This window comes from Hippopotamus amphibius, chromosome 4, assembly GCF_030028045.1.
Source record: "Hippopotamus amphibius kiboko isolate mHipAmp2 chromosome 4, mHipAmp2.hap2, whole genome shotgun sequence".
Classification (NCBI taxonomy): domain Eukaryota; kingdom Metazoa; phylum Chordata; class Mammalia; order Artiodactyla; family Hippopotamidae; genus Hippopotamus; species Hippopotamus amphibius.
In genome coordinates, this window is record NC_080189.1 from 84681908 (window position 1) to 84742855 (window position 60948).

The following is a 60948-nucleotide window of genomic DNA, read 5'->3' on the forward strand; positions in this document are numbered from 1 at the left end:
GTCCTGCCAGTTCCTTCCTTCTACATTTTATGAAGAAAATATAAGCTATATTCTCTGGGCATTTAAGATGGGGCTAGAGTCCAAGGAAAAGCTGTATTTTATGTTAGCAAAAGGACCTTTATGAAATGTTTTGCTTTGGAAGCCCCAAATTTCTAGTTATACTGAGAAACAATGATGTCATAAAATGATGTATGAATAACCTTAGGAAAGAATAAAGGGATTGAATATATGGGCTGGCATATATAAGAATTTATTGACTGGATAAAGGAATGAGAGCATAGTATTCCAAACTGGCAAGGGGCGGGTGGCAGAAGAGGGGTAGTAAGTCTGCTTCTGTTGCCAAATACACAGAAGTTTCAGTGCTTAAGGGTTTAAGAGGGCCACAGGGAAGAGGGATTGATATAGAGGAGGGTTGGGCATTAAAGATAAATGCTTGCTTGGTTTTTGTTGTTGTTGTTGTTGTTCTTTTGTTTTGGTTTTGTTTTGGGTTCTTTTTTTTTTTTTTTTTTTTGGCCACACCTGGAAGCTTGTGGGATCTTAATTCCCTGATCAGGGATTGAACCCAGGTGCTTGCAGTGAAAGCGCAGAGTCCTAACCACTGGAGAGCCAAGGAATTCCCTGCTTGTTTTTAATTCTATAATCTTCTCTGCTCAAAGTCAGGTTAGTTCAGCAAAATTTTAAGAACAATACATAGGTTAAGTGCTCAGTCTGTTATTTACTGAGTATGTAAAGACAGCAGAGCATAAACAAGATGTGGGACTGATCTAAGATATGCTTTCCAATAATCCCTTAGTTCATTATTTCCAGTTCAGTCATGACAAAGTGTTAATCTTGCCTTCAGCTATTTATTCTTACTAGTGAAAACTAACATTTATTGAGCATTTACTATACACGCAAGTGCTACACTAGTCTCCATACAATACCTTGTTTTACCCTCTCAAATATCCTTTTATCCTTTTATACTTTATTCTCTCAAATATTGCTCACAAGCTTATTTTATTTGTTTTGTTTGCTTGTTTGTTTCTTAAATTTTTATTGAAATATATTTGATTTACAATGTTGTGTTAGTTTTAGGTGTACAGCAAAGTGATTCAGTTTTATACTATATATATTCTTTTTAGAGTCTTTTCCATTATAGGTTATTACAAGATATTGAATACAGTTCCCTGTGTTATACAGTAGGTCCTCTATTTTATATACGGTAGTGTGCATATTTTAATCCCAAGCTCCTAATTTATCCCTCCCCCTCTTTCCCCTTTGGTAACTATTAGTTTGTTTTCTATACAAGCTCATTTTACAGGTGAGGAAAGCGGAGCAGAGGGGATCAGCACCTTGCTCAAGGTCACAGAGCACAGTCTGGATTGGACCCCGGGGCAGTGTGATTCCAGAGCCTTGCTCTTAAAACTGCTTCACTAGACAGTCTACTCCTTACTTTTCAGGAATTTAAATTTTACTTGGCTCCTTTAAAGGACATTAAGATATATAATAACAAGTGAGAAAACGAAAGTATCTTCTCTCTTAAAGATTCATTAAAATTCTCCATTTCAAAATTACAATAGAAAATTGCTTAAAATAATCAGTTTATAACCCAAAGCATAAAAGCATGTGAGTCTACACTGATACAAATAAACACCTGGGTAAATGAGTAAATGGAGGAGAAGGACTAGCTCTTCCTCACAGAATATTTCAATTAATACTTGTAGGAGAAATGATGGAAATAGAAAATCATCATTAGAACACCAGAGTAATAAATGCTGTAGGCAAGATACACAAATCAATACTAAAATTAGTGGGTACAAGTTTAAGAAGAAACAAGATACTTATGTAGTCTCAAATTATTTCTTTCCCAACCCCAACAAAAAATAAAATTATTAATTACAAAGGCAAAAACAGCAACTAAATAGTGACTATACAGTAGAGAAATCCAGTAGATATCACCTTAACCTCATGATCAAGTTTAACATCATCAGTAATAAGATGTACTTATATCCCATACCCCAAAATAATTCACTAAGAAGAGATGATATTACTTCTATGGTATATCTCCCCAATAACATATAACCTCAATCTAAGTATAATATCAAACAATACCAGAAAATATCAGAGAAACCAAACTGAGGGACATTCTGAATAACTGACCAGAATGCCTCAAAAGTCTCAAGGTCGTGAAAGACAAGGACTATCACAGATTGAAACGAAGGAGACATGACAACTCAATGGATGCCATCTTGATTCGATCCTGGAACAGTAACAGTAGAAAAGCTGATGAAATCCGAACAAAGTTCATGGTTTAGTTAATAGTATTGTACTAACGTCAGTTTCTTAGCTGGGGTGATTGTACTGTGGTCATGGAAGATGTTAATTTTAGAGGAAGCTGGGTGAAGGTTCTACAAGAACTCCTACACTATTTTTACAATTCTTCATAATGCAAACATCTTTTTTAAAGTTTAAATAATAATGATAATAATCAGGAAGTCAAGTTGAACATTCCAGCAGAATACACATGGTAAGCCATAGTAAGAATACACTGGACATTCCAGGTCTCGACCAAGATAACATTTCTAAGGAGCTTATCTCCAAACAACCTTCTCTGCCACAGTCACCCTTTGCTCCATTGGCCAATAAACTAGAGTCCACCCCAAAATACAAAACCCCACTGCAATCATGACAGAACATCAGCTAAATCCCAGCTGAGGAACATTCTACAAAGTATCTGACCCATACTCCTCAAAACTGTTAAGCATTGTAATGCTTAGTTTTTTGTGTCAATTTATCTAGGCCAAATTAACCCAGTTAATTTTAATAACATATTTTATAGAACCTGATTACATTCTTTTTCAGTATTGTCTTTAAAATCCAGTGTATTTTATATCCCAAAACACTCATCAATTCAGACAAGCCACATTTTTAGTGCTCAGTAACCTCACGTGGCTAGGAGCTCCAATAATGCACAGGACAAGTCTAGTTAAATAACACATGAAGGGCGGGAGGTGGGCAGTAGAGAGCTGGGTTTAAGCGCAAACCCTTCATCTGACCAACTGAGAAAGATAACCCTGTTATTTTTTCAGCTATGGCTTCTTTTTCAAGAACTTTTATTGAGATAAAATTGACATACAATAAACTGCATATATTTAAAGTGTACAATTTCATATTTTTTTCTTATTAGTAATGTATATATGGCAATCCCAATCTCCCAATTAATCCCCTCCCAACTCCCATTCATGGCTTCTTAAATGGAGTTTTTTTCCCCCCATATCAAAATACAGTGTCCACATGGTGAAGGTCAACTGGGAGTCAACATTGACCGTTGTTGACCAACATGTCTTTACACTGGATTCCTCAACGCCCCAGTGGAAGTTGATACTTGCAGCCCAGATTTTTCTCTTCAAATGGTTATTATTGACAATGCCTTTGGAACTTCCATACTTGATCAATTCCTTTTCTAAAGTCTATCCAAGCAGCTATGATGTCAAGCCAAATTTTGAACAGGAGGAGCCTGTCTTACACATCATCAAAATTTTCCCACAAATCCAGTTTTCCCTCTTAACTATACTCTACATCATCTCATTCCTCCTGAGAAGACTTAGGGTCCTCCTATGTTCTCACTGTCAAAATCTACTAAGAATCAAAAATTTATCAAAGCACAATTGTAAAAGCTGAAAGCAACTAGAATTGTTGACGCCCAAAAGGAAATTTGTATCTTCTTTAAAGAAAGAAAACATAAAAAGCCCTAAGCTAAAAGACTCAAATATCCACTGTGTAATTACAGATTTTTGTCAGAAGTAAGTAGAAAGATCGCTCGGTGTTTCTGTACTTCCATTGTATAGATCAGGGAACAGTGAACTACAGTCCCAGGGGCTAAATCTGCACACTGCCATTTTTGTACAGCCCACATTTTTAAATAGTTGAGGGGGAAAAAATCAGAGAAGAATAATATTTTGTGACAAGTGAAAATAACATGAAATTCAAATGTTAGTACTCACCAATAGTTTTATTGGCACACAGCCATGCTCATTCATTTGCGTATTGTCTATGGCTGCTTTCAGCTCCCACAGCAGAGCTGAGCATTTGTAATAGGGACTCTATGGTCCACAAAGCCTAAAATATTTATTATCTGTTCCTTTATGAAGAAAGTGTGCTGAGCCTTGGTATAGGTGATTGCCTACATCACCATCTTATAGATACACAGTTGTGCATCTAAAACACTTTTCTTAGAGCTACAAAACAGATCTGTGTTAGTCACAGAATCGTAATTTCACGCCTGTTTTACAGAAGCTTGGGAAATCTGTTAATTGAATAAATTATGTAAAAACCTAAACTGTCCATTAAAGACACCCACAATAACAAGCCTGGCTTCGCATTATGTGTAGAAGGATGTTTCTACATAAGGATTACAGCAGCTTTCACACTTGTCAGCCAAGCTAGAATCAAAGATTATAATAAATGCTGTTTGGATTTCCCTCCTTTTCTCCTTCCTTCTCTTTCTCCCTCCTTCCTTCTTTCCTTTATTTATTTATTTATTTATTTATTTATTTATTGGCTGTGTTGGGTCTTCACTGCTGCACACAGGCTTTCTCTAGTTGCGGCAAGTGGGGGCTACTCTTCAGTGTGGTGTGTGGGCTCCTCATTGTGGTAGTTTCTCTTGTTGCGGAGCATGGGCTCTAGGTGCATGGGCTTCAGAAGTTGTGGCACACGGGCTCAGTAGTTGTGGCTCATAGGCTTAGTTGCTCCACGGCATGTGGTATCTTCCTGGGGCAGGGATGGAACCCAGGTCCCCTACATCGGCAGGTGGATTCTTAACCATTGTGCCACCTAGGAAGTCCCTCCTTTTCTTTTCAATCTAGCTTCTCCACAGCTCAAATGGGAGAAGGACCACCTCCACCTGACAAAGATGTTCCTGAAGATGCAGAGATCTTATTTTGCACAGTCTGTTAGAATTGGAAGGAATTGTTAGGAAGAAAAATGCTTGACAAAGTGGTTTAACAAATCACTGAGTAATATTTTCTTATGGTCCCAACTTAGTTCAACCTAATCATGAGCAGACACTAAATGCTAATTCAAGAACAATATGTATACAATCAACACATATGTTCACAGAGCAAGTGTTACACTGAGTGAGTATGTAAATGGGATTGGCAGGCATGTGATAAACATATGTGCTAATAATAAAATAATGAACATTTATCAAAAACTACTCTGAGTTCCATAAGTGTGATAAACATATGCATGAATTAAGCTAAGTTTGTCCATGTCCTGGGGTAATCTTATTAAGTGTATGAGTGTCCCCTTTTTTGTCCTACATACGTATTTTCACGTGGTTTGCTTTTCTCTCAGATGTATACAACCTTCCCCCTAGAGCACCTAAGGCATATCAAGGACATGAATGAGATAGGGAGTGGGTAAGAATATGGATTTGGGATTATTATAAAAGGAAGGCCAGGGTTTCCCTGGTGGCACAGTGGTTAAGAATCCTCCTGCCAATGCAGGGGACACGGGTTCCATCCCTGGTCCGGGAAGATCCCACATGCCGCGGAGCAAACAAACCCGTGCACCACAACTACTGAGCCTGCGCTGTGGAGCCCTCGAGCCACCACTACCAAAGCCTATGTGTCTTGAGCCCATGCTCCGCAACAAGAGAAGCCACTGCAATGAGAAACCTGTGCACCGCAATGAAGAGTAGCCCCCACTCGCCACTGCTAGAAAAGGCCAGTCACAGCAACAAAGACCAAACGCAGCCAAAAATAAAATAAATAAATAATAAAATTTTTAAAAATGCATGCATAAAAAAAAAAAAAGGAAGGCCAAAAAGGGACTTCCATGGTGGTCTGGTGGTAAAGAATCCACCTTCCACTGCAGGGGACAAGAGTTCAACCCCTGGTCGGGAAACTAAGATCCCACAAGCCAAGGGGTAACAAAGCCCCAGCACCACAACTACTGAGCTCATGTGCCTCAATGAGAGAGCCCATGTGTCACAAACTACAGAGCCCACTCACTCGGGGGCCAGTGCACCACAACTAGAGAGAGAAAAACCCGCACGCCACAACTAGAGAGAAGCTCGCGGGCCATAACGAAAGATCCCTCATGCCTCAACGAAGGTCCTTCCTGCCGCAACTAAGACCCAACGCAGCCTAAATAAATTAAATAAATAAATAAAATTTTTTAAAAAGAAAGATAATATTCACCTTCTTTGTCAATAGAGAAAAGAATTTTTCTGAATTCTCTTACCTCTTCCTTTGCCATGTCAAGAACCGAATGTGGAAGACTTGATCATAGACTTTCACAGAGGAGAGATGTAGGTAAAACAGAAAAGCCCCCTCTCTCCTCTCTCAATGGCCTGTGAAAAGAAGAGCAGAGTTGCAGCAGCAGGGAGGGATATGTGTCCCAATCTTCCTTCTCTGTGCCAATGGCCTTGAGGGAAGAGTACTAGTAGATAAAGTGAAGGGAAAGCCTAAATTTTAGGGGTTTCTGCCCTGCTTTCTGCTGAGGACTCTGGGGAGGAACGGCCTGTGAACAGCCTTGAAGCCGCATGGAGGCCGCCATGTTGAAGTAAATTCAGGAGGCAGCGCCCTTAGGCAGGGGCAGGGCCCCGCTCCAGTTCCCCTAAGGATCTCGGTTCCCACGCACAATATTTGGGGTTGGGGGACAGAGGGGTGTGTGTTAAGGACATGAGTTTGGAGACTGGTTGAGGAATTTGCCAAAAGTTTTGGTGTACAAAGATCCCTCAGGCCCAGTGAAGACCAAGGCAGGGCCCAGATGTTGGCAGTGGAAAGGTCTACCTAACCACGCCCCCACTTCAGCTGCCGGACACGGGCTGAGTCCCCGGGGGCTGGTCCCTCACCCTTAGCAGTTGCCAGTCCAGGATGTGGCTCTGAGGATATCACCCTTCTCCACTTCAAACGCTCCATCACACTCCTCCACACGCAGTCCCCCAAAACACTTAGCACCATCTGGAAGAGGAGGGCCAGAAATCTGACAGACTGAGCACTGTCCCCAAGGAAACAGAGTAAGTAAGTCTAAAGAGACTATTTAATGAGAGTAAAATAGAATTTTCCCCGCAAACGAATACCTACCATGGGGGATTATAAAGGATAGCGTATGGGTTATAGGTTAACCATGAGGGGTTATAAAGGATCTCAAATAGGTTATCATTTTTCACAGTCAAAAGCTGAGCATAAAGTGTGAGTAAATTTGTCCAACCCCACAGCCTGTGCTCTAAACCATCACATTTTACTGATAGCATATGGTAATGGCAAAGCTTTGGTCAAAATTTTAGGGAAGTGAAATATTTTAATGCTCTCCAAGCATATTCCTGGGCTCAAGTGGGGGCAGAGGATATATAACATAATAGATAATAATACCTTTCTCGTCGAGTGGCTGTGAAAATTGAGGGCTTAGAACAGAGCCTGGCAGGAAGTGCTCCATATTTGCTATCATCTTGATTATTATTTTCTATGGTAACCGTGATGGATCTTGTTGGCTGACTCCCTAACATCCATATGTCCCTTTCTCCCACTGGGTAGCAACCGCACAGTTAAAGTGGGATTAAACCCAGCCCCAGGTGTGGGTCCTGATTAGTGAATGCAGCAGAGTATTCCAGCCCCTTGTCAGAGTGACTGGTGTAGGAGTGGGCAGAGATCCTAAGTTGGTTCCACCAGAATAAAAGCTGGGGGCTTCTATATCTGATGTTTTGGGAGGAAAGTTCTCTCTTTCCTTTATATAGTACAGTAAGTGAACTTGTGACTTAAAATTGCAGCAGCCAATTTGGGTACTATATTATTTAGGCTATATTAGTGGTTCTCAAATTTTTATGATCTAAGGATTGTTTTGCACCCTTAAAAATTATTGAGGACCACAAAGCACTTTTATGTAAGTGGGTTATATTTATCAATATATACTGTATTAGAAATTAAAACTGAGAACTTGAAAACTTAACTGATTTGAAATAACAATAAAAAGACTTCTTGTAAATTAAAGAACTTTTTTTTCAGAACTTTATTGGAGTACAATTGCTTTACACTGTGTCAGTTTCCACTGTACAAAGGGAATCAGCTGTATTTATACATATACCCCATATCCCCTCCCTCTTGAGCTTCCCTCCCACTCTCCCTATCCCACCGCTCTAGGTCATCACCCACCATCGAGTTGTTCTCCCTGTGCTATGCAGAAGCTTCCCACTAGCTAACTATTTTGCATTTGGTAGTGTATATATATTAATGCTACTCTCTCACTTTGTCCCAGCTTCCCCCCCATCAAGTGTGAAGAACATAGTTTTAAATGAAAAAAAAACCCAAAATCCTAAAAAAACCAAAATTTCCAAAACAAAACCAAAAAGTTAGTGAGAAGAATGGCATTGTTTTTATATTTTTAACCTCTTTAGTATTCAGCTTAATGAAAGAGCTGAATTCTCATAGCTGATCATTCAGTCTGCTGATGACACACCCACTATCCTCTGGAAAACTCCACTGTATGCTCGGGATAAAGGCAATAATGTCTAAGCATTTGTATTAGTTTCCTGTTGTTATTGCAACAAAACGACATAAACTTAGCTGCTTAAAACAACACAGATTTTACTTTATATTTCTCAGAAGTCCAAAATTAGCTTCGCTGGGCTAAAAAACATGCTGTCATCAGGGACAGTTCCTTCTTAAGGCTCTAGTGGACACTCCAGTTCCTTGCCTTTGCCAGCTTCTAGAGCAGGGGTCCCCAACCCCCGGGCTGTGGACTGGTACTGGTCCGTGGCCTGTTAGGAATCCAGCTGCTCCCATCCCCCCATCCCCCACATTACTGCCTGGACCATCACCCTCCCACCACCATTCCACGAAAAAACTTTTCCACGAAACCGGTCCATGGTGCCAAAAAGGTTGGGGACCACTGTCCTAGAGGCTGCCCACATTCCTTGGTCCATGGCTCTCTCCTCCCATCTTCACAGCCGGCAATGTTGCGTCATCGTGGCTTCTTCATGGACGACTCCGCTCTCTTATTTCCCTCACTGATTATATTGATTCCACCTGGATAATCCAACATAATCTCATCTCAATATCCTTAACTTAATCACATTTGCAAAGTCCCTTTCACCATATAAAGCAACATGTTCACCAGGTCCAAGAATTAGAATGTCGACCTCTTCGGAGATCATTATTCAGCCTACAACATTCTTACAAAAGTAGACTTGACCTCAGGGATCCACTAAGAGGGTCTCAGGGACCCAAGGGGTTCTAGATGGATGCTCTAAATAATAGCTGTATAAACTAAATAGGAATATTTCTTTCCCATACCACGGTAAAGGCATAAGCAGTTCAGGACTGTCATGGCAGTTCCGAGAATTCCCTGGCAGTCCGGTGGTTAGGACTCTGCTTTCACTGCCATGGCCAGAGTTCAATCCCTGGTAGAGGAACTAAGGTCCCACATGCTGGCAGTGCAGCCAAAAAAAAAAAGAGACTCTCATGTCAGTTCCAGTGTCAGAGATCCAGAATCCTTTCCTCTTGTTCTGTCTTAATCTGTAGGACTCAAGATCGCTTTGTCCTCAAAACTGTTGCCTTCATCTGTATAATTCAGTGACTCATTACCATGTCCAAAAATCTATCCAATAGGAAGGAGGATAAGGGTGGAAGGTGTGCCCCTCCACCCTCCGATTTCTAAAAGCAAGATTCAGAAATCGCACACATCCCTTCTGCTCATATCCTGTTGGCCAGATCTGGTCATGTGGTCACACCCAGCTGCAAGGGGGCTTGGAAGGGTAGCTATAGCTGGGCCATCATGTATCCGGCTAAAAATTCTACTGGAATTGAGTAGTCTCTACCTTAGTTCCCGTGAGGAAAATCTAATCTGATGATGGAGGACAGCAGAGCCAAGAAATTCTCAAAGAAATGAAGCCAGACCAAACCTTACATGAAATCTACCTCTGAACTTTTCCATTTCATGGGCTATTACTTTTTTTCTTTATGTTAAAACCCATTTGACTTGGGGTTTCTGTTATTTGCAACCAAGAGCTATCTGCTTCAGTAACTACATAGTATTTTCCCTGCCAAAAACTGGGAATACAGGATTTTACAAGTTCACATGCATTACAGGGACAATGAGACAGGCGATTTAAAATTGGATCCAGGGCAAAAAATTCGGGGGTGAGGGGTAGGATGGTCACTAGTTTTAATAGTAATTCTAATTGTCACACAGGCTCCTTATTAGCTGAAACTCCAACAATAAAATTTTTTAAAGAAGCCTTGAACACTGTGGATTAATGAATCAAACTTTTTTTTACCTGGATAAACTGTAGAACTATAATAGAAGGTGGCATCATTCAATACAAAACTAAGGATCTTATTGGGGCTGGTACAGAGTCTTCCTGGTATCAGGAACCTGGCTTTTTCCATCTTGTTCTGCTTCCCTAGATTGGTTGCCTGTATTCACATGATCCAAATTAACTCACCATCACACCTGAAGTCATCTCATTAGGAAAAAGGAAAGGAAGATCATTCCCTGGGCCCTCTAAAGGGCATGAATTTTTTTCAAGGAAAATCATCTATCACTAATCCTTGGGTAATGGCTTACATAATGTCTTTTGAATTTTAAAATAGTTTTATTCTCAAAGCTGTAAATAAAACAAAACATTGAATTACTATAGATATGAGAAAATGTTGAGGTGAAGGCACAATTTTAGGCAGTAAAGCAACATTGGATAATGAGACAATGTTGGATGATGAAAAATCATAGCAAACTTATTAGAGAATTGCATCTAAATAGTGAGATGATTTCTGTTAAATGAATCGGGGATCTTGCAATTCATACCCATGAAACTCACAATAGATATGGGGGTGCCCAGTTCACACTCATGGATGTCAAACTTTTCCCTTTATAGACACAGAGAAGAAAATGTCAAAAACTTGAATATGAGAAAATGAGTTCTCAAATTAACCAGAAAGAAACAATAGGAACAAAAATGAACATTTGCAGGCAGGAAAGGGTTAACAAAGGGTTCTTAGCCTTCATCCCTGAGCCTAGTCTCATTTAATATCTTAATAGCATGCTCTGGAAGAGGGCCCACATAGTCAAAACTTCATTTATGACAAAATTGCGTTGGAGAGGGGAAGACAAGCTGGATCAAACACAATTTGGAGGTTTTTCCCCAAAGCTCTATAAATGTACAAAGAAGTAGAAGATGACATTTGGGGTTGATAACTAATTAAAATTAAATGTAAGGTAACAGAGTGAAAACTTGAAGAATCCCAACACAGGAAGTGGAACCCAGAAAGGAGCATTCCACAGCAAGGCAAAAGAGAAGAAAAGGAAGAGATTTTGGTTTAGGTAGCCGCTGGGGGAAGAGAAGTTCTATTTCACAAGGTGACCAACCATCCTAGACACCCACCTAGAAGTTAAGTGTCACACATGGTCACCTGGACACGGCATCAGGAGCCCAATTTTCAGTTGAAGAAAATGAGATTCCAGGAGATTAAATGTACTTGCTTCCTTGACCTCTGGGCCTTTTTTTGTTGTTTTTGTTGTTGTTGCTGCAAAGAAGCAGATATAAATTAATCAATGCTAAAGAAAAGCCACCCGCCCATGGCAACCCTGTAGACTCTGACCCCTGCAGTTCTGACCTGAAGCTTCGGCACATGTGAAGAATCACTTAACAAAAATGGGCTGTAAATAATTTAAGAGGAATTGCACCCTCTACTCGAATCTCTTGAAGGGCATTGAGGAGGATCCAATTTATAATTCCCAGCTATACCTCTAGTGACTCCTTTCTTGCCTCCCTAATTCCATCCTGGATTCTCCTGGGCTCTGCATTTATCACCCTCTCCCAGGCCTCTACTCTCACCCAGCCCAGCTGGCTCTTGCTCCCCTCTTCTCTTCTCTGTTTTGTATTCTTCTTGTCACTTAGACTTTTAAATTTTATACGCGCCGTAAGAGGTCTTTCAGGCTTAGATTTACAGCGTGTGTAATTGCACATACATCGAAAGGGAAATAAACATGAAAAAAATTCATTAAGATATGTTCCAGGCAGCGAGACGTCCCTGGTGGTCCAGTGGTTAAGACTCTACGACTCCACTGCAGGGGGCATGGGTTCAATCCCTGGTCAGGGAATTAAGATCCTGCATGCCTCACGGTGCTGCCAGAAAATAAATAAAAATTCCAAAAAAGAAAAAAAGATATGTTCCAGGCAATGACAACTATGTCATCATTGCCACCTGCTGACAGCAACTGTAAGACATTCCCATGTCAGAGTTAAACCCCTGTACCCACCACCTTGCTGAAGAAACGGAATCATTCCCAACACTCTCGGAGGCCTCTGTGTCCACCTCCGTAATCAGTCTCCATCCTTTCCACCCCAGAGGCAGCCATTCTCCTGGATTTGGTGTTTCTCATCCCCTTGTTTCTCCTGCAGTTTTACCAAATATGTAACCTACACAATACATTGTTTGGTCTTGTTTCTGATCTGCTTCGTAAATGGAATTATATCATTAAAAAATGTAAGGTAATGAGTTTTTGAGCTAACAGTCATGTCTCTGCGGTTCACAGCAGCCTGTCCCCTGATCGTGGCTGTGTTACATGCTGGGTTAGCTTGGATCAGAAAGGCACAACAGTGAAATAGATTTTAACGTTACTGGAACAAAATAGGAAAGCCGACAGGCATCCTGTTTCCTATTTTTAGAAACAGAGCAATGCAGCAAAGTCAATTATGAATTAGTACTAGTGAATTTTGTCAAGAAAACACCTCCATTTTCAATAAAGGAAGTCATTTTTCCTTCCCTTTCGTACCCAGTTACCCATGATTTATGTGTTCTTTCCTTCTCTGGTTCTAACGTGCTGATTACATGGTAAAAAACACAGGAAAGTTGGCAGTACCTGCCTATTCACCTTCTTCATAATGAACTCAAAAAACATCCAATGATTATAAATACTAATAATACTAGAAGAAGCAGTTCCTGAACTTACAGTGGGTTGCATTCCTCAAAACGGTATGATAAATCAGCAGACTGTGAATCAAATTTGATTTTCTCATAGGAGCAGTGCTGCAAGAGTAGGGTTACGCTCATAACCAAATGCTTCATGCTATACACTATTTTTTTTTTTTAGAATTGACCACAGTATCACATCTAATCAATCCTGAATTACCTGTCTGTATACTATACAATAATACACTTTGTAATAAGTACATAAATCAATTGCCCATGCAGTCCAATCAGCAAAGTATAAGAATTGTATTTATTCACGAAGCCCTATGGAGAATTTTGGCAAGATGAGCAGGAGGGCACTGAGGGAACAGGTGAGCACGCCTGGAGCTGATTGAGCTTGGGACTCAGGAGGCAGAGAGGCTCCCGGGAAATGAGCTGCGTCCAGGAGGTAAGCCTCACACCCTAGAATGGGGAGTGCCCGGTGAGGGGCGCGTGAGGAAGGGAGAGAGAACCTGAGGTCTTAAATACCTGGTCACACCAGATGGCATCTGCTTCCACCCAAGCGTTGGTTGGTTCTGGGAACCTCCCCTACCAGGCGTCTCAGCTTCACTCCTTTTAGCTGCTACTGGGTCCTCTGTTGGGCAATAGGAATAGCAACGCCTGCCTCTCCCATGAGCACATGTGGAGGAAAAATGGAATGTTTGCATCACGTCCACGAAACCCTTTAAAAATCTTCAAAGGTCAGTGCTATTTAAACAGATACAAAAGGCAAAAGGTTATTATAGTTTCTCTTCTTATCTAAAACTATTGACAAAACCCCAAATTCCATCCTTACTAGCTCTTGATTGGCTTTGCTTGTTGACAAGTGAAATTGGGGTGGTGAAAGGGGACTTGCATTTTTATTGTTCAGATTTCCATAAAATGTAATTTTTTTTTTTTTACAATGAGCATGGGTAACTTTTGTGCCAAAAGAAATAAAAATAGAAAATGAACATGGAAAGGAGAGTATAGAAATGGATTGACTTGGGCCAATTTAAGGGAAAATTAAAACAAATATGAGATGGATATGATAGAACAAGATCTTTTTTTTCTTCTAGTGTTATTGAGATGTAATTGACCCACAGTGTTGTATGAGCTTAAGGTGTATAGCAAAATGATGTTACTTACATACATCACGAAATGATTACCACAGTAAGCTTAGTGAACATTCATCATCTCATGTAGATACAACATTAAAGAAACAGAAAACAATGTTTTCCTTGTGATGAGAACTTATGGATTACTCTTTAAAAAAACTTTCATGTGTAATGGACAGAAGTGTTAGTTATATTTATCGTGTCATACGTTACATCCCTGATACTTATTTATCTTACAAATGGAAATTTGTACCTTCATCCAATTCACTCTCCTCCCACTCCCACCTCTGGTAATTACAAATCTGCTCTCTTTTTCTATGAGTTTGCTTGTTTCTGAAGCATAATTTACCTACAACACTGTTAGTTTCTGGTATACGATATAGTAATTTGGTATTTGTATACATTTCAAAATGATCACCATGATAAGTCTGGTTGTCATCTGTCACCATACAAAAATATTACATAATTACTGACTGAATTCCCCACATTTCAAACCTGTGACTCATTTATTGTGTAACCGAAAATTTGTACCTCTCAATCTCCCTCACCGATTTCTCTCCTTCCACCGTTCTCTCCCTTCTAGCAAACACCTGTTTACTCTCTGTATCTATGACTGTTTCTGTTTAGTTGTGTTTGTTCATTTGTTTTGTTTTTTAGATTCCACATGTAAGTCAAATCATACAGTGTTTGTCTTTCTCTGACTTATTTCATGTTGTCACCATGGCAAGATTTCATTTTTTTAATGACTAATAGTCCATTGTATATATGTACCACATCTTCTTTATCCATTCATCTATTGATGGGCACTTAGGTTGCTTCCATACCTTGGCTATGGTACATAACGCTGCAATGAACATGGGGTGCATATATCTTTCCAAATTAGTGTTTTCATTTTCTTCAGATAAATACCCAGGAGTGGAATCCTGAATCGTGTGGTAGTTCTATTTTTAGTTTTTTGAGCAATCTGCATACTGTTTTCAATAGCGGCTGCACCAATTTACATTCCTACCAAGAGGGCATGAGGGTTCCCTTTTCTCCACATCCTCACCAACACTTTTTATTTCTTGTCTTTTTGATAACAGCCATTCTGACAGGTGTGAGGTGACATCCCCTGTGGTTTTAATTTGCATTTGCCTGATGATTAGTGATGCTGAGCATCATTAATGGTGATGGGTGAGGCTGAGTCAGACGGCTGGCCATGGGGGGCCCCAGGGGTCCCAGGGCTAGTGCTGGCCTACTGGTGGGTGGGGCTGGGTCCTGGGCCCTCTGGTGGGCAAGGTAGGATCCTCCTGTTGCCGGAGTGGCTGGGGAAATCCAAGGTGGCCGGCCTGCTGGGGGGTGGGGGTGGGGGTGGGGGTGGGGGTGGGGGTGGGTCCCTGCCCAGCTAGACGCTTGACCTGGGGCTAAAATATTCCCTCCCCTCCAGTATAGGGGTTATTATTTCCATGTTACATCTGAGGAAATTAAAGAGTAATTAAGTGGCTTGCCCAGATTCTCATGGGAAATAAGTGGTGAAGAATCAGGACCAGGGCAGGGGTAGCCTTACTGGAGGGAATAATTTGAAGAAAAGGAAGGGGATATGGAGACTACCACGAAGTTAAAAATGAAGAGAAATCAAGGATGATTCCAAACCCTCAAGACAGTTTGACAGGAGAGTGATGTGAACAAAGTCAGGGAAACCAGTAGGTGAATTTGTAAGAAAGAATGATTTTATTTTTTAATGTTATTTATAAAACTGTAAGTATTTTAAAAAAAAACTGGCAAAACAACATAGTGTACATTGAAAATTAAAATCCTCTTCCTCCTCCTCCCCACCTCAGTCTCAAAACATAGCGACTATTAGTTACTTCTTGCATGTTCTTTCTTGAGAGTTTCTTTTACACAAATATGACCCTACTCTACCAATTCTTATCTACCTTGCCTTGAATAGTACATTTTTAAGACAGAGCTTTCCAGAGATGCCTTATTCTTTTTAGAAGCTACATAGTATTTCATTGCACAGACATACTATATTTAACCAGTCTTTCCTGATTAGTAAGTATTTTGGCTGTATTTAATGGGATTGTTTTAGTACGGTGTTGTTGCTGCTATTTTTTAAAATTTATTTCATTGAAGTACAGTTGATTAACAATGTTGTGTTAATTTCTGTTGTACAGCAAAGTGATTCAGTTATACATTTTTTTTTCATATTCTTTTTCATTGTGGTTAATCACAGGATATTATATACAGTTCCCTGTGTTATACAGTAGGACCTTGTTATTTGTCCATTCTCTATATGACTGTTTGCATCTGCTAATCCCAAACTTTCAATCCAACCCTCCCCCACACTCCCCATTGCTGCTATTATTGTTTGCAAGTACAAAACATTCCTGCAATGCAAATTCTTGTATGCAATTATTTTTACATATTTATGAACACGTATCTCTAAGCTAAATTCTTAGAAGTAGAAGAGTTAGGTCTAATAATATGTTTTTTAAATTTTAATAAATATCTTTTAAATGTTAATAAATATTGCCAAATAAATAATGTGTACTAATAAACACCTTGTACTCATGGAGCACAGATGGCCCTGACTCTCCACACTCTCATTAGAATGAATATTTTTGAACTTTTTGTCTTGGCAGACTGACACATGAATAATGTGACTGTGAGTTTTAAGTTGCTGCATAAAATTTTCGACATTCTGAGTTTAGGGAGCTGCAGGATTGCTTACAGGGAGCATTCACATAGGCAGCTATAAGTATAGGATCTGCATTTGAATGAGTAGGGAGCATAAATGCTGATTTTGGAATCACAATCATGGAAAGAATAAACTTCTCTCCAGACTTGTGGTTGCCAAGGGAGAGGAAGGTGGTGGAGAGATGAACTGGGAGGTTGGGATTAGCAGATGCAAACTATTGTATATAGAATGGATAAACAATAAGGTCCTACTGTACAGCACAGGGAACTATATTCAATACCCTGTGATAAACCATAATGGAAAAGGATATGAAAAAGACTGTATATATGTGTATAAAGGAATCACTTTGCTGGGCAGCAGGAATTAACAGAACGTTGTAAATCAACTCTACTTCAATTTTTAAAAAAAGCAAAAAACAACAAAAAACAACAAAAAAAGAATAAAGTTCTCTCAAAGAGTGGCTGTATTTAAATATAGTTGATGTACAGGATTATATGTTTCAGATATACAACACAGTAATTCTCATTTTTTAAAGTCATATTCCATTTGTAGTCATTATAAAATATTGGCTATACTTCCTGTGCTGTACAATGTGTACTTATAGCCTTTTAATTTTATACAAAGTTCCTCTTAATACTCTACCCTTATCTTTTCCCTTCCCTCTTCCCTCTTCCTCACTGGTAACCACTAGTTTGTTCTCTATATTTGTGTCTGTTTCTTTTTTATTATAATAAAATAAAATTTTAAAAATAATAAAGTATACAGGAAAATGTGCATAGGTTATATGCAAATTCTATACCATTTTATATGAGACTTAAGCATCTACAGATTTTAGTATCTGTGGGGGAGGTCGTGGTACTAATCCCCCATGGATACTGAGGGACAACTGTATATACGGTTTAACAAAATATAATAGATATTTATGATTTATTTAAAAAGACAAATAAATATTTGGAAGACCACACACACACACACACACACACACACACACACGGTGAAGGCAGAGTTAGAAAAGCAGAGGAACAAAACTAAGCCCTAGGGAACCAGCAAAAAGATGGCAGAAAGAAGAATCAGCTATAAGGAGACTGATAAGGGACAAGAGAATCAAGAGAATTTAAGATAACAGACAGCAAAGGAGGAGAGTTCCAGGAAGGAACTGAAAAGTGTAATATGTTACATCAAGAACTAGGAAGATGACCAAGTAAGAGCCCTTTGATTTGGCAGAGAAATGAAAATGGATTAATTCAGTCTTATTATCATTCAGATGTTGGGACACTTATGGACAACATCCATGTTGGAAACCTTTACTGTTTACTAGAAAACTCTACCATGATGAAGCTGGTACAAAATCCAGCCAGCTCTTTAAACTCCCCTGAAGATGAAGTTGGCTCACTTCCAAAATGTTCAGTAATGTTGGCAGTAAAGTAAAATGTAGTTTCCAAATGACCAGTTTGGTCATCCCATCCCAATATACTCTGCACACCCATTCTTTTACTGGGAGGCCCACCTCTGAAATGAAGACCAGTGATGGGAGGGAGGCCAAGAATGATAACGACAGAAGGTTGTAATGTTATATTTAAACACATAAAATGCACTCCTCTATTCCAATATTGCTATAAGAAACCTCATACTGCTATACATAATAAAACGAGTTGAAATAACAAGAAACAATAAAGGAAATGTGACTTATGCTTGGAATGAGGGTCATGAACCCTAGGTGACTGTTTTCAAGTTTGTACAAAGTGTACTTCCTGCAAATGTCTCAATAACCTCCCACTCCCTTTCTCAACTACCCCCAACCCCCATTTATATCTGAGGATGACTTTGCCTCCACTAGGTCACGCTAATCCAAACTCTTCCAAAGGATTATATACTACAGGATTGCTTCTGCTTTCCCTTTGTACTCTTTTCTAAATTTTATTGGTAGTTACTGGTTTGTTTCACTCTTTTCTATCTGCTCTAAAATTTGAGTTTCCCTCTGGGGTCTGGTCTCATCTTGATACTAACAGGGATTAATAGAGAGTCATATTAAACTAGGAATTATTTTCTTTGATGGATTAGAATTGTTTGGGGGTCAGTCTCTATGAAATGCAAAAGAATAACTGTCTCATTTCCTAACTCCTCGAGGAAACAGAAAAAAGATGCTCTAGATGGGCCAATTGGACCTTTGGAAAGGCAGCCTTGGGTTCTATTAGAAAAATCAGTATGATCTGATGTCCAGACATAACAGTATATCTCAGGGAGGTGAACTTCTGCTGTTCTCTCCCTGACCGAGAGATTTGCCTCTTGGTGTTTAATTTCTTCTCATTTTGTCAGTGATGACTGAGGATGTACCTGCATTATGCCAAGGAATTTGTTTTGATCTATTCAGGAAAACACTTGAATGGTCAACTTAGAAGAAGAAAAATCAAGTTAATTATTTAATTTAATGAGTCAACTCACTGTTAGGCACAAATTGACATAACTGACAAGTCAATGTAGCCACAATATTAAATCTGTGAACTCTGCTCTATAATTTTTCATATTTCTTGGTTTTTGAAAATCTGATGAAAACTGGACCATCTTCCCTGAAAAATTCACCCTTGCATACTCATGCACACATACAGATTTTTGCAGAACTTTGAGTTCCTGAATTCTAACCATAGATCTGGAGGAACCAGACAGGCACTTCTGGTTACATTTAGATTGAGTTTGACTCATGAAAATTTTATCCAGAGGCTTTTTCCTCAGTAGAATGCAATACAGCTGGAAGGCCATGCCTTTTGGTGTTATAGAATAGGGCGACACCAGGTTCCTAAACATAAAAACAGCCTTCTCAAAAGTGTTTTGAGTCATGAGATATCACACCTGAAACAGCCTTGTGGCTAGTCAATTGGTGATTTTGGAGAACATGGACGTCAAATCACTGATTTTTTTTTTAAATGCTAACTTTCTTCTTAAGCAAATTTCTTTCACTTTAAATGAGAAATAGAATAAGAAAGATTTTATCTCAACCCAAATTTGTAACTAAGGTCAAATTAAGATTTAAGCACAAATCTGAAATTGATTTTCTGTTAAAAGAGATAAGTAATTCTAGTCTTTCATGTTTATGCTTTATATCAGTATGCTTATTTACTTGTTTATGTACTCAAGAGCCTTAACTGAGCACTGGCTATGTTCCCAGCCCTGTGCTAGGTACTAGAGATAGCAAGGCAAATAAGTAAAGCACAGCCCATCTTCAGGAAGTGGGAGAATGTTGAACAACCAGAAGTATTTAATTCAGTGCATCAGGTTAATTATAAGGATAAAATTTGACAGGAGAGAAAAAGGTTGGTTTCCTAAAATATACATATATATAAAACATAACAATAAATTTGTTATATTAAAGCTCAACTGTTGGGACTTCCGTGACTATCCAGTGGTTAAGACTTCGCCTTTCAATGCAGGGGATGCAGGTTTGATCTGGTTGGGGAGCTAGGATCTCACATGCCTCACAGAAAAATATTAAAACATAAAAACAGAAGCAATATTGTAACAAATTCAATAAAGACTTTAAAAATGGTCCACATTAAAAAAAAGTCTTAAAAAAAAAAAGAGTACCATGAAAGGAGTAACAATTCTTCCTAGAAAAAAAAAAACTCAACTGTTATTAATTTTTTGAGTGCCTCTAAGTTAAAGTTATACAATGGCCATGAAAATAGTTTGCTAACATATACCACCAAAGCTTTACTCTATGAAATTTGGACAAACATTTTGAGGAGTATTCCTTATTTTGTTGTTTGAGGGAGAAAAAAAATTTTTGCTTTTTTTTTTTTAAGAAATAAATACCCACCTAATGGCTAACACTGAAAAGATCAATAATACCAAATGTTGGCAAAGATGAGGAGTAACTGTAATTCTCATACATTGATGATGGGAATTTAAATTGGTAAAACCACTTTTGGAAAACAATTTGGCAGTTTCGTATAAAGTTAAATATATTTCTGTCCCCTAATTCAGCAATTCACCTAGATTTTTACCCAATAGAAATTAAAAACATGTGTCCTAAAAAGACTTGTACAAGAAAGTTCATCATTGACCCAGACTGGAAAAAAACCCAAATGTTTATCAAAAAGAGAATGTACAAACAAATTCTGGTATATTCATACAATGGAATACTATTCAACAAGAAAAAAAGAATGGGCAACTGATACCCGTACAACATAGATGAACCTCAAAAATATTATGCAATGAGACAGAAGCTACACACAAAAGAGAAGATACTCTATGTCCCACTTATGTGAAGTTCTAGAACAGGCCAAACTAATTGAAGGTGATAGGAATCAGAACAGAGGTTGCCTCTGGGGGTTGGCTGGGATTGACGACAGAAGCAAAGACAGAGGGATGTAACATTTCTGGCTTTGAAGATGAAGGAAAGAGTTATGAGCCAAGGAATGTGGGTGGTCTCTAGAAGTTGGAATAGTAAATAAGAAATAGATTCTCCTCTAGAGCCTCTAGAAAAGACCAATCAACACCTTAATTTTAGTTCAGTGAGATCTCACACTTTTGACCTATAGAAGTATAAGATAATAAGTTTGTGTTGTTTAAGCCACTAAGTTTGTGGTAACTTGTTACAGGATCAATAGAAAACTAATACAAATGGGTATGCGCATTTGTCAAAACTCATCAAAATATACATCTGTATGTTTCACTGCATGGAAATGACATCTTGTGATGGGCTGAATTGCGTCTCCTGAAAAGACGTGTTCAAGTCCTAGCTTCAGAATGACACATTTGAAAATAGGATCATCGCAGATGTAAATAGTTAAGATGAGGTCATAGAAAATAGGACGGGCCCTTAATCCAAAATAACAAGAATCCTTAGAAAAAAGAGGAGAAAACAGAGACAGAGCGAGAACACTATGTGATGACAGAGGCAGGGGTTGGCATGAAGCAGCTGCAAGACAAGGAACACCAAGGACTGATGACCACCAGAAGCTGGAAGAGGCAAGGGGGGATTCTACCCAGTGTTTCACAGGGAACATAGCTTCACAACACCTTAATTCTAGACTTTTGGCCTCCAAAACTGTGGGAGAATAAATTTCTCTTGTTTTAATCCACCTAGTCTGTGGTACTTTGTTAAGGCAGCACTGGAAAACTAATACATATTTTAAAAGAAAAAAAAGAAATCTGCGTAAGAAAAATAAAATATTACAGATACAGTTGAAGCCCTCTTCATAGTCCCTCAGTAAATTTGCTGCCTCACACCACATAGGCAATCACTATCCTTAATTTCTTGTTTATCATTCTATTGCTATTTTTATACATTTGCTGTGTATCTATGAATCATAAGCATTTTTCATGTTTTTAAACTTTATATAAACAGAATCATATTGTATTTATTCTTCCATAATTTTTTCACTCCATTTATGCTTGTCAGATGAGTCCCATTTAAATAAAAACTTATAGATTTTTATTGCAATAGCATTTAATGTAATAAATTAATTTGGAGAAAACATCTTCATGACACTGACTCCTCACTCCTCACGTCCATGAAGACGTATGGCTTCATATTTTTCTTAGATATCATTTTCATCCCTTAATGATGTTTTCCCATTTTCTCCATAAAGTTCTTACATGTCTTTAGTTACAATTTATTTCTACTTATCTCTGTATATTTTGTTGCTATCACCAATGGTATCTTTCTTTCTATTACATTTTTTAATTTGGTTATCATTAGTTTCTGGGGATGCTTTTGATTTGTCTTTGTTCAGCTTGTATCCATAAACCTTGCAAAACTCTCTTATTTGTTCTAAAATAAATAATTTTTCATCTGATCGATGGATCTGAGATTCTACCTTTATTTGCAATGTTTTCCAGGTTCTCTCAACACCAAACCTAAAAACACAGTTTGATCAATGCACAGTAGTTCTGAATAAATGCTGTACATTTTTTATTGAGATATAATTGATTTACAGTATTATATAAGTTTCATGTGTACAACATAGTAATTCACAATTTTTAAAGGTGTCCCATTTATAGCTATAAAATATTGGCTATATTGTAGCTCATTTTAAACATAGTAGTTTGTATTCTCTTCATTTTTTAAAACAAAAAGCAGTATTATGTGCTTTAAATGATGCCACAACTAATGCAATTACACAGTTAGTACATGTTTGAGCCAAATTTAAAAATACAGGTTAGATTTAGAATAAACTCTAATGACTTGTCCAAATTCTTTTGGAATTGCATTGTACTGAATATAATTCATTCATTTAACCATCATTCAACCAGTTCTGTGGTAGATTCGTTCTAGGTATTGAGGATATAGTGAATAAGACAGTCAAGGTCACTGCCTGTATGGAGCTTTTATCTGAACAAGGGAGCCAAACATTAAAGAAGTACTTGCAAAGTACTTTATTTTTTAATTATGATGCTACATTAGGAAAGTATAGGATGCTATGAGAGAATACCACAAGAGGAATTCACTTAGATTCGGGAGTCAAAGAGGTTCTCTCTGAGGAAGTGATGTTGAAGCTAGTAAAAGCCAGACAGAAAGGGAGGGAAGAGAGCATTAAAGCAGAAGAAACCAAGCCTGAAAGGGGTGGGCAAATTCAGGGCACTAAAGATTGGAGCCACTGTGGTTGGAGGGAAGAAAACAATAAGCAAAGCAGAGCCAGATGAGGTTGGAGAGTTGGGCAAGAAGAGCTTATCATGTAAGACGTTGGAGGTCCTTTATCCTAAGTCCCATCATTAGCTCCCTGAAGAGACTCATCATGAAAGATCATTCAAACCATTGGGTGGTAAAGAGACTGGGAGGGCTGAGAGAGGAAGCAAGAAGTTCAGCAAGAGGCTATTGTGAGAGATGGTGGTAGCTTAGGCTAGGGAGGCAAGAGTGAGATGAAAGCTTGTGATACATTTTGGAGGGAGGTTCAGCAGGACTTGGTGATGATGCATTGGCTGGGGGTGGGGTGAGTGTTTGCCAGAGAAAGTGTCAAAATGACTCTCAGCTTTCTGACATGAGTAGAGGGGGGTGTTCTTTACTAGAATGGGGAAGACTAGAGATGAAGCAGATTTGGGAGGAAAGATCAAGAGTTCAGATCTGGATGTGTCAAGTTTGAGATGCTTGTGGGGCCTCTAAGAAGTGATATTGGGTACACAGTTAAATATGTGGCTCTGGAGGGCTGGAGTTAGAAATCTGAAAGTCGCTGGAAGCCATGGGACACTTATTCAGGGTACGAAGGTAAAGACAGAGAATAAGATAGGCTGGGACCTGGGACCCTTTACCAGTGTGCTTGCATTTGCACCTAGACAAACGTCTCTTCTAGCTACAGAATACAAAGATACTATAAGGGACTAAAAATAACTGCATGCATGGGCAGTTGGGGCAAATTATGAACAGTAAGATGCCAAAAGGCCACAAACCAACGGCCACTTCTGAGGTGCCAGGAAGAAAAGCAGGGGACTGCGCATGACCCCTGCACACAGCACCTCCAAGGTGGGGACAGACCACCTGAGCCACCCCTCCAGTCCCACCTGCACCCATGACTCATCCCTACTCTTAAATAAGGCACCAGCCCGCCCTCCTCAGGAAGCGAGCAAAGGAACCATTAGTTGTTCTCACTCCCTCCTCCTGCGGCACAAGTCCCAGTAAAGCCTTGCCTGAATTTCTCATCTGACGTCCTGTCAATCTCCATTGATTAAAGAGTTCAAGGACTCAAGCTGGTAACAGAAGAAGAGGGAGTCCAGTGCAGGGGAATGCCTAAAATAAAAGAGTTGGATAGAGGAGTTGGCAAAGAAGCATGAGGTGAAAATGGGGAGAGGTATGATTAAAAAAATTAAACAGAGAGGATTTCCAGGAGGAGCAGTCAGCACAGTCAAATGCTAAGAGGTTATGTAAGATGAGGATTCAAAATACTCATTGGATTTAGCAACATAGGGTTTTCTGCTCTCAGCAGGAGCAGGTGTCGGGGCAGAAATTAGAGGGAAAACAGAGGGCTGTTGCTCGAGTTAGGAGAGCTTCCTAAGAAGGGCCTTTACCACACCATGAGATAGCCTGTGCACCACTCTTTTGCAGCTCATGAGTGATCTATGGAGTGATCCAGCCAAGAAGTAACACCTCTGAACTCCCATCTAAATTGGTAGGTAAAATGTCAGAAAGATAACACTTGCTGAGATTTTTTTTTTTTACTTCTATGTATACATCTGCTGTGCAAATCTCTGCAAACCAATGAAATCTGCACACACACATACAAGTACAATGAGAGGTATAATCTCACAAGGAACTTGAGGAAGCTGTTGTCATCATCCCATCTGCTAATCAGAGTCTCAAAGGTCAAGACCACACTGGAGTCTTTCCATTGTTGTAAAAGTTAATGAAAGTTAATTATTAAAGCTGACAGAAAGGTGATTTCCCCACTGCCTTACATAACCTATATATAGACATCTCTATATTATATGGATGCATGCAGAACCTATAGACCTAAGTGGATGGACACTGCCTCTTAGAACTGGGCTATTTTCCACCATGACTGAAGGGCCTCCATGAATGTGTATCAGGTAGGAAACAAATTTATGATCATTTTACTCAAACTGGTTTTTTATCTCTTGCAAATGTTATATTTTCTAATGTAAACCTATTCAAAAGTTAGAGTTGCACTCTTGAGTTTATTCCATGAGCAGGATATTTTGAATGATACCACTAACAATAGGCTAAAAATGTTAATCTGTAGCCCTCGCAATGTGATATAAATATTTGAGTAGATTTTGATATGACCAAGTAAATGTTTGTTTGCATTGTTAGGGCTTAAATCGCCTTCTCGGTGACAGCAGGGGTTTTTGTATTCACTATCACATATTCCTCTAATTCTGCACCCAAATCTGACTTTATTAGTAGACCATCTGTTCTGAAGTTTGGCAAATAAAGCAAGCTTTTAGGAAAGGTTTTTCAGGAGATAGAATGATCTGTTAGAAGGTATTGAGAAATGCCTTTTGGTCCAGAAGGATTTAACTGGCAGACACTCCAGAAAGTCCAAGGAAGGAAAGTGGGGTGAGGTGGGGTGGGGTGGGGGAGAAAAGGGAATAGAAACAAGTAGGACAGACACTAAAAAAGGAAGAGAGAGAGAAACTGCCACTGGAAAGTAGCAGCATGTCATATGCCATGAGACTGTACCATGCAGGAGTCATTTTCCTAGGATTACCAGTCCTAACAGGAAAATTTATTTCATTCTTTAAAAGGCCAGAAGATTACAGGGAATTCCCTGGTGGTCCAAGGGTTAGGACTCTGCGCTGCCACTGCAGGGGACATGGGTTCCATCCCTAATGGGGGAACTAAGATCCTGCATGCCACATGATGCAGCCAAGAAAAAAAAAAAAAAAAAAGCTTACACAACATTCTTATTCTTTAAATGTAAGCGTGAGAGACAACTTATTACATCTTTGGATTAGATCATTCTCTTTTCCGAAGAAAACTTGTCATTCAGAGAAAGAGCATAGTGAAAGTTGGCCACATAAAGATCATTCCTACTAAGAAATGATGAAGCAACTATTTGATTTCAGACAGAAGTACTGAATAGTTTACAGTGGGTTAATACACACCTTGCCTCCTCCACCTGGATAAATGAATGAGTAGGTATATAAATACATGAAAAAATGTCTCAATATCTATTAAATAGCTTATACTTAACTAGGGAACAAAACAGTTCACAAAATGAGAATGGATATTTTAAAATTACTAGAATAAATGAGAAATAACTTGGTCCAGATTTTCTCCATGCTGGAGGTCCTTGGTTCTCCAAACAAGGAGAAAAAGAACCTTCCTCCAGTCTCTGTTTCACTTTGTTGGGTAATCAAGGGGAGAATACACCAGTTCACTTCAATGAGATTAAAGGCCAGGCTACCCAGGCTCATATTTTGTGTATGTGATGTTGAGAGCAGGCTCTTCTGCACAAGGGCAAGAGCACTGTAGGTACTTCATCTGGAGTTCTGTTCTCTTATCTCTCTTGGGGATCAGGGCTCATGGGCACCCCCACATCTAAAGGCAGAGAGGAGTGTGGATTGGAGAGAACCATTTACAAGACCTGGCTTCTTGTCCTGGCCCTGTCACTTACAAGCTGTGAGACTTGGGAAAGGCCTGTCTCCTCTGACCTCAATTTCTTGATCTGTAAATTGGCAATAATAATGCGTACCTTCCCTGTTTATTTCACAGGATAATGCTCAAGGCAAAAAAGTGAAAGTGCTTAGAAAGATGCAAAGTCTTAGAGAGAGTCAGGGGATTCTCTTTATTATTTGTGAGCCTTGTGGGTCTGAGATTGCTTCCTAAGGCACAACTTAACATTTCTCTAGCAGTTCAGCCTTTGGGCCACCAGAAATTTCCAGTATTTGGCTTGCTAGCCTTTGAACATGACGCGTTCATCCCCCACGGCTTTCTCATCATCTTACCTGTTCTTTAAGGTCTAACTCAAGACCCACACGTGGAGCCCTATACCAAAGCCACAATCCAGAGTTAACCTGACCCCCCACAGCAACCTAATTCTGGAGTTAACTTGACCCTCATAGCAAGCTTTGATTCATGACGTAGGCTAGCTGATAACATGACCCCATATTAGGGAAGATACTCAGAAGATACTCACCCTATAGGACCCTAGTCTATCACCCAAAGACCCCTTTTGCCTTATGGCACCCTGACCAATCAATTAATGCCATTCTCTTAGCAGGAATTTTCTTTGTCTTGGGGTTATAAAAGCTGCCTGCAAGCCCACAAAACTATCAGCTCTCCCTGGTCTGCCAGAAAGTTGTCCCACTGTCTCTACAGCGTCCCTTCTCTCTAATCAACTCAACCTTCCTTACATTCTGCCTTGTGTCTGGAAATTCTTCTCCAACCCAGGCTCAGACCCAACACCACAGTCCCTTGATGAAATCTTCCTCAATGCCAACCCACATTCACACCCCTTCTTCTTACAGCTTAACTGTACCAATCATTTTGGGCACTCCTTCTGCGCAAGTAAACTTTGGAATTTAGGACTACATCATTTCTATATCTTTTGTTTATAGTTCAGTTTATTTCAACAAACCTTTCTGAGTAATTACTATGGTACAGGTATTATGCAAAAAGGAAAAAAATGATTAAGATCTGGGCCTTGTCCTTGGGGAACTGAGTTTTATTGGCATAAACAAATAATGACAATATAGTACACTATGGGAGAGAAATACGTACCAGGTGTGTACAAGAAGGAACTGATTAACTCTTTTTAGGGGACTCCATCAAGGCTTTACAGCATTTTCTTATCTTATACAGTTATGTTAGGAACAGGATTCCTAACAAACAATAGGATGATAAATGCTTATTGAAGGAACAAAGGAACAAATCAATGGTCAGGGACAACTGAGTATTTTTAAGGATGAATTGGAATTTGCCAGGTGTTGGAGGAGAAGAACGCAGATAAAGAAAATAATGCACGCAAAGAACTTGTGGGGGGGGTGTTAAATATCATGGTTTGTGAAGAAACTGCTGTAATTATGAAGGAGGAGTGAAGAAGCCCGTGAGATAGTCCAGAGCCAAGATATGCAGGGCCTTGTATAACATGCTAAGAAGCTTAGATACACAGATGCTTTAACATTATGTTAAAATAAATGGATGAGAATGGAAAATTGCAAATTCTGTAGAAGTTCAGAATAAACATGAAGCTATAGAAAAGATGGTGGCACTAATGTTTTCAGACAGGTTCCAGGTGACTGTCATGTAGCGTCTACCCAGTAGATATTAAACTCAGTCCTGAAACTATCTCTGTGCAATTAAAGCTAAGAAGGCTCTCCTTCCATACCTTACTTTCAGTCTTGACAACAGCCCTGCAAGGAAGGTAATGACATCCCCTTTCACCACGAGAAAAACTAAGGCTTGAAGCACTTGCCCATAGCAATACAGTGAAGCAGTGACAAAGCAAGGATGTGAAGGCAGGTCTACTTAGCTGCAGAATTCCCACTCTTTTCTGTTGCACCTCCCAACTCAATTAGGTTTGAGTTAATTTTCCAGCAGATGGTCAAGAATAATAATTGCCAATAAAAAGAATTGTCAATAATAATAAGTACAGTGCCTGCACTAAGATGAAGGTAAAACTAAGACCACTATAAATTAAATGTCACATACACAGACTTCTTAAAGCAATACAAAATTCCTGATACGTTCTTGCCCACTATGGACACTAAACTAGAGCTGTGCGAATCATTCATACTATTTTGGAAAAAAAAAAATCTGTGGGACTCTGGAGATACTGCCCCCACACCCTCAGGATACTCATTTCTGTCCCATCACTTTTAACTGCCTCCTACGTCAGCATATCCCCTCTTCGGGGGAAGACTCTGGCTTCGAAAACAATCTGGAAGGGTTTGTGAGATGCTCATAGCTTTCCAAGGGCAGAAGGAAAACGGGAGTGCTTTTCATGCTCTAAATGATAATGGACCCATTTATTTCTCTCAAGAAAGAGCTACCAGGTTCAGGTTCCCATCTATACCACAGCTTAATTAATTAATTACCTTACTGTGTTTCCAAAGCAGCTGAAGCACACAAGAATCAGAACATTTAGCTGGAAATTATAGCCTGCCCCAGCCTCTGACCCCTTCTGACCTCTCTCCATCAGCATTGGTCTCTGCCTCTGAGCGGTCTTCACCAGCATCCTTCCCGCTCACCCCTCCCCCACCTACCCCCAGTCGAGTGTCTCCTAATCACCACCCTGTCCCTCTACGATTTTGATGCCATCATCTCCCCGCTTCCACTCAGCTTGACATCAACCAGAATATGGATCTACCTGCCCTTGATTTCTGGTTCCTTTTTGGCTGAGGATTGGCGTCCATCTGAACGGGCTCACCTGAGCCATTATTCTGCTTTTCTCCCAACTCCCCGCCCCCAGATGTATCTATCAACACACGGCTGTATTTCCCATTGTCCAAGTACCAATTCATGAAATAGGCCTGGCTTACTTCTGGTTTTCCACTGACTGGCATGGGGGTACTCTGAGATCCGACTGAGGGGTGGAGTCTCTGAGAGCCAACTTTGTGTAAGGGTGGTGGAGGTTATCTACCGTGACCCGGGAGGGCCCGGCAAATATTCGGCACACCTGATTGCCTCCTGGTTTCAAATTACCAGCAATTAAAGAAAAATACTAGGATCGCTTATGATCATCTTGGTTCAAATTAGTTTCCCACAGAATGGCAGACCCCTGAAAGACTACAACACTGAATGGATAAATGCTGAGACATACAAAGGTCATGGCCATCGACACTTCTCAGGGGAGTGGGGCAGGCACAATGGAGGTGTCCCAGTAGCTGGAAGCCAGGTGGTGACACTCAGTGCTGCGCCACAGGTTGCAGACGGGTGGAGCTCAGGGGCGTTGGGGGCATGGGTAATACACATGACTATCCCTAATTCCTAGAAATATCAGAATGGTATTAATAAATCAGAGTAGTTAAACTGGAAAAAAACTGAACTTAAGAAATGAATCCCAGGACTAAACTTCGGCTCAGGAAAAAAAAAAAAAGAGAGAAAGACAAACATGTATGACATACCTTGGTACAACATGGTCATACATGTTGTACCAAGATATGTAGGTACATGTTGTATCAAGGTATGTAGGTACATGTATGTATGTGTGTGTCTATGTATGTAATCTATATGTAATAAAGGCCAAAACTTAAAAAGAACACATCATAGGAAATGAAGTAAGAGTGGAAATGTATATAAACAAGGCTTAAAGTTCAAAAATTATTAGGAGGAAAAGCACTTGAGGATGAATTTCAATCCCCCGAAAGCCACTGACACCCTGAGGAACCTAGAGAAAAATTTGAAGCATGAAGATAAAACAGAACATGAAAAGGTGTACATTAATATGGGTGTAATATTTGAAACTGGAATTGTGATTCTAGGAACCAAGAAAAAGTCTTCCAAGAATTTCAAGGGAAAAGGTAACGTGTTGAGGGTTTTAAGTTAAGAAAAATCACTTTTGAATTCCTAACAAAAGTAGGTCATTCTCAAGAATTCCAGAAGTGATGAAATAGAGAATGACGTTAATTTATGAGTATCTGGAGCTTTTCTCAGCAGAGGCATCATCAGGGTGGTTGATTTAGCAGCTCAGATAGTTACATGTGGAATATTTTTTTATAAGCTTTTTTTTTTTTTGCTGCCTCACGTGGCATTTGGGATCTTAGGTCCCAGACAGGATCCAACCCATGTCCCCTGCATTGGAAGCATGGCATCTTAACCACTGGGCCACCAGGGAAGTCCCTGGTTACATGTGGAATATGAGGCCGCAGCTCTTGGGAGCAGTGATGTCAGCCAGGAGAAAACCACAAGATTGGAATTGTGGCCCTCAAGCTTTCTTGCTCCAAATCCTAGAAAGATTCTTAAGCCACCCTGACTCCTGCCCTCAAGTACTCCCCTTGTAGTCAGTGTTTGGGCGTGCGGTGGAGGCATTTTCCAGGCTGTGGCAGGATAGCCAGAACTCAGGCCTTTGACCCACTAAAGAACCAGCCACGGTCATCCTCAAGGAAGAAGCTTCATAGAGATATAGTTATATCTGCCATCATTGTCACCGGACAAAAAGATTAGACCTTGAGAAGACGTACAGCAACAAAACAAAGAGGAAAAAAAGGATTTTCAGGATCTTTCTTAAGGAAGAGAGCTAATGTGTTTCCATCAACTTGGTGAAAATATGAGTAAAGAAACAAAATAGTGGCATCTTTCTTTTCTTTTTTCTGTCCTCAGCAGCATCTGCCAGAAATAGAATGTATGATACCCAAGTCATCTTCATCCTAAGTTGGCTAGGTTGGGGAATTCCCTGGTGGTCCAGAGGTTAGGACTCCACATTTCCATCACAGGGGGCACGAGTTCGATCCCTAGCCAGGGAAATAAAATCCCGCAAGTTGCGCAGCAAGGCCTAATAATAATAATAATAATAATAATAATAATAATGCTGTTGGCTAGTTGTATACCTCAAGGATTAAAGCTCTTTTTTTTTTTTGGAATCTTTTTTTTTTTATTTTTTGGGGGAGACTATTTTTATTTATTTTATTTATTTATTGGCTGCATTGGGTCTTCGTTGCTGTGCACGGGCTTTCTCTAGTTGCAGTGAGCATAGGCTGCTTTTCATTGCGGTGCTCGGGCTTCTCATCGTGGTGGCTTCTCTTGTTGTGGAGCACAGGCTCTAGGCACATGGGCTTCAGTAGCTGTGGCACACAGGCTCAGTAGTTGTGGCTCGTGGGCTTAGTTTGCTCCACGGCATGTGGGACCTTCCCAGACCAGGGATCGAACCTGTGTACCCTGCATTGGCAGGTAGATTCTTAACTACTGTGCCACGAGGGAAGTCCCAAAGCTCTTCTTGAAGACAACATTTGTAAGCAACCTAAGGTGTCAAGAGTCACTAACATGGATTAGATCTTGTGTTAACCTCCCAACCATATGGTTGGCAATTAGCAAAGGACAAAAATCTGTGCTATGCACAGCACTGAGTAAGCCAACCCCCCTTCACATACAAGTTCTTTTGATAATGGGAAGTACTATATAGTTAGTGGGATGTGACACCTGGAACTGAGGGTGGAGAGGTGGGAGAGGGACTAGAAATGAGAAGCAAGGAGGACAAGCAGCTTGACGTTGGAAGAGGCTCAGAAAGAATAGCAAAGGGGGTCTCACAGCCATACCAAAGTTCACAGGGTCTCAAATGCTAGAGGGCAAGCCAGAGGCTGGGGCAGAAGCATTCCATTGTGGTCAGAGAAGGTCAATAGAAAGGACTTTGGAGGATGCTAGGGAATGGAGTGGGGAAAGAAATGGGTGTCAAAGATAGATCAGGTAGGGCCAGAAATTGAGGCCAGCATCTAACTCCTGGTTATAACCTGACCTCTGCAAACATGCCGAAAATCCGTTGAGCTTTGGGAGAACACCATGTAACAAGGTACAATCTAGTTTGAGATAATTCAATTAATAACTGTGACTGGGGTCAGGGAAAAAAACTCTGGGTGTTATGAGTAGTAACACAGTACCAAGCTTAGAGGCGGAAATGCTAACAGTTAGTTGGAAGGTTCTTCAATTTTGTTCACACTGGACAATAGAGAAGCTGCATGTCAGAGAAGAAATAGCAGAGTCTGAATACCTAAGTCACATTTTTGACACTGTACTAGCTGTATGACCTGAGGAAAAGATACTTAGACTTTTATGGGGACTTTTATGTGCTAATTATTCTCTTCTTACTTGTGAGAAGAGGACAATAATAATAATAATAGTAAGTACCTCAAACAATTATGAGGGCTAATTAGGTTATGTGCATAAAAAGGTTTTGCAAAAATTGATTTTTTAACTCTAATAAAAACAGAATTGAGATAAGAGCATTAAACATCTTGTACAGAAAATGCAAATAGTTAGAATAATAGCTGCCATTTAATGAATGCCTATAGTGTGTTAGATGCTTTGAAGCAATGCTAGATGTTCTGAAAATATTCTCATTTAATTTTCACTATCCCCTTGAAACTTGAATATTATTATTCCAAGTATACAGATAAGGCTCAAAAAGGTTAAGTAAATTGCCCAAGGTCTTTCCTTTAAAAATCTCATCTCTAGTGAACTAAGTAACCAAGTGATACTTACCTTTGTGCCATGGTTTCCTTAACTACAAACTAAACTACAAACTAAATTCTATTTAATTCCCAGAAACAATAAGAAAATACCTTAAATGGGCAATATCTTTGAATTTCACAAATTAAAAGCATTTCATAAGGTATTACAAAAATTCTGATGGATCAAATGGAACAGTCTTAACTAGAGTTAGGGGCAATGAATAGACCTTAAGTCTAATCTGTCCAAGTACCCCCAATGCCATAACTTTGGAAACATTGCTGAAAAAACTTTTAAGTAAATTCCTTTCTTGAGATCTCACATTACAAGTCAAAAATGTACTCACTGGTTAGTAAACTGAGTCAAACCCTATTGCTTTTTGGCAATCTTTTAAAAATAAATCAATCAAAGCCCTTGTTTACTTACCCAATGGAACCGGGTCCAGTTCATTACAGTAAAAAGCGATATCACTGTCGCAAAACACAATCTAGGTCCCTTAATCCAGCCTCTTTTGATCTCAAAAGGTGGTAACATTCAGTTCAGAGCTCACTCATCTGTAAATTGCATCACATTATCTCCGAGTTATTTAAGAAGCAAGCTCTGTTTGGTTTCAGGCATTTTAACCTGCTAAAGGCAAGAAGGGTTTGCCACATAGTTCCAAAGGTCTTCCACTTACCACGGCCGTCAGAGAAAGCAAAATGATCGAACCCATCGGGAATCAGTACATTGTGGCCAGGCCAGTGTATTCTGCAAATGCTTTTGGGGAAGAACATAAGAAGAAATACAGACGTCATAAGACATTTCTGGATCATCTCAAAAAGTGGTTCGGGTAAGATATTTTTTAAGCTACCAGCATCAGGAGTAAATGAAGCACTTTCTCTGAAATTTTTAAGCTTCTCAGCTCTTCTTTCTAGCCCACAGTCTCCAGAGTCTTTTTATCTTTGGTTTCCAAACCTCTCACTCCCTGCCAGGGCTAGAAAAGTAGTCTCTGAAATGAACACCAATCTCAGCTCTCAACACAATCTTTCCATATCAGAGGACTGATAGATGAGGACAGAGGAAAATTCTCCATCAAAGTGTTGTAAAGTCAAGCTGAGGATGACAAATAAGTTCTATTGTGGCTAAAGAAAAGCAACATTTTTCTTAAAAAAAAAAATCCTTTGGTGGTGGTCTGGGCAGTCGATATGGGTAAGGAGGTGAATGTTAGTGGGAAAGTTAGTGAAATGATAATACATTATCATCTTTACCAATTTTCCATTTACAATAGGTACTAAACTTAAAATTGGATGTTAATAAACTGAACTGTGGCTTTCAATGTTTTCAGCTGTTCTGCACAAAAGGCCAAGAGAATTGCCCTCTCTTTGTTCCCCATAGCATCTTGGTTGCCGGCGTATCGCATAAAGGAATGGCTCCTCAGTGACATAGTTTCTGGAATCAGCACAGGGCTGGTGGCTGTACTGCAAGGTAACTTTTTTTTTTGAGATATAATTCATGTATCATGAAATTCATCCTTTTAATGTGTACAATTCAGTGGGTTTTTTTTTTATATATTCACAAGTTTGTGCAACTATCACCACCATCTAATTCCAAGATATTTTCACCACAACCATCCCCCAAAATCTCTTGCAATCATTTCTCATCCCCCCTCCATCCACCCCGCTGGCAACAACTTTCTGTCTCAATGGATTTACCTATTCTGGCATTTCATGCAAACGGAATCACAGAATATGTGGTCTTTTGTGTCTGGTTTCTTTCACTTAGGATAATGTTTGCAAGGTTCATCCATGATGTATGGGTACTTCATTCCTTTTTACGGTTGAATAATATTCTACTGTATAGATATACCACATTTTGTTTGTCCATTCTTGATGGACATTTGGATTGTTTTCACCCTGTGGCTTTTACGAATAATACTATTATGAACCCTTGTACACAAGTTTTTGTGTGAACATATGTTTCAATTCTCTTGGTATATATACCTAGGAGTATAATTGCTGTCTCATATAATAACCTACGAGCAATGGTGAGGGTTCAGATTTCCCCACATCCTTGTGACCACTTGTTATTGTCTGCCTTTATTATTTTAGCTATCCTAGTGAGTAGGAAATGGTGTCTCATTGTGGTTTTGATTTGCAGTCCTCTAATGACTAATGATGTTGAGCATCTTTTCTTTTTTCTTTTTTCTTTTGTTTATTTTTTAAGCTCTTTATTGGAATATAATTGCTTTACACTGTTGTGCCAGTTTTTGAGGTACACCAAAATCAATCAGCTGTGTTTATACATATGTTCCCATTGAGCATCTTTCCATGTCCTTACTGGCCATTTGTACATCTTTGGAGAAACGTCTAAGTAAATCTTTTGCACATTTTAAATTAGGTTATATATCTTTTTATTGCTGAGTTGCAATGGTTATTTATATATTTTGGATAATAGACCCTTACCCAAGATATGATTTGCAAATAGTTTCTCATTTTCTGGGTTGTCATTTCACTTTTTCAATAGTATTCTTTGAAGCACACATTTTTACATTTTGATGGAGCCCAATTTATCTGTTTTTACTTTGGTTGGTTACATCATAGGTGTCACTTCTAAGAAACCCTTGCCTAATCCAAGGTCACAAAGGTTTACACCTAAATTTTCTTCTGAGTTTTATAGCTTTAGCTCTTATATTTACATCTTTGATTTACACTTACATTTACATTTGAGTTAATAAAATAGTTTTTAAGGTGCAATCTTAAATACTTGAAGAACCTAATGAAAACTTCTATGATCCCTTTGCATGAAATAAGGACACGATGCTTGTATATTTACAGGTTTAGCATTTGCTCTGCTTGTCACCATCCCCCCCAGCTATGGGTTGTACGCAGCCTTTTTCCCTGTCATCATCTACTTTTTCTTGGGCACTTCTAGACACATATCAGTGGGTAAGTGAATTACTGGGCTCATTAATGCTCATGTTGCTTTTTCTTTATGAATGCCATTAGCCACACATTGTATCAATTCCAAATTGTGCAGAATCCAAGAGAGGAGTCACAGTCTCTTGTAAGAATTAGGACCGGGGCCTGGGAAAGGAGACCAGAACTCCAGACAGCAGCCTTTTTATGCTACATTATGGTTGAGAGAGAATTGTGCTATGGGGAGGCGTAATGATTACAGTTCACCCTCTCTTTATTAGGTCCTTTCCCAGTTCTGAGTATGATGGTTGGAGCAGCAGTCGTGAGATTAACCCCAACAACTGATACAGCTGATCCGACAGTCACTAATAGCTCGTTGACTAATGATTCGTCACTAGATGAGCACAAGGTGATGGTGGCTGCAACGGTCACAATTCTTTCTGGAATCATCCAGGTGAGAATTTTGTCACATAATCTACCCTCCCCAATCTACGTGTCCTAACTGGTGCACATCTTTCTGGTTTTTTTCCTTCCTGCCACCCTTCCGGATTCTTTCCTTTAGTTTATATGCCTCCTGCAGTGGTCCATTGATAATTTAAGAAGAGTCACTCATCACAACTGGAAGTGAAAGGCCAGATCCACTTTGCAAAGATGATTGAACATGGGACTAGAGAGAACGAAAAATGAGAGTGGGGAGGAACATGTGGTGACACATGAAATGCTGAATTCAATAATATACCTGGGAATTGATAGACTCACTAAATAGAACTATGTGCAAGCAACAGAGAAACTGGCAGCTTGGGAACTTTTTTCTTTCCAATTCCTCATTGAAGGACTGGGAGCTTAACGCTTTCAATTGTCCGTGTCAAAGATTTGGAGAAAGCTGAAAAGGATTACGGAGGGGCTTAAAGCCTCAGTCCCAAGCCACACCCCTGCCACCACGCCTGGATTGTGAAAATATCCCTATCCTCAAGATGTTGGAGAGTGAGAATGTCAGACTTCTTAAGATGTTGCCTCAGTTTATGGTCAATGATATCGTTGGTTAAGACCATTCCTTAAAGAAAGAAAAAAAAAGATTCAATTCAAACCAAGACATAAGTGGTGGGTCTTCTTGACAACAGTGGGGTCAGTTCAACAATGGGGTCCGAGTGCATCTCTAATCCTAGTGCCTTTGCAAACTCACAGCTCAGTTTGCTTTTGGGGGACAGGAGTGGAGAGGTAGGCCAAGTGTCTATCCATTTACTTTATCGAAAATCCTGATGCTTTGGGGGAAGGAAGCACTTTGGCCCTCAGCTAAAACCAAGCACTTTTATTTATGTTTGTTTTTTTGGCGCATGGGCTTAGTTGCTCCGTGGCATGTGGGATCTTCCTGGAGCAGGGATCGAACCTGTGTCCCCTGCATTGGCAGGCAGATTCTTAGCCACTGCGCCATCTAGGAAGCCCCAAGCACTTTTGATGTCATGAGCAGCTACATATTTCTTAACGAAAGTCAAGCAACTTGTTTGAGGGAATCTGAATGGATGCTTGCCCATGCATGTGACAGCAGCTGGAAAGGGTAACTGAAAATTCCCTGGGAAAAATCTATGAGGGCTGATGCTAGATAAGATTCTGCTATGAAAGGTTTACGGATGAGTCTCCTAAAGATACCTCACCTTCAAAAGAGGGACGAGAAACCTGTTAGTTCTTGGGGTGTACTGGACTGATGTGCTATTTGAACACGATGTAACATTCCACCTTGGGGGTGGGGAGGTTGGGATGAGGGAGGGAAGCAGAGGGATGTACCTTGAACCGGAGGTGTTCTGGGAGGCAGCAACACTTCTTCAAGACACAGGAGTGGAAGCTGGACCTCCACGTTTTGAACCATTGCAGCGGCTGATCCTTCCGTTTGCTGAGGTGCACTCCGCATCTATGCTAACAAAGGCTCTGCCCTCTCTTTGCAGTTGCTCCTGGGGGTTCTACAGCTGGGCTTCGTGGTGATTTATCTCTCCCAGTCCCTCATCAGTGGCTTCACCACAGCTGCCGCTATTCACGTTTTGGTTTCCCAGCTCAAATTTATTCTTCAGCTGACAGTGCCAGCACACACTGATCCGTTTTCAATTTTCAAAGTAAGTATTCCTTTTGCTTAAAAAATATGGAAATACACGAAATGCACTATCATGCTTCCTGGAGAACTTTCCTTCATGCCTTTCCTGTGGGGCTTACCTACAACTTCCAAGAAATCAACAGGCTGTGAAATGTATTCACATTAAGAAAAAGTGGCAAAGAGAACAACACTGAAAATCTGCCACAGCTACCATACAGCTGATGTGAACAACAGAAATTAAGTACCACTTCTTTTAGATTTGACTCTTCAGTATCTTTAGAAAGAAAAAATGTCGGTGCACGTGATTAAAAGCTTTGTCCCAAGGTTTAAAATCTTTCTCAAAATTTTATTTTGAAAGAAATGTGCTAATTGAGTGGCAATGCTTCCCTGTTTCCGAAAGGCAGGTCTTATTCTTTTGGAACTGAAGTTCTCCTGACTCTTACGCATCCCTGTTTATAAAGCAAAAGGAAATTGGCCAATATGTGAATGGAACAGTGGTTCTTCTCTCCTCTAGAGGATGTACTGTAGAATAGACAGTGCTTTTAGTGCCTCTGAATTTATGTATTTGAGTCCTCACTCTTCTTTCTTTGTGAGTCTAGCTTGTCTCTTTCATTTATCTTTTCAAAAATCCAGCTTTTAGTTCCATCGATTTGTTCTATTGTCTTTTTAGCCTCTGTTTCATTTCTTTCCACTCTGATCTTTGTTATTTCCTTCCTTTTACTGACTCTGGGCTTGTTAGTGCTTCTATCAAGACAGTCTTTGGGAGTCTGAGACAAAACTTGCTCCAAATTGAAACCAGCCCTCTCTCACTCCCATTCAGAGCTGTTCCAGAAGGGTGTCTTTTGGGAGCGATTTGGGATCCAGTTTGGGCCTGCTTGAGCTGTCTGGATCCCATAGATATGGAATCCAACTGGCTTCAAGAATTAAGACCATGAGCAGTGCACAGCTAGCCAGGAAACTATTTTCCAAAAGTGACAGAGTGAGTCAACGAAGAAATATGAGAGGTCTGAACAACAACATCAAAAAAAGGCCAGGAATTAAGGGGATACATACATGCTAAGAAAAACTATCAGAGGTCAAAGGTTATTCCCTACACAGAGCAATAGTGTTGATTATGAAATAAAAAACAATGGCAATGATACCTGAGTAGAAGAGACCATTTATAAAGACGTGAAAAGAATCCAAGAAAATTCAACATTGGGTGAAGAGCATCCCTAAACCGGTGTGGTGACAATGCTATGCTAAATTACCCTTCTCATATCTCCACGCTAGTCCCTACAATTACTTGTGGCTAACATGAGCAGAACAGGGGTTTGCTATCAAGCTGTCCATCCTTTCGCTTCTATGCTTACTTTTATCTACTTGGAATTGATTGTGTTGTATCCAAATTACACATTAATATAGCACTTGAGTGTTTTTTATTTTTATACTTTTAGGTACTAATTTCCATATTCTCACAAATAGAGAAGACTAATATTGCAGACCTTGTGACATCCTTGGTCATCCTACTGGTGGTATTTGTGGTCAAAGAAATAAATCAGCGCTACAAAGCCAAACTTCCAGTGCCTATCCCAATTGAACTCATCATGGTAACTCATCATCTTTAGACTTTCTTCTGTAATTCATTAGTTGTGTTTTTAGGTCAAAAGCCCTTCACCCTCTATAGATCAGGAGGTTTTAGTGGGACAGGCGCCCTCTCTGCAGTTTCTGGGTATAATATTTGGTATGGCTTTCTCTTCATTCAGAATTTAATAACTTGCTTTGATGATTTGGGGTTTATTCTTTCCATGTAAGACAAGGATGGGGCAGAGAGCAGACCTCTGAGAATCCTAGTGATAGACCCATTGGAATGGAGCTGTAGCTCTCAGCTTTGTTGGTACATTAGAATTGCCTAGGGACTTCTCAAAAAGTAGCCAAACCTGAGCTTGAGATTCTTATCTAATAGGTCATGGGGTGGCTTTTGGCCATGGTATTTTTTTCAAAGCAAGACTTTTAGCTACATCTCCCTTTTCTAACTTGGGCAATTTGCTACTTTGCAGACTGTGATCGCAACAGGTGTGTCCTATGGCTTTGACTTCAGAAACAGGTTTAAAGTGGCTGTGATTGGGAAGATGAAAAGTGGGTAAGTGTCTCTCTTATGATGGCATCTCCAAGCACGAATTAGAGAATAAGCAGTAGTGACAGACGACTCCAAGCTGAAATGCACTAACTCAGCTCAGAACCCTCCCTGTATCTGGCATCCATCATGTATCCAGGAGGAAGGCTCACTACTCTCCTTCTAGGAGGGAGTCACAAAGGACATAGCGTCTGCAGTTCTTAATATCAGAACGTTTCTCTGTGTGGAAGAACTCACAAACCAGAGGGGAAGGGACTCACACACAAGTAAAAGTGAGAGACTGAAAGCAGAAAAATAGGCGAATTAAACTTGCGCCTCCTCATAAAAAGAGAACCGAGGGAAACCAGATTTCCTTGGCCATAAATTACTGTAAACAATATGTAGTGTTTCGTTTGAGGTTACTGGAGCCAAGTTCCGACAGTTCAAAGGAGACACTGAAGGAATACCTGCCGCACGCTGCTTGAGCAACGCAGATGGGCACACTCTGTCCTTTCTCAGGATCAAGTTCAAAACAAGCCCAGAGCAACTCTTACCCCTGCAAATGGATGGGAGGTGCAGTTCGTACAAGGAATTGGAAAACGTATTCCATTGCATTTACTGGATTGAGGAGGGAGATCCAGTTTTGTGCTTTTCTTCTCTCTGCCCTCTGACCATAGCATCAATTTCTTCCAACTTGCTTACCAAGGAAAGGTTATATTCCTGTTTAAAAAAAAATAAAAACCCTCCCTTCCTCCCAATGCTTAGGAGTATTTGAGAATTATTCCAGGAATCAGCATTTATATGCATTGCACTGTTGACTTAAAAATAAATTCCATTAAAAGCAAATATATATATTTTTTTATAAATTTATTTATTTATTTATTTATTGGCTGCGTTGGTGCCCACGGGCTTTCTCTAGTTGCAGAGAGCAGAGGCTGCTCTTTATTGTGGTGTGTAAGCTTCTCACTGTGGTGGCTTCTCTTGTTGCAGAGCACAGGCTCTAGATGCACAGCCTTCAGTAGTTGTGGCACATGGGCTCAACAGTTGTGACTCGCAGGCTCTAGAGCACAGGCTCAGTAGTTGTGGTGCATGGGCTTAGTTACTCCACAGCATGTGGGATGTTCCCGGACCAGGGCTTAAACCCGTGTCCCCTGCATTGACAGGTAGCTTCTTAACCACTGCGCCACCAGGGAAGCCCAAAAGCAAATATATATATTTTAAGCAAAAAATATTTTTATCACCAGATAAAAATGTGTTATGCTTGTGATATTTGGATCACAAATATCACTTTTAATTTAAATGGTAGAAATTAGGCTGAAGCTGAAAGACTATTTCTAGGGTTTCTCTCCACTCTGCAACTTTCAAGTGATTACACTTTATTCAAACATCTTGGGGGACACAAACTAGATAAATAGATAGATAGATAGATAGATAGATAGATAGATAGATAGATAGATAGATAGATGATAGATGATAGATAGATAGATAGATAGATAGATAGATTGATAGATAGATACAAAATTAAAAAGGATCTTGGCAGAAGGGTTTTAGAAATAAAAGATAAACTTAAGATCACTGAGTTACAATCTTAGAGACATTACTTGGGAAATATATTTTAAGTGTCAATGCAACCTCTCTCCACAGGGTGTGTGGGTGGGGAAGGGGTGACTCACATTTATAGGTCATTACACTCGACAGAGAGGCAGTGTAGCCCAGTAAGCAAGCTTATGCTTTCTAGAGGCAGGGTGCCTGGGATTTACTTCAGACTCACTTCCTGATCTTGGGCAAATCATTAAACTCTGGGCCTCAATGTCTTTGGCTGTAAAAATGGAGCTAAAAATAGCAGTTATTACTTAGGGTTCTTGTAAGGATTAAGTGAGTTAATACGTGTGCTGTCATGAAGTGCCTGGCCTACCATAAGTGTTCAAACTACATTACTGCTGTTCCTAAGTTAGCACCCAAATTAGGTACTAGGCACTTTACATGCTTTTTACAGTTCTATTTTTTTCTGAGTGATGATCAAGTGGGCCTTTAAAATTTCTGATGATTGCAAATAGAAGTTAACTGGAAGGTAATGATTGTTAATTTTTGCGAATATGCTATTAATGAATATGACACCTTAGAAGTGACTGTGAAGTCACCTACATTGAATGCAGATAACTTGGCTGAAGGAAAGAGATCATTGAAATAGTAAAGGAAACACAAAGGATATATTCAAATTCCAGAGGGACCCTGTAACAGTAGCTTCCAGGCACTTTGGACTTTACAGTGTGTGAATAGTATTCACATTCATTATTTTATTTGACTCTCCCACAAAAATTATGAAGAAAGGAGAACAAGTGTTATTACCATCACTTTACAAATGAGGAACCTGGGTAAGTTAGCAGAGCCAGGAAATGAATCAAGTTTTCAGACTGTAAATCTCTATCACCTCACTCTGCCTGTGGTATTCAGAAGTGAGAACAAAAGAATAATAGCAAGCTTCAGGTTATTTTGGTATAAGATGCTAATTGTAATTGTGCCACTGGTTTTAGATTATGTATATGATATTCCAAGCTAACTTTCTGATTTATGAAAGCCGCAGAATATGAAGTAATAGTGCTTCTTCAAAATTCGAGCTAAAAATTTATTAACATGCCCAAAACATGAATAGCAATTAAAAAAGAGTTGAATGGACCCGATTAACTTACCTCCAATAAGTTCTAGGTCAGAAACAGATGTTTATAGGAGCTGAGCATTTTAGTAAATTGATGCTGAGTTTGGGATAGTTGGACTTTAATACAATTAGTAAATATTATTAATTGCTCTAAGTTCGTGAGTCATAAGCACAGAAGTATCCTCTGTGACTTGAATGTTTTCCTGACACTATCTCAGTTTAAATGGAAACCTGCTCTCCATCAGGGCCACAGTTGGCGCTGGCAGTTCTGCGGCGTGCAGGGCAGAGTCCAGCACCCATCTGTTTGCGAAGGGTTTTCCATGAAAGGTTATTGTTATCGATGGAGGGAAGAATTTCTTGCTTTCCTTGTCTCAGAATTGTGTTTGTTCAAAGAGCCTTCATCCATGGATAATTATTGGAGGCATCATGGGTGATGCTTTGCTACCCAATGTAACAATACAAGTGGGATCTGAGACATTTTGCACGAAGCTTATATTGATCTAAGTGTACACTCTCATGTGGCTATGCTAGCAAAATCATATCAGATTTATCACTATCATTGGACTAGATTTACAATCCTATATCAAATCCAGGCAGCATGGCTTTTCAACAGCTAAGATAACAGATTCCAAGGTTTTCAGGCGTGCTAAATTCTTGCTAGTCATACTCCAAAGGCACAACTCAGCCTCGTTTGCATTCATTCATTCATTGACTTGCTCAACAATTATCGACCACCTGATACATGCTGTGAAGAGTGTTTGGTCCTGGTCCTAGAATGGTGGCCAGTCCTGCTTGGAGTCTAGGTGGAGAATTGGAGGGGGTGGTGGGGGTGGATGGGGCCAGTAGGCATCGAGCACTAGGGAAGCACAGAGAACCTTGCTTCACCCTGACCTTGGGGGGTGAGAAAAGACTTGCTGGAGGGAAGGATGGGGATAAGGGGAATGGTTCAGGCAGGGGAAACAGCAAATGAGAAGCTTTCCAGGTGAGAGGTGATGAGTGATGAGAAACAAAGAAAGCTGGCTATTATAGCTGGAGTATAAATTCTTGGAAGACCGTGTAGTAAGCAAGATGTGGGGGGAGGGGGAAATTGGGACCTTGCTGAGGAATTTGGACTTTTCCTGAGAACAAATGGCTACCTTTGAAGCTTTATAAGCAGGTTGGTGACATTCTGACTTGCTTAATTTCAATTTCAGGTTTCAGGCCCCTATCACACCTAACGCGCAGACTTTCCAAGATACCATTGGAGACTGCTTTGGCATCGCCATCGTTGGCTTTGCAGTGGCCTTTTCTGTGGCCAGCGTCTATTCTCTCAAATACGATTATCCGATTGATGGCAATCAGGTAAACATACAACCGAGGCTGAGTCTAATTAGGCAACTTTAAATACTATTTTGCACGTATAAGATCAGTGGTTCTGCGTCTGAAAAAGATTCCTCCTTGTTCTCCCGGCAGGAGTTAATCGCCTTGGGAGTGGCTAACATATTTGGTGGATCGTTCAGAGGATTTGCAGCAAGTACCTCCCTCTCCAGATCAGGGGTCCAGGAGAGCACAGGAGGCAAAACACAGGTATTGGAGGATCTTTGCTGCAAGGGTCATCCTAGCATGAGTCACTGGGGAGGCGGAGCCCGGGGGAAAGTTGGGTTTGTGATGAGAATGTTCTCATCTTCACAGATTGCTGGCATTCTTTCTGCTGTCATCGTGCTGATAGTCATCCTAGCCATTGGATTTCTTCTGGAGCCTCTGCAAAAGGTAGCACTCCTCTCTCAGGCTGGCGTCTCTCTCCTTTGGGTGACAAAGCAAGGACCCTAGTTCTTAAACTCAGAAAGCACAGACTAAACTAGGAAAATAAGTATCTACAAACTCTCAAGTACTCTTCTTAGCCAATACTCTATGGGCCAGAAATATTTGTTTTTCTCCTGGCACTATTTTATGAATGTTAGGAATGCAAATGTCCAACGACTGTACTCTTACAACTCTACTCTGCCTTATCAACCCTACTGTGCTTATCAACTCTACTCTTCAACCTCTATGTTTGTAGCCCTAGATATAATTAATGTTTAGATAGGAAGGCACCCTGGGACTGCAGCTTCGATATGGATTGATTAAAGGGAAGATTTTCTTAAAGGTTGAGGTCATCAGGGCCTCTATCGAATGCAGAGATTGGTGCTACCAGCCACACAAACTGTTCTTAGGAATACGCCCTGCAGCTCCCAGAGTTTGGTTTGACTCCAAGACCAGAGCTGTCAGCTTGCCGGATGGGAGCAAACAGCCAGACTTTGACGTTGCACCTTCACCCTCGTGCTCCTCTGTCCATCTCTCCTGAACTGTAATTTTTGAGGGTATAGTTTAACGCTTTGTCCACCACTATGGCACCCAGGTTACAAAAATAACAGCAGGCCCTAGAAAACACGGGATCTGCAGGAAACCAGATGACGGTCAATGCATTGCTCTTTGTGGTGGTAATGTGACTTTGAGGTCGTACAGGGGGCGCTGGCTCTAGTCCCGTAGACCCAATTCTAAGCGGCTCTCCCACTTATTATCTGTGTGCTTTGGGCAGATTACTTAACCTCTCTGAACCTCAAGTAGCCCATTTGTAAAATAGGGAGGGAAACAGTACCCACCTCACAGAGTCGTTGCAAACATTAAATGAAATAATGCACGTGAAGTATTTAGCCCAGCGTGTGGCACGTGGTAGACACTTAACAAAGGATAGCCTTTATTGTAAAGCTTATTATTGTCCTTGTTATTCTTTTTCTACAAACATTCTCTTCTACCTCTGACTACACAGGACTTAGAGATAGGACACAGCCCACCAAGTCTGTTGGTTGTTATCCAGGCCTTTTTCCTCGTTGGTTGGTAGCTGGAATGTGAGTTTTGTCCCAGGTTTCTGGAGTTCCGGTGCAGTTACCCCAAAACTGGCCAAGCAGTGCACAGTACTTGTTGCCAAAATTATGCGTTTTTCCTATGATAACCTACTGATTTCCAAAGGAATGGCACAAAAGGAGTCAAAAAGTCACCACCAAAGAAATATTGTGCATAAGAATATATATCTCAATAGAAATAAATGCACACACAAACCCCCCTACATAGAAAATTCTGCCCTGTGTGCTTCTTCCCACGTGCATCCTCGGGCTCTACCTCACCCACTTCAATTTGGAGAAACTAAAAAAACAATTGCCATTTAAAATCCTATCGCTTTTGTGAGCAAACCACACCAACGACACTGTCCAGGATGTTAATCAAAGGCCCTACTTTGTAAAGGATCTATGTGACAATTTCTTCTTAGACCATTGTGTCTGTAATGTTTTTGCTTCATCTGAGTAACTGGTCTGCTTCTCTTTCTCATATGAGGGCAAACCAACCCTAGATGATGGCTAAGAATGGACGTTCCTTGAGCACTTACCAAGCGTCAGCAGAGTTCTAAGCATTTTGCTTATAGTAAATCCTTTTTATCAATTACAGTGTGGATACCCGTTTCCTGGTAAAATGATCCCCCTTTCCTGTCTGTGGCTTCTCAGGGCTCTGTAATCTTTTTTTTTTTTTAAGGGCTCTATTGGGTATGTATTTCACTGTAAATTGCTTCAAATTTTCTTATTTTAATTAAAAATGTTTTTAATTGAAGTATAGTTTACAATGTATTAGTTTCAAGTGTACAGCAATGTGTTTAAATTAGATATATATATATTTACATATATATATATTCTTTTCCAGATTCTTTTCCCTTATAGGTTATTACAAGATATTGAGCAGAGTTCCCTGTGCTCTGCAGTAGGTCCTTGTTGTTTACCTAGTTTCACATTTTTTTTCCCGTGGAATACTGACCAAGCGGGAAATAATGCCTAATGAAAAGAAAAACTGACATGTCTCTTCTACGGGTGGCACTTGACATGTTTTATACTAAAGTCCCCCAAAGCAGGAGGCTTATTGTACGTAGTCCTATGAACCCTTCACACAGCTCTCACGGGCGCGGCATCTTACACAGCTACACTACAGTATCAAAATCAGTACATGGACATCCATACAGTACTGTTAACTAGATTACAGACTTTATCCAGTTTCCCCATTGTTTAACTGGTGTGCATTTGTGTGCAATTTCCTTTTTAAAATTACTTAAGACGATATTTAGTCTTCTAAACAGTGACCTCTATTCTCACAGTGAGCAAATGAACCCGTTAGGCATTAAATTATAAAGGTAACTCGTGAAAATAAAAAATGTCTAGATCGGTTAAACTATCTTTGAGATAGGAAAACACAAACTGTGTTTGGTTTTTTTTTGTACATTTCTTTTATGGTGTGAAAGTAGTCAGTATACAAATTCCATAGTCCATTCAGAATGGAACAGCTGAATTGGGGGCAGGGGTTGGGGGCCTGTTCCTACCATTGTGTTAAAACCCAAATAAGGAACAGAGTGGGCTATTCAGCATTTTTCAGCTTAATGGTCATAATTCCTGCAAGACAAATGAGCTCATTTTGGCATGCCAAGAAACAAAACTCTGAACTGAGTTGATCACCTCTTCGTTTTCTTTTTTCTTTTTTTTTTTTAAATCAGGCTTTTTTTTTTTAATGTTTTATTGGGATTTATTTATTTATTTTAATTTATGTATTTATTGGCTGTGTTGGGTCTTCATTGCTGCACACAGGCTTTCTCTAGTTTCAGCAAGTGGGGGCTACTCTTCCTTGCGGTATATGGGCTTCTCAGTGCAGTGGCTTCTTGTTGCAGAGCGAGGGTTCTAGGCACACGGGCTTCAGCAGTTGTGGCTTGCAGGCTCTGGAGCGCAGGCTCAGTAGTTGTGGTGCACAGGTTTAGTTGCTCTGCGGCATGTGGGATCTTCTCGGAGCAGGGCTCGAACCTGTGTCTCCTGCATGGGCAGACGGATTCTTAACCACTGTGCCACCTAGGAAGTCCCCAGAGCCCTCTTCGTGATTCAGCAGTATCACCATCAGGTTTCTTAAAAGAGGCTGTCACTGTCTTTTCCACTCATTAGCCCATCCACTCATTCGCTGAATAATTATGAAGCCCCTCCCACAGGCATTTACCAAGGTAGCTGCTGGGGATCTAGCAGGGAACAAGGCAGTCGAGGGTCACACTGTCCCAGAGCGTCGGCCTCAAATCTTTGTGAAGTTCTCGGTGACCTCGCCTTCCTCTTACCAAATGTCGTGATTACTGATCATCAGCCAAGGTTTGAATTCTGATTCCAAGACCCAAGCTCCCCAAGGTTTTTGGGGGCTTTTTTTAAAGATTTTTTTTTTGATCTGGACCATTTTTAAGGTCTTTATTGAATTTGTTACAATATTGCTTCTGTTTTATGTTTGGGTTTTTTTGCTGCGAGCCACAATCTTAGCTCCCCGACCGGGGATCAAACCCGCACGCCCTGCATTGGACGGCAAAGTCTTAACCACTGGACCACCAGGGAAGTCCCTCTAAGTTTTTGTTTGTTTTTTAAACAAAGAGCACCCCCCCACCCCCCGCCCCCGCCACCTACAGTAAATAGACACACACTAGATTATCTCTGCTTGGAAAGAATTTCTTTCAATCATAGGTCTTCAGATCTGCCTTTCTCTGACCCAAGGTACAGGCGAGTAAGTGCTATCAGATCATCTATGGCATGTCCCTATCACTATGGTGGGGCCAAAATCATGCCTAGGGACAGGTCAGAGTCTCAGGTCTGGTGCTTGTGCATGGCATTGCACACCTGAAAAGGGTGTATCCTTTGATAGGCTTTGAGGCCCTTGAAAGGACTCACTTATCTACAACCTTCACCTTTGCTTCTATATGTTTATTGGATTATCTCAAAGTCCATCTGCTCTTTATGCTTTTCACAGTCTGTCCTGGCAGCTTTAGCACTTGGAAACTTGAAAGGAATGCTGATGCAGTTCGCGGAAATACGGAGATTATGGCGAAAGGATAAGTATGATTGTGTAAGTAGAGGCGATGGTATTTGAAAGAAAGGAATCAGAATGGCATTTTAATGCTGATGTAAAATGCATATTTATTTTGTAAACGAAGTGAAATTTTGTTTCTGTTTGTTCAAATAACCTGAGTTTGTTTTATTTGCTATCTTGAAACTGCATACACTAATGATTATTCTCTGGGATTTTAATGTGAAAGGATGAGCTACTTACAAGTAGGAAATGGTCCATGAAACACAAGGAGAGAACTTCTTAGATCTGTTCTAAAAATTCTTGCAGTCATCTTGAACGCCATAGAAACCCTCTGAATCTTAGGGTACGAATTGCTTCTGTTCTACATTACATCATATGTTAGTTTCCAGAGAATCTGTGAAGAACTTAAATTCTGAATACTCCTTTTGGAAACACTGTATTAAGGCTCCCCTCGCTCTCAACATACCTTGCTATGAGAAGCTGTGTCCCTAATGATATCAGGGTCAAAGTCTGTGGTGTGAAAAGGCTTGTTAACACAGCCTATGGTACTTAAGCATAAAGTAACAAGCCACACTTGGCTTAGTTTTGCTGCTGATAGATCAGCGTTAGGGATTTTAACACTTTTTTGGCATGTTAGGAGTCTGGTGGAGATAGTAGCCTTTAGTTAAATCAGCAGACCAAAAATAAGAGATTAGTCCAGGCTCTACCAGTTAATTTGCTGATTTTAACAAACGGCAGCTGGTTCTGGAATTTTAGCAGTGACAGATGCAATCATTTCCTTAACTGGCTCAGGGATGGGATTAGAAATGGATACACTCTTAGGATTTTTGCAAAGATTTGCCTGTGTTTCTGCAGCTCGGAACTGAGCCAGCAGAGATGACCTCAAGGCAGGTCTCTTCTGCTGTGCACTCCCAGCCTCTGCTTTGAGCCCTAGAAGTTCATGCTCTCTTATAGCTCTGGACCTCGGACACTGTACTTAAATCAGAGTAAACTGTGGTGTATGTGTTGCCTTCTTTTGACAGCTAATTTGGGTCATGACCTTCATCTTTGCTGTTGTCCTGGGGCTCGGTTTGGGCCTGGCAGCTAGCGTGGCATTTCAGCTCCTGACTATCGTCTTCAGGACCCAGTTGTAAGTGCTCATGGCGGTCTGTATCCTTGCAGGCTTCGACCTGCCCTGGTGGGAGGAGAAAAAAACCTGTCACTGGTTAAGGGGAAAGCAGTTGAGTTGATAGATATGCAAATCTATCAAGATTGGCCAATCTGGGACTTCCCTGGTGGTCTAGTGGTTGACTCCTTGCTTCCAATGCACGGGTTGCAGGTTTGATCCCTGGTCAGGACGCTAAGATCCCACAGGCTGCTGCAGCTGGGCGGGGTATGGGGGAGAAGAGAAGCTTGGCCAATCTATTCTGCCTCACCCCAAGGCCTGAAGGCAAAAGAATGGCCCAACCTTAGAGCATCAATCAGATCTTACCAATCGTTGGTCCGCTCCCTGCTTTGACACCAATTCAAAGAAATCGTAAATCTCTGAGTCTGTTTACCTAGCTGTAAACTGCAAGTAATTCAGTTTTGAGCCGGTTTTCTGTCTTTGCCTCAGACTTGGTAAACACGGGAAAGTGTTCCTGAGAAGATTCTGAGATTCTCCATGTCTCGGGGAGGGTTGTTCCTCCAGACAGGTTGTTAGATTGGACTCCCACCTGGAAATCACGGAGCTGGATTAGAGAACTTTTCAAAGGCCCCTCTCACCCTAAAGTGCCACAAAAGCCACTTAGAATTTTTGATTTTTAACAGAATTCCAGTCCGAGCATCTTTTGGATTCTTAAATCTCTGCCACATAATGTCACCACCATGTGGTCACTCAGCCTGTGTTGGATTCCATGGCATGACAGAGAGATAAGGCTTGTTGGGATCTAAGGGGTTCTAGAACAGAAGGTGTCATCACAGTCAAGGTTGATCCTGGACTGACGGAATACATTTACATTGAGACGTTCTCTCCCTCTTTTATTCATTTTATTTTCATTCATTTCTTGGGGACCCATCAAACACAGAGACAAACTGGGTGGTCACAGGCAAATCATAATACGTCTTCACGTCCTCATCTGTACAAGGTGATCGAATCTGCCTTATTTCACTGAATAACTGTTATGTTTAGAATCAAAATGGCAAAGGCATATGGCATCACTTTGTAAACTGGTTGTGGTAGATGGGAGGGGAGGCACGGTTCCAGGAGCTGTGGGAGGGAAAGTCAAACAAGGCGTTTGCCCTCCAGGGCATGATGGTGTGAGGATTCCCCAACCTTTAAAACTGAGAAAGGGAGCCCATTCGGGGAGGCTAGGAAAACGTCGACATTAACCTCGTAGGCCTAACAAATATGCTTGAATGAGTCCCTGATTCACTTGGTGTTCATCTTCCCTGCAGTCCCAAATGCAGCATGCTGGCTAATGTGGGAAGGAGCAACATCTATAAGAACAGAAAAGATTACTCTGAAGTAAGGAGGAGGAATCTTTTGCTTTGATTTGTTAAATGATATGAACATAAATCTCATGGGCGCCATCTAACATGACTTCTCTGCCTTTCAGATGTATGAGCCAGAAGGCGTGAAGATTTTCAGATGTCCATCTCCCATTTACTTTGCAAACATTGGTTTCTTTAAGCACAAACTTATCGATGCTGTAAGCTTTGGGGTTATTAATTTTTTTAAATTCCACTGAATATCTAGGAATGAAATGCTTGTCTGCGACAGGAGGGTCATTGATTTCACATACGTTGAGGCTGGGTTGTGTTCATGTTTTTGTATCCTAGGTCCCAGGGCAGGTGGAACTACCTTATAAGGGGTCCATTAATATGTTGGGAAATGAGACTCTTTATATAAGGTCCAATACAGAGGCCCTTTTTATTAAATTCTGCTGTAAAGTAAAAAGATTTACCACAAGATTTTGGGATGCTGGTTTTTCATAGATGGTCTCCTACAGATTTTCTTTGGGAATCAACTTCAGAAGCAAGAGTGTTTAATATTTGACAGCATCATTGAAGATAGGATAGAAAATGAATACTTATAAGTGAAATGAATAAGTATAATGTAAATCAGTATTTAACACTAAATAACAACTAGTGTCCCTGGTAGACTGGAGAGAAGCTGACAAAGCAGCAGACTTTAAGGTTAAGAAACAAAAGCTCAGCACTCAGTCTTTCACATGCCTTCTGGTCCACTCTGTACCTTGCACAGAGCTTCTGCCTTAAGCCCTAACTATTCTTACTCATTTGTTATGCATCAAATATCTTTCTACCCAACTTTTTTTTTTTTTTTTACAAAAATGGGATCATATTGTCTACCTGGCTTTAGATACTGTCCTTTTAACTTAATCTGGTATGTTTCCATCTCACTACATTTTTTTGTCAAGGACTTTTTATTACATAATTTGATCCTCCTTACTTATTACTCTGGAGCTAAATATTACCGCAATAAGAACACGTTTGTTTTGAAAAGGGAAGAAAGGAAGGTTACCCTCGGATCTAACATTAAAATCATAAAATAAGATCTTATAATAGTAGATATTATAAAATATAATCATATAAATTTTAAGTGAATAAAAAGTATCTAGAAGCAGGATACTAATGAGATGCCACTCATATTCAACGTATAGAAAAAAATAAAATAAAATAAAATTCCCTAAGGGTTGTGTGGGCCAAAAACAAAAATGAAAAATTCAAATAGAATGTAGACCCATTCGTGGATAATTTAGGGATAAAACCTGGATGGTACAGAGGTTTTTGAATGTTAATAACTTCATACAGGCTGTGCAGACCATAGGTCTGATATAATGCTCTCAATGATGATGTTTAGACCACTTTTCAATTTTATTACAAATATTTTTGTTATGTGCCCCAGTCCCTCAACCCATCCCACTTACTTATGCTATATAAGTAGAATTATGCTATATAAGTAGCAGAATATTCATCATTCTTGTAACACAGCAATGGGCTTTTCAGGTTGGCTTTAGCCCACTTCGAATTCTTCGCAAGCGCAACAAAGCTTTGAAGAAAATCCGAAAACTGCAGAAGAAAGGCCTGTTGCAAGTGACACCGGTAAGCTTCCCACATTTCTGCGTATTACAGTTAAAAGCTTAGTACGATGTAGTTCAAGAGGCTGGTTCCATTCCTTTAAGCAAAATGCCAGATAAACTAGGTACTTCGTGTGCCAATTAGTGTCATGTTTTTAAGGATCTCCTTAAAATTGTATTCTCCTGGGAAAATTTTCATCCTCCAAATAAAAGAGTTTACAGTCCCATCACTTGACCTAACTTTGAATCTATGCTTCAGAAATTCACTGGTTATCCTTGACATACAGTGTTTTTCTGGGTCACAGTTTTTATGCATATTAGTATCCTCTCTTGCAGAAAGGATGTATATGTACTGTTGATGGCTTTAAAGATTCTGACGAAGAGCTGGACAACGATAATATAGAAGAATTAGATCAGCCCATCAATACCACAGACCTGCCCTTCCAGATAGACTGGAACACTGATCTCCCTCTCAACATCGTGGTCCCTAAAATCACCCTCCACAGCCTCATTCTTGACTTTTCAGCAGTGTCATTTCTTGATGTTTCTTCAATGAGGGGTCTCAAAACGGTAAGTTCTTTATTCTGAATGGAAGCAACCAGGCAGTGACTTAAAGGTAAAAAAGTTGTATTTGTGGAGGGATGCCCCTTTAGATAACACACGCTTAAAGTGGAAGTAAATTTTAATCTTAGAATATTTCATGGCGGGAGTGCAGGTGGGGCGTGTTCAGAGAACTCTTTAAAGGTACATTTCCCATGAGACTGCATATAATTTCTAATGTACGCTTACAGACAAAGATGCTTACAACCCTATTAAGTTCCAGTTCTGCAGTGCCTTCAAATCCTTGCGGGTGTTGTATTTAAACTGACCTGAAATAGAGAAGGTCTTGGGAAAAAATGAAATAGTGGATCCTTTTTTTCTCCTCACCTGTCATAAGCCAATGAGATTTCACTTGGCTATATAACAATGTGGAGTTTTTTTAAAGTAGATATATGAAAGAATAATGTCTCATGTGTTTTAAAAGCAGAACTGTAACAATCAGGTTGCAGGCTGTTTTCTTCCCACAGTTTTGTCAGCATTTCTGAAATAAATGAGTTTCTAACAGAAATACAGAAACAGATGTAAAGAAAATTTAAGAATTCCACGTCCCCTTCTTTTGCTCTTTTTTTGTTTTGCTTTGCTTTTTTGTTTATTTGTTTGTTTTACAGAAATCTGCCTACATAAAAACTGAGCTAAGATCTATTAAGTATAGGTGAACTGGATATAAAATTAGAAAATAGGATCAATTTTATTTCCTTCAAACTTATCTTTAAAAAAATGTTAACATCACATAACTTTCGAGACTGCTTGCTTTTTCTTTTTCTTTGCTTTTGTCTGTTTATTTTAGCTTTGGAGGAGGAAATACCCACACATAAAGTTTATTTTTTGATCTTGGCAGTATAGCACAAAGGACAGCGACACTGCTTAGGTTTCCTTAAGGTCCTAATTCTTACTTCAGCCCAGTAGAGGCTCTAAAAGTGTTTATTGATGATAATAGTGATATTAATGATCACCTAAATTGATCAACAGTACAAGCTACTGTTCTTACCTTATATGACCTTATTCATACAGCTACTGGCATTTGTTCTTAGCTTAGAGACCAGGAAAATGGATAAAGATTCATTGGTGCTAGATACATCCAGGAACTATGGACAGGAATAAAGAACAACACATGGGTCGTGGGGTTTTTTAACTTTTATATAGATAGAAAGGTCTCTGAGTCAAGATCATCCCATGGAAGAAACTGTTTTAAAATTAAATCAGAGTTCATCTTGTGAGTCAAGGCAGAACATCATTCCCATCATTTCAAGAATGATCATCTTCAACTTCTTACTGAAGAGGAGAGTTCTTTCCTTTGGGTTTCTTTCTTTCCGTCACAGAGCCTTGCTATTAACTTTAATGTTTCTATACTATCATGTCTTTTCAAAATGTAAAAGGCTCTGAAAGCAACATATCACCATAAGACACGATTATGATAGTTTTCTTTACGCTTCTGACAAGTGAAACTGTTCCCTAAGGAAGATCTACTTTCTTTTTAACAGATTTTGCAAGAATTTATCAGGATCCAGGTAGATGTGTATATTGTTGGAACTGATGGTAAGTTGTTTCATTTTTATGTTCTGACAATCCCTTCAGGCTCACTGCTAACTCTCAACTTAGCTCCTCCAAAGAAAAAACACTTTTTATGATCACCAAGAAGGAAATCTGATTTGTAGATTTCCAACAGAAATCTCCAGGGAAACAGCATCTTTATGTTTGAGTTATGTCAATATGTAGTTAACTTCATAATTTGAATCCTAGTTTAATAGGCAGCTAAGAGTGACTATATAACCATTGTTTACTCTGAACTTCCTAGAAAAGTAGGCGTGTTTTCTCTCTTCCTCGCCTCCCTTGATTCCTCAGCCCATAATTACCTGGTTTCTGCTTTACCTCGCTGATGAGGTTGTCCTTGCCAAGGTCATCAGTAATGTCCAGGTTGTCAAGATCAACCACCCCCTTCCCAGCCTCATTCTCTTTGAGCTTACTTTAGCATCGGGCCCTTTCTTTGGACTCTGTTTCCCTGACTTCTACAAGACCATTTTTTCTGAGTCCTCTCCCACTACTCTCAGAGCTTCTCAGTGTCTGCCACTGGTTCCTCTCCATGCAGCAGTCAGTCTTCCCCAAGGTTGAAACCTAGACCCTATAGTTCTAATTCCATGGACTCTTTTCAAGTCAATCTCTTACATGCTTTATGACTGTAAGTATGTCTACATGTTAATGAATCCACAAACTATACCTCCAGCTCAGACCTTTTTTCTGAGCTGCAGACCCATGTAGTCAACCATCTGGATGTCCTCCAAGTACCTGAAATACACGTTTTCAAAACTAAATATATTACCCTCCCTCCCAAAACTACTCCTTATCCTTTTCTATCTCGATCACTTCATCACCACACACCCACCCAGTTGCCCAAAGTAGAAACCTTGGAGCCATCTTTAATTTCTCCTCCCCATCCTTGTATATTCAGAGTCACCATAAATATTTCCTATTGAATCAGTCTCTTCCTCTCCATTTTACAGCCTTAATCCAGATCCTTATCATTTCTCATCTAAGTCCTCTGGAAAAACTAATCAGTGTCTTTGTCCAACCCTAGAATGTTTTTCCATGCCATTTTCTGACTCATCCCATTAATCTTTCCCATGAAGCTTATAATCTAGTGGGAATGCCTGATAATAAATAAATAAAAAGGTATCTCATAATGATAAGTACTGTGAAGAAAAGAGCAGGATAAGAGACATAGAACAACAGGGGTAATGCTGTTTTAATCAGGTGATCAAGGATGTCCAGGAATACGACATTTGAGCCGAGACTGGAATGAAGTGAGGGAGACAAACTTAACAGCATCTTGGGGAAAAACATCTTAGGGAGAGAGGAGGACAAGTGAATTGAGGGAGGCATGAAACTGGCATCTTTAAATTTTGCTCTCTACTGGCTCCTATCCATAAAATCTACAGATATATTCTAGTTTCAAGGGTTCCTTATAATTAAAAATATTCTCAATCTCTGTAACCCTTTAATCTCATAAACAACTTCACGCCTCTATCATCCCAGGTCTTTTGAAAGCATCCCTTCTTGCTGCCTCTGCTGCCTGGCATCCCTCTCAGTCCTTAATTAAGACCACCTTCCGTCCCACTGCGCGCTACCCACCTGCATCCTGGGTTCTGGCAACAATGCTCTCCTCTCTCCCTCTCCCTCAGCCACTACTAGGTCTTGTTGATGTTGAAAGTTTGCCTGTGAACAGACTTTCCCTCCTCCACGCTTTTGTACCTTCTCTTCCTCCTTCTTTCTCCAAATTCTAGGCATTCTTTTAAATGGTATCTGCATCTTCAAGTTTTCCCAGAATCCTGCCAAAAGGAAACAACCTTTACCCTTCTTTCTCTGAATTTCCATAGCACACGATCTGTGCCTCTCTTATTCATTTGACAAAAATGTGAGCACCTACTATGTGTTGGGCATTATTTTAAGAGCCAAGAAAACGTTAATGAAAAATGTCAGATTGCTTCCTGCCTTTATGATTCTATAACACTTTTCCTTTCATTAAGATAGTATATAAGTGCTCTATCTTCACTCCAGGGCAAGATTCATGTCTAATTTAGCTTTTGATTCTTCATATTACCCAGCCATAGCTTTGCATATAAAAGATGTGAGGTAATATTTGGTTGAGTTATCTGTGCAAACAATGTTGGTTAGTGCTTAGAAGAACAGAATTCCTCAAAGATGACTAGAGAGGTAATGTAGGGTGCCAAGGAAGATGTGTTCTGACGGTACCCAGCAGCTTTGGGAAAATGGACTAAAGTAATTAACTAGTAAATCCAGAAACACAGCACTGGTCCATGAGTAGACATTCTATTTTAGCAGAATCTCAGCTTTTAGTAAGAAGCCACATTTGATGCTCCAGTCATTAACGAGGAAGATTAACTCACAAGGCTCCTGCCTAAAAGTTTTTCTCATTTGAACCTTTTCCTTCTTTTTTTTTTTTTACACAAAGGCATTATGTGTGTAATTTCCTTAGAAAAGTGTCCTTTATTTCCAGAAGACATTGTACTAATGGTACACTGGTATCATACCATTGCAACCCCTAAACATTTAACCAAAATGCATATTTGCAAATGGAAGTTCAATCCCCAACCTCAAGGAGAAACCCGTGGCCAATTACTTCTTCCTAACTGTTATTCATTCTTTCCTCTTTTCAGATGACTTCATTGAGAAGCTTACACGATGTGAATTTTTTGATGATGAAGTCAAGGACTCAATATTTTTCTTAACAATCCATGATGCTGTTTTGCATATTTTGATGAAGAAAGATTACAGTACTTCTAAGTTTAATCCCAGTCAGGTACCAGCTTTTTGGCGACTTTCACATTTGTATAACCAACCATCTGTGCTTCTTTAAAAAGAATACATCCCTAATCCATAATTCCATCCTCGTTTTCTCAGGAAAAAGAAGCAAAATTTGATTTCACCATAAATACAAATGGAGGATTACGTAATCGGGAATGTCAGGTAAGATTTTTCAACAGGTTTACCTGTATCTAGACATTAGGACAAAAAACTTTTTTAAATAGTTGAGGCCTCTTCCAGCATGCCACAGAAAGTCCAGCACCTGTTTGAGCCTCTGTGCCTCATCCCTAGAAAATTGAAACAATAAAAAAAAGAGAGAGAGGAAGGAAGGATGGACGGACAGACGGACGGACGGATGAGAGAGGGAGGGAGGAAAGAAGGAAGGAAAGAAGGAAGGAAGGAAGGAAGGAAGGAAGGAAGGAAGGAAGGAAAGAGAAAGAAAGAGAAAGAAAAAGAAAGAAAGAAAGAAAGAAAGAAAGAAAGAAAGAAAGAAAGAAAGAGAGAAAGAAAGAAAGAGAGAAAGAAAAAGAAAGAAAGAGAAAGAAAGTCAGTTGAAGCAATGCCAATCTCATAGGGACTTTGTGGGGAAATAAACTCAGACCAGTACAAAAAGGATGGAAAATTATGATACTAGATCTCAGTGCAATATTGAGCATATAGAGAGAGAGCACTTTATGTTTTCAAAGTACTTACAAGCAAGATCTTATTCTGGTCTTGTCATAATCCAGGAAGCAGAGAAGGAATTACTATTTCCATCTACAGATGAACTCATGATGGAGCTGAGAAGCTAATGTACACCTCCTGAGCCCCAGATGCACAGGAAGCCCCTAGACAGTGCCTAGCCCAGCACTGAAAGTTAGGTTCCTTTACTTCCTTACTAGAAAGAGTTGCCAAATCATCATTTAACTGGATAGTGCCATTTCATTCTAGAACATTCATTTCTAGACTATTCACCCCTTTAAGTGAGTGCTTTTCCACTTTGGGAAAAGCAGAACTACAAATCAAAACAGGTATCTGCCATAAGGCAAGTATATGGTAGGTGCACTACATTCATGATCTCCATCCTTACAACAACATGCACAGAAGGTATCTTCATTTCACAAATGAGGAAATTAGAAGGGCTCAGAGAGCTTAACTAATTTGCTTAAGGTCATACACCAAAGTGACAGCAACAGGATTTGAAGCAAGATCTGTCTGATGTCAATATCTATGCTCTGCACACTGTATTATACTGGCTCTATCCTTTGGTGAAAAACTAACGGAAGTGAGGGTCCTGAGAAAGAATCTAATGATTGTCTTCAAGTATGGGAAGGGCTGGTGGTATTTCTTTTATTTGAAGAAAGGTCTAAGAATAGCAAAAAGGAATTTAAATTAGAAATGAAACAATGTATACCATAAGATAACCCTGGATGATTAGTAAGAGTTTTATCAAATAGGAAAAGCTTGGATGAAAAAGCCATTCTAGAAAGTTACATAGACCTGAGGGGCAGAAGAGAGTCATGAATCTGTTACCCAGGGCTGTTTTCCACAGAAACCCACATCCAGCACCTTGCCTGAGGCCCTTATAAAGAGAGCCTTACCAGAAACCCTCTGCCCAGTAGTTGCATTCAGAATTATCACCAAGTTTTAAAGGATAAAGTATAGGAACAGAATTTAAACCTGATGTCTGAGCAAAGCTTTAGAACCAACTGTCGAACAGAATGTAGTCAATACCATCCTGTACCTGTTTCCCTATATTGAAAATAAAAGAAACATTTAACACGAGCTCCTTGCATTGCTTAGAGAAAGATAAATCAGCAGTCGTGGTTAGGCCACCAGTGGTGATTTATGTAAAAGTTTAGTGTCCCTGACCAGCACACATAGCCCCTAGGAGTTTGGGTGGCCCCTGCAACAAATGTGAAGAAATATATTACTACAATACATTATATTGTTATTTTGGTCAAGTTACATTAGGCCTTTGAAAGATACACTTCTATTACAACATGGTATCACATGGGTCTACGTTAACCAAGTAGCCAGGGAAGGTATTTGATCATTAAAATTGAAGACAAAAAATTTGTAGGTGACTCTGGTAAATTCTAGCTCCCAATTTTAATCAGCTTGGCCATGTTTACTCTTTTAAAATACAGGATATGGTTATTAAAAGGGACAGAACTTAACAAGTCTTTTAAAATAAGAACTTTCTGTCTTCTTCCAGGTACCCACTGAAACAAAATTCTAATCAAAAATATAATTCAGAGGGATCCTCATCTGACTGTCACATAAAGAACAACTTCATACCCAGAAAGTTATTGATAAGTTCATACATTGTATGAAGAATATTTTTATTTGACAGAAATTATGTTTCAAACTTTGGAACGAGATTGTTCTAGCATGGTATATTTTTCACATATCTAGTAGGCAATTATGTAAATACTCTTAATTTTATAACTTGTAGATTTACCAAAGGAAAATTATTTTGTTAATATGTATTTTTATTGCACTGACAGATTTCCATCCAAGTCACTACCTTTGTGCATATTTTGCAGTACATTTGCACCACCGCTTTGAATCTTGTAATTTATATAGTTCATACTAATATATATCCATTAAAAAAATCAATTGTATAGTGGGTGTGTCTTGTTTTGTTAAATGTGTTAGCTTTCTGAAACATGCTTGCTGTGGGTTCTCTTTATAGTGATCTGACTGGAAACCAGCTACATGAGAATCTTCTAAACCTCCTACAATGAGACTTCTTTGCCCAGATTTTATGATTACTATAGCTTTTTAAAGCACGCAACCTCCTATCCAGATTTAGATACAATCCTTCTAATGTCCTATCTGTAACTATAACTAGTTTTTGACTCTTTCTTCACTACTGGTCATTATTTGTAACTCACAGGGTAACAGCTCTAGAGCTCAATTTAGCTGGAGAATGAGATTCAGCATGTTTCTCTTTTTAGCTGGCATTGTTCTTGGTGCAAATTTGTATTTATTTTATGTAACAGAAATTAAACATCATCATCAACAGAAAAAGATTCAGTGGCCTCTGTTCAACACTGAACCAGCTTGTCAATGGGAAAAGTCGTCCCAATTGTTTTAGATCTCACCCCTAAATG

General features: G+C 39.8%; 1 protein-coding gene across 1 annotated transcript; it reads left to right on the forward strand.

Moving 5' to 3' along the window:
- Positions 1–33959: 33959 nt before the first annotated feature.
- SLC26A3 (solute carrier family 26 member 3) lies at positions 33960–60071 on the forward strand. The gene is made up of 20 exons (XM_057733150.1): positions 33960–34090; positions 34586–34725; positions 36075–36185; positions 36437–36609; positions 38096–38260; positions 39675–39827; positions 40278–40360; positions 44183–44330; positions 44442–44555; positions 44661–44738; positions 48813–48908; positions 49895–50001; positions 51288–51357; positions 51449–51541; positions 52860–52955; positions 53267–53500; positions 55012–55066; positions 57703–57845; positions 57947–58012; positions 60048–60071. Exons 1-20 carry the CDS (start codon positions 33960–33962, stop codon positions 60069–60071), a joined length of 2280 nt encoding a protein of 759 aa, XP_057589133.1.
- Positions 60072–60948: the final 877 nt, after the last annotated feature.

Coding starts and splice junctions, on each gene's coding strand:
- SLC26A3 (XM_057733150.1), top strand. CDS start 33,960: ATGATCGAACCCATCGGGAATCAGTACATTGTGGCCAGGCCAGTGTAT. Junction 44,556..44,660: donor GCACAGGAGGCAAAACACAG/GTATTGGAGGAT, acceptor TCATCTTCACAG/ATTGCTGGCATTCTTTCTGC. Junction 51,358..51,448: donor ACAGAAAAGATTACTCTGAA/GTAAGGAGGAGG, acceptor TCTGCCTTTCAG/ATGTATGAGCCAGAAGGCGT.